The following is a 72,089-nucleotide window of genomic DNA, read 5'->3' on the forward strand; positions in this document are numbered from 1 at the left end:
TTTTATTGTTGTCGATTCTTGTGAACGTTGAAGTTCCCTTTCCCTTTCTTTGTGCAAGGAAGACAGAGAGACGAAACAAATGCAATGGACGCATAAAAATTATCTCATTTTGCTACCAGAGACAGTGAAACAACCGCCGGACGACAAATCGGGTTGTAAGTTTTTGTGAGCTACTGGCCTATGGTCGCGACTGTCATTTGTCAGGCCCGCAAGGGGGCGAGTTAACCGTTTGTTTACAAGACAAGTCACTAAGGGAGGAAAAGGGTGTCCCACGATGATACGTGACTTCCAGGAGTTCCATTGTGGAAACTGCGGCTACCTCCCGCTGCTCCATTCCACAATGCCACTTCACTAAGTACTCGAACCAAGGCCACACACGCTCACAACAAAGGACTACCCCTTTGACTTTTATCTAGTTTTGCTATTGTTTCTTTTTACGAGCTTCTATGAAGGCAAAGGTACAAAGTAGAGGCACGTATCTATAATTATATATCGGGGTGGAGTGTCCGAAGCAAGTGTCTCATAATAATAATAAATAAAATGACAATAACAATATAATTTATGTAATAATATTACTGCCAATACGTTAATATAATTTATAGGTCCATTCATAATATTGTTGATTTTTTATTGTTTGGGTTTAATTCATTTCCCTTGTCTGCCACTTTTGGCTAATCGCGAAACATGGGGATGAGTGATGAAATTGATGAAGTGACACTCAAAATGTACATCCATGCCCAGGCCGGGATTCGAACCCGGGACCCTGACATCGTAGCGTGCTGATATAACCACTCCGCCGTGGAGGTTGGCTGTCTATTCATAATACTAAACTAATTAATACTCTATTGTTCTTATTACACGAATATATAAAAGAACGGTATGAGAACAGATATATAAGAGCACGTATTCAGTATCTAGCTTGCATGCAGTTAACTTCTCAAAAATTTGTGTAAAAACAAATGCCTTGGCAAGGAAATTAATGTAAAAAAGATAAAGAATTAAATATTTTTTTAATAACAAAAAAGGAGGGTAGATCCAATTGAAGAAAAGTAAAGTTCCTGATTAATATTTTATGCATATTATTGAGTTGATGTTTAAAGTCTACTTTATTCACAGTAAGGCTAATCGGGACTAGACCTACAGTTTAAAGTAAGATCCTCATGCATATCTTTTCAGTAGTAGTGTTCATTAATCTTCTTTGGTACTTAATTCAAAGCAGTATGAGCCCAATATAATCCGTGCCTACGAAAATAAATAATCTTCTGTTGTTCAACAAATTACTAAACAAGTATATTTTCTTTACTTAATGTTAGTACTTGGTAAGTTTTTGAGAAGGGGGGGGGGGGTCCAGATCCCTCACAGTAAATACGTCCTTGACGTAGAACTATCTTTATATCTAAGTGGATACGTTTGAAGGGTGGGAATGATACTCGTCAACATTTTCTTACTTAGCTTTCGCATGTTTTTCTCACTGATCAACCAAAGGTAACATGTAATTAAGGCATTATTGTAAATAGTGTACACAACATGATTCATAAGAAATTTTGTAAACAATACATCACACGCTCCTAATTGGATTTCTTAAGATATCACACTGAATTTCACGCCGTCAGGAAACTCCATGACAATTGCTACAGCTGCCACAAATCACACAATTGCTTTATGAGCTATACTTTACTGAGCGAATAGAAACTTTGCTCGCTGGGCAAAGTGACCGTATAGTCATTATGCTCGCCGCGTCCTCAGATGCTTTGACCCGCTATTGCAGGATTATTCTAGAACCTAGTACATAAGAATATCGTGTTAGCTGAGCAGATACTCTGTTAAAATACGGTATCATTATCGTGTAACTAATTCGTTTGGCATTTATGTATTTAGCATTAACATATTATTTGGCAAACAAGAAATAAACGAAATATAGTTTTCTAATCGGCACAGGTTTTTTTTGTGTGTTTTTTATGGTAGTATTATTTCAATTTTCAATTTTTACCCTTCATTTTATATCAATAGATCTGCTGTTTGGCCCCAGTGACTCTTTTAGTATTTGTATTCGTAATTTTTCTCACTTGATGTTCTTTCTCTAGCCATTTTGACCGCTAGGAAGAGAATAATATTTAGATGAAATTGATGACGGGACAATACAAAAACCAAGACAGGACTCGAACTTGAAACCTTAAAATGCTAGATCATGAGTCAAACACTTAACGCGGTCCACTACGTGAAAAACCAAGGGGTAAATTAATGAACCAAAGATTTATAAAGGCAGTTTGCAGTTCACTTTCAAGTAAAATCACTGATGTTATGCCAAAGTCACTAGTCTAATAATAGAGTGATATTCAGATGTCTAAATGCGTATAATAATAATAATAATAATAATAATAATAATAATAATAATAATAATAATAAAGCCTAAAATGAACTCAACAAAAAAAGGGAAGGGAATTAGTAGAAGACTTATGATGGAAGAAGGTACAAATATCACAGATAAATGACCTGACTATTGATCTAACATCTATACTCTGTCCCGATTATCTCTGGAGCAAGGTCGGCATAGCGGCAGAGAAGGGGGGAATCTAGTGGGCAGAGCGAAGCAGTACACGCTGCTGAGAAGGCTGGTAACTGCAGTCGCTCCCCCTCCAAGCAATCCCATTCACTGTCACGTGTTCATTGGCGGAGCCGTCTCGCGTCACTACTTGCGTAGATACTTGTTTTCCTTCGTTTGTTTCAGAGGTCGCCGGGACAGAGTATAGTTAATGTGTTCCGTGAAGCGAGTTTGACACATGGAGCTCCTATGAAAGAATACGCATATTTCTTCACGTTTTCTCCAGTGTAATTCATTACAGTCAGAGAAATATTAACATTGAAAAAATTCAAGCAATTTAGCAAATATATAAATTTCAACTAATATGATGTTTAAAAATATATTCACGCCCGTCGAAAGAGACGTCAAATACAATCATATAGTTGGAATCCTCACCGTGCTTATGATAGTCTGTTAATGGCTGGTAAAGTGCATTTCTCATATCCGCTATGTATTCTATCTAGTTTCGTCATGAAAGAGTCGTAAAATCTGGAGAAAGAGGTTCCCCGCGGAGGTCGTCTTTTACAATGGCGCTCGACGGGGACTCCAAAAGCGATGCGCCCCGCCAACACGAGCGAACTGTCTCCGCAGGAATTCTTCCGCTCATCACATTCAGGAACCTGCAATACCTTTCATTCAGCTACAAGAACTACGCTCTTCTTCAAGCTATCCACGTTACCTGTTTAACCAGCTGTTTAGTTCATACATGCATCCCTGAATAAACATTTACGTTTATTAAAAAAAATTCTACGATACTACCTGTGTAAGCATCCGGAATAGATTTGATTGATTTGGCTTATTTTACTTCGCGAAGATGAAGATGTGATGACATGATGTGGAATTGATGAAGGAACACTTGCAAAGATCACCCATGTCGAGATTCGAACGCGGGACCTCTGGCGTCGTAGCGCGCTATGCTAACCATTCCAGCACGCAGGTCGGCTTCTGGAATAGGTGTCTTGAAATTGGTATTTTCGACCCTTATCTATTCTTGCCCCAGGTGTGCCTTACATCTTATTGACTGATCTATTGAATTATTGGTTTGAGTCCACTTTATGCACGGAGAGGCTAACCGGTTTGATTGATTTTTGCTCTATTTTACTTCGCCTTTTGTGCCACTTTTGGCTAATTTGCGAAGATGGGGATGAGTGATGACATGATGAAATTGATGAATGGCCACTCACAAATATACATGCCCAGGCCGGGATTCGAACCGGGGACCCCTGGCGTCGTAGCGCGATGTGCTGACCACTCCGCCACGGGGGCCAGAGATAGGCTAATCGGGACTGGACCTACAGTTTAATGTGGGATCCAACCACTGTGCAATGTGCCTCCACCGGATATCGATCCCGGGACCCCATGATTACAAGGAGAGGAGAAGACGTTACCACTACGCCATCGGGGAGGCCCTGATGGAGACGTGGTTGAGCTCAAAGCCTAATATGCAGAATCATCGGAGGAAAAATAATTGTCCGAAATCAATCGCGCCGGGAATTTAACTAGTGACTTTTGTTGTGCTTCCGTCAGTAAGGCGTTACATTTTCGGTGCTTGCGTTAGTAACGCTTTACCTTTTCCGTGCTTGCGTTAGTAACGCGTTAATTTTTCGGTCCTCGCGTTAGTAACGCGTTAATTCTTCGGTGCTTGCGTTAGTAACTCGTTACCTTTTCGGTGCTTGCGTTAGTAACGCTTTAACTTTTCCGTGCTTGCGTTAGTAACGCGTTAATTTTTCGGTCCTCGCGTTAGTAACACGTTATTTCTTCGGTGCTTGCGTTAGTAACGCGTTGCCTTTTCGGTGCTTGCGTTAATAATGCGTTACCGTTTCATTACCGAAATAGAAATTTAAACTGTACTTTGTTACTTTGATAAACTCAGAATTGGAAAATTTATTTGTCGGTGTGAATCATACCTAGTTGTGTCATTTTAAGCTTGTTGAATTGAATTGAATAGATTTGGTGTTTTAAGACCACTTTATGCACAGTGAGACTAATCGGGACTGGACCTACAGTTTAAAGTGGGATCCGAACCACTATGTGCTCCCACCGGGTATCGAACCCGGGACTCCTAGATTTAAGCTTGTTGATTGATTTGATTGATTTCATTGTTTTACTTCGATTTTGTGCCACGTTTGGCTAATTGGCGAAGATGGGGATGAGGGATGATATGATGAATGGACACTCGCAAACATCCATGCCCAGACCGGGATTCGAACCCAGGACACCTGGCGTCGCAGTGCGATGTGCTTGTGGATGTGGAGATACAGTGAGAAAACATGCTCTAAAGAGAATAGTCGTGATACCTGTATAAAAATTTAAATGTTCTTATTGTATGACAAAGTAACGCGTGCTACGTTTGGGTACAAAGTAAATATAACTGTAACGCGTTACATTTTCACTAAGTTGTCCAAATTTGATGGTAGCACAGTATTGGTAACACATAGCGAGCCTCGGAAATTGCAAAACCTCTGGTAAGGAATAATTTTCATGTGCCATATATGATCCACATGGTTAGGTTTGGTGGCAGCTCAAAACTTGGCGGTAACTGCCATAAGCATGACTTTTTTATACATACGCAGCCACATCCACATACTTTATTTTTAGAGTACTTATATCCAAGGGCTATTGTCTAATTGACATTATTTTGTTTATTTTTTCTGACATTTTATTTATTTCACTTGCTGGTTGGAGATGTACTAATATTATTTGTCACTTCAACCACTTCATGTTATCAGCATTCATATTCATCATCATCGTCGCGATTAGTCAAAATTGGCAGAAATGCGCCGTTAAATAAGCCTAATTAGTCAATCAAAAGCCTAACTTTATTATGTGTGAAAGCAAGTACATTGCCATTCGTTCACTAGAAAATGTCGGGATAAGCAAAGCACATGACTTAGGATGAATCCTATTGGCTAATTTCCCTGGCAGCTGTTCCGCAGCATGGGGATATAGTGCGCCATAAAACCACGACATTTAAGTATAGTATGTCTCGGGAATCTCTGGGGCGAGCGAACGAAAGCAAGTCTCTGCGCAAGTAGTGGCTCTAAAGGGCTCGACCAATGAACAAGTGCGAGAGAACGGGATTGTGTGGAGGAAGGAAAAGCAATTGCAGTTACCAGCCTTAGCAGCAGCGGGTACTGCTTTGCTCCACCCACCCACTGCCTCCCATTCTCTTCCGTTATGCGCGGCCTTGCTCCATAGATTCCCGGGATAGAGTATAGGTTATTATAGTAATGTTTCAGGGCCTTATTTTATGAATTACGTATCTCCCTACGGTCAATATTTTTGGACGACCTGAATGAAGAAGTTACCAATAGGCAAGCAACGTCGTTTTGTTCACATTGACTTTATTCTCACAGTGCACGGATGATAGGGGACTCTACCGTGTTCTCAAACTGTTGCATCTTTGAACTGGTGCAGTTTGAGGAACTGTGTTGCATTTGCCTTCAGGGAAGTACTCGGCTCTTCGTATCTTCCTTGCACTACTCTCGGGACTTCAAACGAAGACGCCGGCATATTCTGCTGAATGAAAACAGCGTGCGAGAGAGAGAGAGAGAGAGAGAGAGAGAGAGAGCGAGAGAGATACGAGCTATTAGTTCTAGCTGCCTTCACTCAATGACCGATATCTCTGCCACCTGTCGGAAGATAAAGCAAACTACGTTTAACTCCCCAGGTGAGTAGCTCTACCTGGTGGATTCCACGCGCCAAGCCCGCTGATTGGCTCCCGGTGACATCATGCGTCCATCCTGCCACGCTTGATGGTAGAGTACCTATGGAAGGAGGTTCTCCTGGTAGTGGGGAGTGCGCGATGGAAGAATTGGAAGTGGGGGGTCGGGGAGAGGGGGGAGGCTACGGCAGGAGACAACACTCACTGGTTCATGCATTGTATACTCACTCCAGAACCTCAGAGGTTGACGATCAATGCTTATTTACAAGTTTCGCTCAAATGCACGGTCAGGTCTTGACAAGTGGTGCGCGGCCAGTGCTTGTTAGTGTCTGCAACAGTTGATTCTCGCCCGGAACGTTCAACTCACATGAAGCAACAGTTGTCCACGAAGACCAAGAGACACTTATCATCAATATTTACTGCCGAGCAATTAATCGCTGTGGACTGGGATCGGCGGAACCAGCAATCGTCTCTGTTTTGTTTTGTCTTTGAAGAAGTGTCAGTGACTGGGCGTCCATGTCGTCCGGGACGACGCTGTTGACGCCCGTTGCCGTCGACCAAAAGCCCCTCTGCCGTCTCGTCCGACCAGCTGTGGCCATGTCCGATTTCACGGATGTAAGTATCAAGTCTTTTCTAATATTAACTGTTGGATTCCTAGACAAGCTTTCGAGTCTCTTGTAGTAATGTCATTGCATCCTAAAGTAAATGTCAAGTATGATCTTGGAAAGATCACGTGCAACCCCTGTCGTCGACAGCATGTCACTTAGCTAAAGTAACACATGATTAGTTTCCTGTTCAGTTCTGTTCCTGGTTCATCTGCAAAGGCATCGTGTCATGAGTTGGTTTTCCGGTAGCCCAAAGATCTAATAGGTGTCAGATAGCCTTACACCGATTGAAAAGTACAACCACGTTTGAAATTGAACTATCCTTCCATTGATATTATCGCATGTTTGAGACTGTCATAATTGAATTATTTGCTGTAGAATCTTAGTGAATACAACTTACATTTCCTGCCCCACTAAGAGATCATTGTTTTAAATAGTGTATACACATTTATTCTATGTTGATCACAATCAATGTTGTGTTGCTTAAATTGCATAGATATTGTAAATTGACAATACACCTGGCATTATAGAACTGTCGCAACAAAAGACAGGCAACGTAAGGAAGCTTTCAAAGAATGGTTTTCCAAGTTACAATTATAAATTAGAATTATACCAAGGCACAATTGTTGTCGACAAATTAATTGGTGTATGTATGCTTCATGCATTGAAGGTTGTTAACAATAAGATAGGGGATTCCTTTTACTGTTTCGGCCACCGCTTGTGTCAACTGCAAGAGTCAGCCGTCCAGCTCTCGGAAACCTCCTTGCTCTCCATCCCGCTCTCTGGCGGAAATCTCTGCCTGCCTCTGTCACATACGGCCGCCGTGCGTTCCGCGTGGCTGACCCTTTCATCTATTCATATCGAGACCCGACAAGAGAAACAAGGACGAAAACAACGACAGTTTTTATGGGCTTGCGGCCTCTTTTCTCATCCGTATAGGAAATAACTTTGGTATTCAAAAAGCAGAACAAGTCAAAGTTTACAAATTGTCGATGTTCAGACCCGTGAAGACTGAGTGAGTGCTCGTCCGTTCGGTGCTTTGGTATCTTTGAAATTTCCAGGACTGTCTATTCCAGAGCAAAGATTCCTTTAATATCTCGACCCACTAGAGGAGTATTGTCAGTCTTTCATCTCACTAACCAATAAGATGCTCACGTTGTTTCTTTATATATACATGTGGGTGTGTGTTTAAAGATACATCTATTTAGATGTTACGAGGTGAGAGTTCGTACATAAGATAAATAGCACATTAAAAGCATATTTTTTATTTATTTTTGTTTATAATTTAAAGATTATTATAACAAGATAATTGCCTGGAATTATAAAATAAAAATAACAATGAACTTCAATAAGGTCAACGTGCATAGCTGCAGAATATCAAGTAAAAAATGCCCATTGGATTATTTTAAAAAGTCACGTTATATTTTGAACGTGTAGAAGATATCAAATCGTTTTCAAGCTTGTTCACAATGACACCAGATTAAATAGCTGAAATTTGAAATTATTCTCATTTGGTAGTCCAAAATGTAGAGAAGGCAATATTTTACACTATTGTTATTTTAAACGAGTCTATATTATTATTATTTACAATTATTACTTAATCACTGTTGTGCCATTGTTCAACTTCATAACGTAAGAAAAACATTTCTCACTCATTTAATGAAAACAAACTGGAAAGCAAATACAACAACAGGAAAAGGGTAGCTTGTTTCCGTGTCAAGCTCTACAAAGTACGGTTTGGTTCGATTCATTCATTACGTGTGTCAATAACATATTCTGGTGGATTATTCTTTGAATTGGATTGCAATTGCAATGGAAGAAGCTGAAAAAACGGATGATTAATTTGTCGTTTTTGTTTTGGATATTATAGGAGTTTCAGGAACTTATGCTTACAAATTTCACCTTCTATTTATGTAACTTTATGGCAATGTGCACTATAAATTCTCAGTTTACCAAGAAATGGGTTTGTTTCTCCAAATGAGATCAAACTACAAAATTTTATTATAAAAATAAAGAGAAACTAGCAACTGTTCAACTTGCACAAACATGAATATAGCCATATAGCATACTACATACAACTCGAACTAGTAACAGAAAAATATTGTTGTTGTTGCTGTCATTATTATTATTATTATTATTATTGTGCACTGAGAAACGAAGCACCAAATATATTGCTTGCATATGATATTCTAGAAAGGGCTATTCAATTAACTGTTATATGATAAAATATGTCTGTTGTGAGATTATAATTATGTTTATGGAAGTTGAATTGTTAGTAGTTTATTTTATTTTTGTAATATTTATGTGTATGTGTACATACAAGACTCCCCTATGAGTCTCAAATAACTTGACAATTATGTATGTTGTCAAACGTAAATATACGAATCAACTGATTTTAATTTAGGTTTCAAACGTTTGGGGTCATAAAATTTTTACACTTCGTAATGGTGCTAAAATATATATTATAAGTTAAAAACCTCAAGCACAATATAATATTATCATCAGTATTAATTAAACATCGTTTAAATTTAAGCCAACCACATTTTTTAAAAAAAATTGCAAAATTGATAGAAATTAAGAAGATGATATTCACTATTCTAAATACTGAAACATTTTGAAACAAAGTTTGCTTTTCATATTTACTTCAAGTGTTTTGAAAAATATATTGTTACTTTTGTACAAATTGAGAATAAAATCTTCCAATTTAAGTTTATGAAATGACTGTATTTAAAATTAATGCAGTACTCTATTTCTATTGGTCTTTGCGTGGATAAATTCCATTTTGTTCACTTCCGTTTTCAATTGTGTTTCCAAATTTGTATTTTAAGATTGGATATTTCGTTTTTGTGCCTCGGTGAAGGTAAATGAGGAAGTGATGAAATTTTCGAAGGGGGGACAAAGAAAGATTCCAATCTGGAACCCGTTGTTCTACCAGCATCTCACGTAAACTACGTCACCAGTGAAAACAGATATTGTGATTGAATAAGACATTTAAATATTTGGCTTAACTTTGATATTCATGTTGATATTCTTTGAGACACAACAACTCCCAAGACATTGAAACTGATGCAATTCAAAGTTTTATTTCAACTTGATGATTCCAAAACATATATTTTTTCCACAAAATTCAGTGGTTGAAATTCAATACAACTTTTGAAAATACCATTTATTTGTTTTCCTTTGTCGTAGTCATTGCAAAAAAGAAGTAGATATATCCCCAAGAGCGTGAACAAATTATCATGATTCTGAGCATGATAGAATGATGAGTTTTGGTAGAATGTGGTGTGGATATTTCAAAATTCTCTGGAAGTCTAGAAAAGCAGCGAATCCTGCTACAACTCGTAAAAATCACATATTGAATATTTATAGCTTTGTAAATTTATAGTAGAAAATATTGTTGTACGTTTTTACAGGAACAAAAAGTAACATGGTTAACTAACTAAACTAACTCTCTGACATCCCTAAACCCCAAGGTTTATTGTTACAGCAACATGTGTAAATATTTTATCTGTTCTTATCCACTCCTGACATCCATACCAATATCTATTAGGTTCATCTTATTGTTTAATAACATGCCTGAAGTCAATTTGAAAATCGAAACATGTCTGATGTCAATTTGAAAGTTTACCTCCATAATATAATAACTCTTTGTATTGAAGTATGTTTAGTTATTTTACGTTGCTTTCCTACGTAATTTATTCGCGACCATGGGGATGAAATAGACGAAGGAACTAAAATAATTAAATAAATATCCATGCCTTACTCGGGATTCGAAACTAAGACCCTGGATAGTCGCACGAAACGCTAACCATTCCGAATACCAAAAGAGTATTTATTCTTTTGGTTAGTGTTTTGTTAAATTTTCCACATTGTTGTGTAGTTCATGATGTTAAGTACTTTATTCAAAATAGGTTGAAGCCATTATGTCAAAATGCTTCCTTTCATTATACCATCTACACGGCATTTTTTTTACTAATGTTTTTACGCCAACTAACTGCATGCACGACCGAAAAATTTGAAAGTAATGTAATGAAAAGTAATATTTCACTAGGTTTATTCAAAATATTTTCTATCTCCCTTCTGAATGAATATTTGATAAGTACATACATGCAATGTCCTTGAAATCTTAAGCTATTCAATCTAATTTATTCATAGATCTCCTTTCTTTAGAAACAAAAAAAATCCTTTTAAATAAATTCCCACAGCTAACCAATAGTTTTCATTGAGGTGACAGATATTCTTGTAAATAAGGTCGTGAAATAATGCATGCTTAACCCCGCCATGACTGGGTATTTTGAAAGCTGTGCTGGATCATGTACATTTACTTGATGCTGGATTTGTCTTGACAAGTTTTTCATCTTATGGACAAACAGTTAACATTGCTCAACTTCCTGGCGTGTAGGTGTGCACGTCCTTGCTACGGGAATGTGGCTACTTCAAATGCACTATTAGGGTTTTTCTTATGTGTCCTTGTTCCTCTTGTAGGTTTTAGATTACTTGGATCTTTCTCACATTTTCCACAGTTATCATGGCCTATAAGTTCATATCTTGGTAAAGTCAACTTCAAGCATTGCGTTTGTTGTCAGCTCTTTCCTCAGAAAGATTGTCATAAATTTCAAAAATTAATAACAAATTCAAGAACTTAACTGTCAGTTTTCTCTAAACTAGATATTACACACAAGGAGTTGAAAATCTAACTTGAGAAAATAAAGTCTTCACTTAATGGTTGAACTTCTTAACTTCCTCCTGTTAAGTATTAATGATTATTTCTCATTTTAGGAGGCTTTTTCTGTCTGTCGTATTTGTATTTTGGCTATTTGATGTAATTTTTCTACCTCCTTAGGCTAATCGCGATTATGAGTATGAAATATATATAAACGGAATCATACTGCACTGTCAAGATTTGAACTCTGTACCTTCGAAGGCGTGCTCGGACACATTGTTACGAAAATGAAATAGCCTAAAATAATACTCAAACTCAGCCTCTAACTTATCAAAACTTAACTTGCCGAACAACAATCCAAGATGTCATGCAGTACTTTCCATAGTTTCTCTGCATTGCAGTTTTAGTATTAGTTCAGAAAACCTTGTGAAATTCTTACTTGTCTCCGATCCAAATTTAATATGGTGTATTTTAACTTAGAAACATTTTGTATATCGTCTAAAACCTGTCACCATAATAGTACCACTTCGAAAATAATATACGAAAGCATCATATAAGGAATGCTAATAATAAGTAATAGCAAAAGCAGTAACTGCTGGTTAGGCTTCAAAAATTATATAAGTCGACTACGTAATAATGATAATCCCAACGTGAAGAAAAAGTAAGTTCACCTCAGTGAATTGCACTTTATATGTGTGGAGGTAGGGTTCCACTCATTCTCTATCTCGGTCATAGTAGAGGTGAGGTCAGCAACTTGCTCCTCACAGGTCGTACCCATGATTCGGTTCATGAGAGCCTGCGTGAACCGCTTGTGTAGGCACATGGAAGGAGAAATTTCTGCCTCAGATTTCCACCCCAGACTAGCTTTGTCCCTTGCAGAATGGGCCTGAGCCGTTCAATATCAATAACTATGATAATGATAATTACTACCATCATCATTATCATTATTAATAATATATTGTCACTATGAAGTTCGACATTTCGAACCTAGGTGAATGGCAGTTCTTTAAAGAGTGATTGAGCACAGAAAAACATGGAATTTTGAAAGTTGAAAAAAAAATTCCATGTAGCGCCCAAACTGACATTCATATTCAAAGCTTATTAAATAAAAACCCCAAACACAAGCTTTTGCACATTAAACAACAGATAATCTGGTCACTCATTGAGATGGCCGAATGAAACTCATAGTAAAACAATATTGATTTTGGTAGAAATGTTCATACACGTTACATTCAAATTTACTAAGTCTGGAATGAGACAAGATTGGTGTGCTTGGTCTCGGGGCGAATTTGCAGATGTGTTTCTCGTTTTCAGTCTCTAAGGGTCTGTTCTCGGTCTCCTAATTAGGAATGTGTCTAGAGTGAATATAGAAACAAGGCAACTTTTGCAAGAGCTGTATTTGATTGTTCAGAACTTTCTTCTCCCGAAAGACATTTAGATGTCTTGTGTACGCATATCGTGAACATGCCTTTGTTCGTTGAATATTATAGCTGAAACTAACTAACTTTCTGCAGTTATCCTAAACCCGAAGATTTAATCCCGCAGAAAAAGTTTCCCAATCATGGAGAAGATCAATCCACTCGTGACCATCCTCACCAGTTTCCCTCAGATTATATTTAATATTGTTTTATTCTTCTATTGTCATTCCATCTTCATCTTGCCATTCCAAGAGGTTCTCCAACAAGTATCCTATAAACTATTTTTTTTCTTTTCCATGCGTGCTACATAGCCTGCCCACCGAAGTTTTCTTGGCTTAATTACTAAAATAATATCAGGGATAGATTATGCAATTCAGTAACATGTAACCTTTTTCACACACCTGTTGTTTTCTCTCTTTTAAGTCCAAATATGTTTCTTAAGATTTCGTTTTCAAAAACTCTTATCTACTTTTCACTTCCATAAACCATTACAGGCAAAATTTTTATTTCGTATATTTTTTACCTTTAGATTCTTGGATATTAGCACACCTCCATGGCGGAGTGGTTATTACAACGCGCTACAACGCCAGGGGTCCCGGGTTCGAATCCCGACCTGGTCATGGGTGTTCTTTGGTAGTGTCCTTTCATCATATCATCACTCATCCTCATTTCCGCGATTAGCAAAAGTGGTAGAAAAGCGAAATAAAATAAATAAAATCAATCACCCTTCAAACTGTTATCAATAAGTTATATCAGATGAGATGTCTATCAGTAATATTTAACACATTTAATAAATAAATAGAAAGAACGTTTCCTAAGCTAATCCAACAATTTCTGATAAGTTCTATTAGAAATCTAATATTTGAACTAAAGGTTGCATTACACGACTTTAAATTTAGGCAGATCGACCACTGCTTAACCAAGATACTCCAGATATATTTGAAGGCAATTTTTATTTAGAAGCAACTGTTACTATTCAACGGCAAGATCTGAAGAAACTTACAGGAAACTGTGTCATTGAATGTTTTGGTCGCTAGAAGAAGTTGTAAATCAAACAATGCTCGTTTCAACACGAAGATAATCGCAGACTTAAGCTCTAACCACAAGAACGAAGGACAAGACAAAACTGCTACCTTACACAAGTCAGAACATACATACATCATGTTGGCGAATCAGTATGCGAAGAGGCAATATTAATTTATGATACTGGAAGTGCTACTTGTTGTCAGTCAATCAGTTCTGAGTGCAAACCCACAGATTTTTACGGCTCGCAAGTAACTCTTAAAGCCCCAACGGTATAAAATACCCACCTGTTCAGGTAGTGGAGCGTCTACCCATTTCGAAACATAATTTCGAGTAAAGTATCTCGACTGCGGTCGAGTTGGCGTACGGAAGCTGCTACTAATATAAGATACAACGCGTCATGATCGTAACACCATGACATCTCTGCTATTTTAAACTCGCTTCTTACAGAAAAACAATAAAACTTAATATCCATGTTCATGGTTTCGCAATTAAAAAGCCTAAAAATTGAAACTGATGAATTGTTCATAGTCCATTTGGATTTGGAATGCATTTGGAAGTTAGAAAATCTTTGTGTAAAAGTAGATCGGAACAAAAATAAAATGATTATATTGAGTTTGTTTTTTAAGTCCACTTTATTCACAGAAAGGCTAATCGGTACTGGACCTACAGTTTAAAGTCGAACCCGAACCACTATGTGCCTCCACCGGGTGTCGAACCCGGGACCCACTTATTACAAGGCGACGACGTTACCACTACGCCATCGGGGAGACAAAATTATTAATAATTAATGTTATGTAATGTGTAAGAATCGAACTCTGAAATTAATTTTCTAATATGTCTTCTATTGAGTTAATTAGAAAGAGATTGTATTAAATAGGTCTCGTGTTCATATCATAATCATTATTTTTATGGTTATCTAGTAGATATACTATATACGCGTATATAGTAAGAGCTTCAGAATTGCTGCTAGGAAAAAAGGAATAAATGTTTGTTTCCAATCATCATTCCAATTGGCGACTTGAAGTTAGCTCTTCAGGATTCATATACTGATTGTATTTATCGGAATGTGATGCTATCTGCTGGTCGTTCTTTGAAATTACTTAACCCTTTGGCAATGAACGTAACTGTATCGTCCAATTAGCTAAGCCACATGAATTTCGAAATTGTCTCGTTAACACACAAATCATCGAAAGACAGATAGTTGCATGTGTAGGTTCTCGCTACAGAGCAAAGTAATCAATGCAAAATTTGTTATAAATAGTTCAAGAAGCTATCGCAAAACATGATCCTTTAGGCATATTTGCTTTGATTGATTGATTGATTTTACGTCGCTTTTCTGCGACTTTTGTCTAATCGCAAAGATAAGGATATATGATGAAATTGATGAAGGCCTGAATTCGAACTCGGGCCCCCTGGCGTCGTAGCCTTAGTAGTCCGAGGTGCTAACCATTCCGCCATGGAGGTCGGCATTAGGCATATTTGCAATCGCACCGGAGTTCATATAACTAACATCATCTGAAACCTACATAAATATTTCTCTTGCCTTTCTCTACTAACCCTTTTTACTACCTGACCCGCCATCAAACTGTACAACCATAATTTTTCTTAAAAAAAAAAAAAAATAGAAGGCATCCTGCTCTGTATTACCGCAGAGAATACCATGAGAATTTCTTTCCTTGTACCTGGTAGCAGGGGCTGGATGGGAGTAAAGGGGTGTTTGGAACCTGTCAGAATACTATACTCATTAGGTTGATTCTCCTCCCTAAAACAAGCCACTCTTTTATCATATTCCAGTTATCGTGGCAGATGCCCTTTATACATCTGACAGCGCACCAGTATAGGTGATGATGAATGCTTGGCGACTTCTTCAACACTTGCCTACAGGGGGACAGGGTCCGAGATCCCGGACAAGACCTTATCGCTATGGCTGGTAGATAAATGCCGTACACACACCGCCATTAACGATTCTTTGGAACACAGGCCATTGCCAGCGGCAAGGCAGAAGACGTCGGCAAAGGTCCAAAGGTACCTCGCTGCCAATCTTCAATCCATGAAGCCATCCGGCATTGCACCGTCGGTGAACCAACAAGCTGGATGAAGAATGCGGCGCAGTGGTTGCAAGGACGGCTCTCTGTGGGGTTCTTACACATCCAAAATCAGCCTGCAGGTCTGTTGAGGAGTTGCTCTATAGCAGGTTGAGTGCCAGATTCACGATATGACCAGTAACTGTTGGAGGATGAAAGAGAGAAAAAAAAGCTTTGTATATTGCCGCGCTGAATGGGTGGCTGCTTGAAATCCGATACGTGTTTTGTACCGTACTACTACTTTTCAAGGAACAATACAACTCCACTACAGGAATAGACAACCATGCGATGTCTGTTTAACATAAATATTACTCCTTCCACTAAACACGAGCTTCTGCTTAAAATTACTCTATCTCCAGAACGAGGTTTATGTTTAAAATTAACATTATCCTTTACACTAAATACCAATCCTGTTTAAAATTAGAATTACACTTTCCCTAAAATCGAGCCTCCCCGATGGCGTAGTGGAACAAGGCGTCTCGAGTTCGATACTCCTTGGAGGCAAACCTATTAGTTTGGAAGCACTTTAAACAGTAGATCCAGTCCCGATTAGCCAATCTCTGCATAAAAGACAACAAAAACTCAAACTTTCCTTAAAATTGAATTTCTGTTTAAAATTGTTCCTTCCAGTGAGGACGAATTTTGTTTACAATTTTATTTACTCTTTCTCCACATTGAGATTTCTGTTCTTTCGTCGAAATACATTTACCATTTAAAGTTTGATAAACTGTTCCTTGAAAATGCAATATTTGTTGAATATTTACCGTACCCTATCCACAAAGAACGATCTCATTATCTTTTAATTACATTGCACGTTATTTTAGAACTCCTGGATAGAACATTTCTGTTGTATATACATCGCTTTACTACACCTTTAGGTTAACCGTGACGAGATTTTCCTGTTTAGTGTTCATAATAAATTGTAAGGAAATGATTCACAAGATGCCCAGGTAATTCGACACCGTTCTTAAAGATGATCTGAAACGTAATGCAAAAGTAACTTCAAATCATTGTGCTAATCAATATTATGTAGACCGCTTTATGAGTGGTGATGAAAAAGTGTTTTTAAGTTTCAAAACATAATGTATGTGTAGGTGCCATTTTTAATTACCTCCGTGACTGAGTGGTTAGGGTAACGCACTATGAAGCTAGAGGTTCCAAGTTCTACCCTGGTTAAGTATGCATCATTCATTGCTTGTCCTACATATTTCATCATTTATCATTCATCCTCATCGTCGTGATTAAGCCAAGAGGTAGAAAAGCGATGACAAATAACCTAAATATAAAGAGGAGCCAATGAGTTTGAATATAACATGGGATGGGCATTAATATGAAAAATCATGACCTAAGTTACAAATTACACATTTAAAACTGTCCTACATAATATATAAATTATGTATCATGATCTCCCAGATTTGAATCATCCAGTTTTTATATTAAACAAAGTTTACCGGCAAAAAATGAAATTGCATTTTTCAATCATTTATTAAGAAGAGGTCCATTGTAATAATTGTTCAGGTGGCATATCCAACATGGAGAAAAATATATGAAGGTCGGAAATGAACTTTGTATACCTACAATGGCTTACCCAATTGTCTATTTCTCTGTGTGTTATTTGTTTGAATATAAAGAATTAGCAACTGGTTCAAAGCAAACTATGAACTCAAAAATATTAACGAAATTGGAACTTGGATGCAGCATCGAAAGTGTGTTCACAAAATAAACAAAGCACATCCAGGCTTCAATCAGGACTTGACAATGGAATTGTTATATCCCAGTTATGATTATGAAGGCAAGGTCAATGAAGAATATACATATGACCCTGTTCTTTAGCATGACCTCACTGGTAGTAACCTTGTGTTATATGAGTAGAGATAGGAGTTGAATCAACAGAGGAAGGATGGGATTTTATTGTTCTGGACGGTCCAGAAGAATAACACACTCAGAAAATTGTCCTTATTAAATTATCATTAATCTTCAAATACTTTAGAATGGATGACAACAATTGTTGGCTCACTCTTGAAAATTCCAAGGGGTTAAGGTTGAAATATTTATTTATTTATTTATCTCAAAACAGTATCTATAGTTCGGTATACAGAAAATTCCCAAGTACAGCACTTTTACACATATTAATGGTGCATGGAAGAGAATCGTGATTGGAATCTTCCAAAAAATAACTTCGATAATTTTCTGTCTTCAGGGTATATAAATTCAAATAAATATCTCATTTCAGAGGAATAGAAATTTTAAACGGGATTTGTGTTTAGGGGAGGAAAGTAATGCCAAATTTTAATCAGAAATGTTATTTCCAAGATAAATTAATCACCTGTTCAGCAATATTACTTGATTATTATTCCACTTTCAACATGTTGGAGTGCAAGGTTTATGTAATTTGATATTCCAAAGCATATCACAAAACTTTGCTGGTAGAGTTAGTAACTAAAATCAACTTATAAACAAGTGTTTGTGCATTATCATCGTAAGGCAAGAACGAGAAGAAGACGCAGTATACTGCTGCAGGATGGATATAGTTTATTTCTGCATGTTGAAACATGTGTTTCCGTGGAGATTTATCAGGCAACTTCCAAAATGCAATTACGACTATAATCCCAGAACTCGCTCTTAAGAACATCCAATGTAAGCTTTTGACAAGCACCACAACGTTGAAGGGATGTACTGTATAAACTACCTCTTCATATCCATTCCTCTTGATTTTTATCTAAAGAAGATATCTAGAACAAACCTAAAAGCTACATGTCAGAATACGTGTTATGGCTTGTCTGTGCGAGCTGCTTCTTTCCTTCATATTTCTTCCTCAGGTAACAGCTATACAGTTCTGAAATGAAAGGAAACGATACAAGAGTGAATTTTGCCGCGTTGTAGTGAACACGACTGTTTCTCGATGACTTTAGACAATGGTGCACTCTACAAAACCCCAAAGACGTTTCCTCAACTCCTGTCCTGGGTAGCGAAAAATATGATTTTAATTTTTTCGCCTTAGGGACTTCGGGTCTTGGGCAGGCACATTCTTCCTTTCAAGGACGAGCAGTTTTGAGATTGGGTCTTCCTTCATAGCACTGTTGTTCCGTACCTACTTTGGTTCTTCTCTTTACATACGAATACTACTTTACTCTTAATAGCCTCCGGTTGAATAGGGCTACAATCCTACGAGCTTGATGTAAATGATAGCGAACCGATACCGACACATAAGTAAATCTGATTGGAAGAAGTGAAGACATGTAGAAGACAAGCGGGTATGGCGTTTCAGAGCCCAGCGTGTATTTCCATCAAACGTTGGCGACCATGCTCTCAAGACTAGAATCTGATATCATTGCTTTCGATCCTCAGTCAACGTCGAAATTTTGAGACTCCAACCAGGGATCGAGCCATTGACCACATGCCCCAAAGGCTTACATGGCTTATAAATCTTGCCTACTGAATTAACTTTTAATATTGCAAATTATTTCATATCCTTTAAAATCTTTATTTATTCCGAAACTAACAAACAATTATGCTTATTTTCATTAATTTTCTACGGCAGGGTAATATTTTACTCATGAAATCAATTTGGATTCTGTCATCTAACTGTTAGGACAATTTATCCTGTTGTGAAAACGCCAGTACTCTCTTAAGTTACTGGTAAGGCAAGACCTGTAGTTTTGTTGAACTACCAGGCAGGAGACCCGGGTTTGATTCCCGGTGTAGGCGATCCAAGGCAGGAATTTTCCGCTGTTACCCCTAACTCTGCGCCTATCTTCTAATTAAAGGGTAACTGAAGGCGACTCGGGAGGATAAAGTCGACCAAAGCGTGGTGCTGACTACACCACTTCCACTGCAATAGAGGATGTGCAGAGCCCTACATTTACATCTCCTAAACTCCATCATGGCAGGTAGCAGTGCACAAGCTCCCCAATGGCATAGTTGTAGCGTCGTTGCCTTGTAATCAAGGGATCTCGGGTTCGATACCTTGTGGAGACATAGTGGTTCGTTTCTCACTTTAAACTGTACATCCAGTTTAGCCTTTTTGTGCATAAAGTGGCTTAAAAGCAAACTCATCAAGCAATGGGGGCCTCCCCGATGGCGTAGTGGTAGCGTTGTCACCTTGTAATCAATGGGCCCCGGGTTCAATACCCGTTGGAGGCACATAGTGGTTCAGATCCCACTTTAAACTGTAGGTCCAATACCGATTAGCCGTACTGTACATAAAGTGGACTTAAAACACCAACTCAACCAATCAATCAATGCACACGTGCTTTACCCCTCCCCCGGTCGCTAGAGTTAAACTGACGGTAACCTCTCCGTATTCAATGAAAGACGCAACAAAAGACGGGGAACATGCTAAAAGAGTCTTCATATTTTGACCAATCTTCATCGATGTTGAGAATTCCAAACACGATAGTTGTCTCTCGTAAACTACCACACGTTGAACAAAAAATGTAATAGTAGAGGGTCATTTGACCTCCGTCTTGGCATGTCGCAGTAGGGCTGTAACAAAAAGGTCAATGTGGGAAGTCTCTGTTGACCGCATGCACGTGGCGTGATTGCCATGAGGGATGATGACCTCACATTATCAGATGGTGACTGCTCAGCTGGAACTCAATATACGGCCCTCCGCTCTGTGGTACATCATAGCTGCAACGTTGTGATGGCAAAACCGGATGACACTGCCATTAAGGAGGAGTTTAGTCGTGGAATTTGCGTCATCATGTGGCATGATTCGTATACTATCAACAATAGTTTACATGCTGGACCGATCGTTGCTCTCTGCTTTTTATTATCGGGACGATTTAGCTGACATCCAATGGCTATTTCTGGCACAACACCAAAGCGTTTTGCAATTTACACAAATCGCTAACGCACGTTTATCACGTACTCATCTGATCTGATCGCTTGTAAAGATTGCTGATATATTTAATGCTATCTTCCCCAAATTGACCGTACTGTTATTAAGAAATTCATCTTTCAGTTCACAATGACCTTTGCTACGGTATGTTGCTGCCAACCACCAAAAGTCTTCCTGTTTTGCCGCTACGGGTTGAGGTCTTATGGGAAGTGGTGGTATTGTCAGTTCTTCAAATTCAATGCTTCTTTTAGTGTCATTAGTAACTTAAACATGTGAATGGAGTCAACAACATAACGCAGGATACGCGACCGCCTATTGGCTACTTCGAGTGCAATTGTCTCTAATAGCGGTCCTTAAGAAGTGCGTAAAAGAGGATGTACCCTGCAACGTTTAGCACTTTTTTGCTGAACTCTTTTCCTTTATTTTCCTTAACCAACCAGGCAGTAGTGTTTATTCCTATTTACACACGAGTCTCAAGTGGGTGGCATCTTAAGTTTGAAGTCATGCAGAAATGTGCAAGAAATTCAACTCTACCCTACCAGTTGCAATTGTGTTAATACTTTGTTGTAATATCCTCTAAGTGGTTTACTTAATTTAAAAACAGAGGAAATATTATGTAAATTTTGATATTTAACATTAATGAAGCCTGGATGTAGCTTACAAGGAAATAGCTATATAGCAGTTACAAACCTTTCCTTGGATGTAAATTTTCATAATATGTATGGCAAATTGAACAAAATTCACGGGGATTTTAGTTAAACATATACACTGAGAGAATGACGACTGAGATAGAGTTTTATTAATTCTTGTGAATTTTAGAATCTTTTCACAAAGAATTCATCTAGACGACTTCATGCGCACACAGCCTCATTTGGACATGGGCTAAGGCTTACGGTGGGATCCAAATCTCTGAAATGTTTTGTAATATTCAGATTTTTTGGTGTCAAATATATACTAGTTTTAAACAATGACAAAGGGAACGTAGTCCATGTAAACAGACTAGATACATTTGCTAATTGAACAAACCTTTGTTACAAATAAGCATTTTTCTTGATTTATACGGGTAAAACCCTACTCATCTATTTAGAGCAATCATATAACCTTCAGATTGGTGAACCAAAGTCTAGGGTTTAAGAAAATAGAAATTGAAAGCTAAAATTGTGTTTCCATAAGATCTTGAGGACAGGAATGGCGTAATTGTGAAACTGAAGGAATATTTCCTAAATGATAATGTATTTTTCTACAGATATTTGATACAACTTAACATTTTCAAATGTTTAAAGGCGAAACATAGTGAATATAGTTCAATATATATACACAAATATATGTACAAACATATGTATGTATTCATGAAATAATTCGATAAGCTTGTGTGGGAAATAGAATACAAGATTGTTAACACAGTTAAGTAGGGAAGCTTGCACTCTGAAAAATGGCAGAGCAAAAACCGTGTGTGTTCACTATATATTAATACATAGGGCATGGCCAACAGTAACTACTTGTGTACCATTGTGTAAATTCTGAATAGCAACTGAAGAGTCATGCTACATATAGCATTGCGTTTATCGGCCCACGAAGAACTGAATTGGAATTTAACCTAACCGCCTAATGCCTTGAAGGTTTTCGATCAGCACAGTTGGAAGTTGAATATCATGTGAAAGTATTGGTATCGATTGGAATTCTTTGGCTGCGTCACGATATATCAAGATGGGCTTACTGGTTCTCCTCGGATCACAATAGGGGCAGAGGGAAAGGCGTTGCATGGAAGCTGGGGAAAGTTGAGGAAGGGTAAAAGGTTACGAAGATTGCTGGTCGGCTCGCGCTGCCCCATGCTGAGAGGAGCAGAGATAGACCGAAAATACCGGGAGTTGCGAGCCTGATGTAGGACACTTCCAAATGGGCAATTTCGGAGCAGCTTCCTCAAAGCTGGGTGACCTGATTTCGCAAAATGTCGGCGAAAGGGGGATACGGAGAGAGACCTCCCAATCGTTCTCTAACCGTGGAAGATGAGGATGTAGAAACCACGAGCTGCGACATGTTCGCTCTTTTGGCTGGACACGCGCTCTCCTGAGCTAAGCCGGTGATCATAAGCAATTTAAGTCTCCCGGACGAACGGCAATTCACTTAAAGGTCCAACATACTTGATTCTTCTGATAAAAGCGTGTGGGTTCAACGTCCGTTCTTTTAATCCCTTCAAAGAGCCATTCTCTTTTAGGTTAGTCAAAATTCCCCCTTGTAAAAACTGATATAGTAATGAGTTAATTGAAACTTTAGTGTAAGGTCCTGTTGTTAAGCTAGTCCACTAGAGAAAAGCATACTGCGAACGTTAGAAAAGAGCAAGCCGCTCGGTGGCAAACCACATCGAGTGGTCGACTCAAGATCTCTCCTCCAAAGGTTTCCGGCCAGGGGATGTGTGTTTAAAATTTTGTCTTCCTTCTGATTCACTTCCCCACTTTCATCGCCGCAATTAACATTCTTAATCTATCTCCAATAACCCCCAAACAAAAAAGACAATACAAAGAAGATCACAGGAGCAAAATCCTACTGGAAATCAGTGTTATTGTTCTATCCAGTACATAGAAACGTTGTTTTCAATTTGTATAAAAATTACATAATCCTATATCATTATAACTTTTAAAAAAACAGTGAATATTACACATTAAACCCTGCAACACATTCATAAAATATAATAAAAAACAATATTGCTAAGGGCAAGCTGTGAATTTGTTAAGATTGATTCTTTGTCGTGAAAACTCTACTATATGAAATGCAAAGCCATTTATTGTTCCTAGCACATGTAAGTGAAATGTTTCCTTTTTTTTTTTGGTTGATTAAATGTTATTATACATGTATTGGGTACCGCTAGTGTAAACATAATTTGTGAGAATAGTAATTTGAAAATTATACACGTTTTTACTTTTTAAACTTCCCTTGTTTTTCGCATAAGTTTGAACACAACCGGAACATAATTGGGCACCTTTGGTTTAATTATATCGAACTCACGTATTTAGAGAATTTAGCTTGGAGATGAAAAACACTTTTTAAGGACTTTATTATTGAATTTTCTATTATTTTATATTATTAATTATTATTTAATATAGATTTTACCAGAACAAAAAATGAGCATAGACAAATCAAAATACCCAATGTAGTGATAATTTTTACTTGAATAGGTCTGTGCCAATTTTTATTCTATTCAATGTGTATTTGGCATATCAGAGCGGACGAGGTATAGTAAACATCTAAAATTTATCTAAATTTACCTTTTTAGTATGCAAATTAAGAGCTATGTAAAATTTCACAAGGTGTTCATTAACATTGAATTGCGCTCATTGCAAGTTTTGTTGCTTTTGTGTTCTTAAGATGCTCGTACATTGTTATTTTAATAAATACAGAGATTTGGACGCGCGTTTTTTTTTTTTTTACTGGGCTCAAATTTTCTATTGTAAATAGTTATAATGTAAAACTCAGTAAGTTTAGACTACATGCATGTTTATTTTATGTGTTAATTTTTCAAGTATCCTGCATGTATTTGGTAGTTTCATCAGCGTAATGGTTGCCTCGTTACGTGATCTGATGATAAAGAGACCAACGTTTTGTGTGAATTAAGAAAGGTCTCGTTTTGGACAGATCTAGAACTGGCACCTAACTGTGTTTGGCACGCTGATATTTCATCTTAAAATTTGTGTAGTTGCTACTGTAATTATAGTTTATAATTATTTTTTAAAAATTAAATTAGATTACATCAAGCTTCACTTTATACTTCTCATTAAGACATGACTTTTTCTGGATATTTTTATTCAAAAATTACTTGCATGGTGTTGAATTAACACTTCATAACGAGCACAAGAGATATGAAAAACAATATACGTTCACAAGTTAATGTTAATGAATGCACATACTAAAAGAAAACGTGCAGTTTTTTTTTTGTTTTTTTTTTAAGAGAACACACGCCATGAGAATCGAACCGGTGGCAGTAAGGTACATATGTAATTCCTTTGATTTGAGAAAACATCAGTTATCTGAAAGTCTAAATGATTGTATGCTAGTTTTACTGCGAAAGTGGTAAAAAACTTAATATTGATCACGATTTCGCCACCGAAGAGACTGAATTCGAATCCTAGTCAGGCACGCGTGTTTCTTCTTTCATCAGTTTCATTCAATCAACATTTACCCTCACTGTCGCGATTAGGCCAGTAATGTGGAAAAACTACGTTGGGTAACCAATATATAGAGAAAACAATAAAACCAAAGTCTTCCTGTGGAAGATAATATTGTTTACGCCAAGATAACTATTTGAACTTAATATTGAGTATCTATGATAGGAAACGATTACAATTAAGATCATTTAAATGTGACCTTCTCTTAGACATGTGCGCGAAATAGCTAATCAGACATAGTGTATTTTTGTATATCATTTGTAAAGGTAAATGCAAAGTGCATCACATGATGCAAGTATTTCTTTCTATGTCGAGGTGTACTTTAGACTGTTTTTTGATGCATCTTCCTGGTCTGAACTATAGACATGCATTTTTTGTTTCAACGTATGCATTTATTTTCATGTGTGTGCTATTCAAGTGCATATACAGACAAATTCTGACGTAATAGGACAAAGCCTTTAGTATTGTGCTGTGAAAATGTTGGGCATTGTACTTAATTTTCGATATTAAAATAACCCTTGGCTCTACAGCCCGTAAGGGCCTTGGCCAATCTCCAGTTTTCCTCCCACAATCCGACCAAAAGATGTGGAGATCTTCAACCGGTAATGGGGTGACGTGGGGTCAGCATGTCGAACCCCAGCCGTTAGAGGAGATATCCGTGACCGGGTTAGCTACTCACTCGTAGCTCCCCAATTTCCTCACGATGGTGGGTTGCCACCGGTCCTATACGCAGGCCGAGAACCCAGAGACTGAACCTAGGCGGACTCGAACCCATGCCGTCCCGCAGTCGGAGTCAAAAGCACAGCACCTTAGGCCGCATGGCCACGGAGGAGGACAATTTTAGATACTAAGTTTGTGTAATTTATAGTAAGTATATTTAAAATAGTCCAGTCTTAGTGTACACTGTCTGCATCTTTAATTTCTGAGTAATTGTTAAAATCTCGCTGAACGTCTCATACTGAAAGCAAGGTGCACTTGGTTTCTCTGTTCATCCTCCAGATGATAATATGAAAGTAGACTAACTTGTCTTTGTTAACTGATAAGAAGTAGGAATTGTATGGTGTTATCTTTTTGAAAGCAAATTATGTCGTATAACTCGGAGTTCTTTCCTTATATTCTTTCGGCTTTAATAAAAAAAAAAGTTTCATTTTTCGCGTTTTGGAATGATATCTTCAGAAAGAGAATACACTCTCACGTGATGACTCGCAATTAGTAGTGGGTGTTTATTTCAACAATCAACCGTATGGAATGCACGAAGGAAAAACACTGCCACAAATTAGGCCTATCTGATGACACAGTAATAGTCTCGCATGCGAGGGTGTGTTCGGTTTTCCATACTTTTTATTGACACATCGAAACATCTTAAGACTCTTCGGTAAACAAAACTTGCATCGCAGGCTTATCATTACATTTATGATGTTAGGTTTTGTCTTTGATCGGCATTATGAAAGTACTTGGAGGTCTATGATGGTAAGGTGAACTAATATTTATCCAGGACGACATAAAACGAATGGAATGAGTGCTTGCCCCTTGTAGTTAGCATGGCGGCTTTCGATGTTATGCGTGAGGTCCGTTAAGAGAGCCTATTACGCCGATCCAAGCCTCCAAATTGTGACGTACCAAAACTTATTGTAGGGGTATGAGGATTAATGGTCTCTGCTTTTAATTTGGTTGTGGGGAGACAGGAAATATAGCTTGAAACGAAGGCAAACTGCGTAATTATTTTGTATTCTCGTTTGAAAGGCGTGCGTGCCAGCAACACCCATTATGAAACTAAGCCCGTCTGTGGAATTGAAACAAACCATCACTATATTCCAGCACTATTCTTTGAAATTTGAGTTTTGGCACTTTTCAGTAGCAGTTAAGTAAAAGTAACTTACATAACGACCTGAGCTGTATATATCCTTTTCTTCAAGAAAATAGAAAATACTGAGAATGACAAATGAACACCTTGCTTCCTAATCGACCTATATCTTCTAAAGGCCACACACACACACACACACACACACACATAATTACTTTTTTGCTTTAGGGGATGCTGTTCTTTGCCGGATCATGCTTTAGCAAGCCTCCCCCTTTGATGCGTGAAAATCAATTTAACTATAAATAGTAGTAATGGTAGTATAAATATTTATAATAAATATTAAAAGCCATTAATAGATAACTTACAATGAATCCTTCACTTCCTCACGCAAATATCTCCCTGTTACCGATTGACTTAATTATTTGGATTCTCATTATCTTGAAATAAATGGATTATTTATTAATTATGGGTACGTCAGCATAAGGGCTATTTGTGCCCGTCACACAATACGGGAAAGAGCCTGTAAAACAGTACTAAAGAACAGGACTCTAAAAATAAAATTAAATGACTGTTCAAAATCATTCTAGACTTGTAACAGACTAGACCATCTGGAAAATTCTTCAAGTAATGTGGGCCTCCAGTAGTGAATATATAAATGAATGGCTTATTGCAGAAAGGGACCTGAGTCACTTTTGCACAATTCTGAGAAAAACAATGAAAAATCGTATAATATTAATAGTGTAAGAAAGAAATGTGCCGTTGTTGGCTCAAATATTCAACATAATGAATAGTTAATTTTGCAACCCTCAATGCACCCCCCTGCAGTATGCTGCTAGACACAGTGGAGATGAAAAAATTAACTCCGATACCTCAAAAATGTGACTCAGGTCCCTTTCTGCAATAAGCCATTCAAATGTTAAGTTACTTTTTCTTTTGCCAACAAAAAATTGTCAACAATGAGATCGCTAAGTACTATTACCAGTCACGGATGTATATAGTGGGGCCAAGAGGGACACTTGCCTACACCCTGAAAAACAAATGGTGAAACATTTGATTTGGTTCATTGTGCTTTTTACGTTGTAAAGTAAAATAAATGTTACTCCTTTTTCAAATAATTCAAAATAAAGCACTGAAACAATTTCGAAGTGCATATTCCTTACTCTACCTGGATAAGTTTTGTTTGAACCTCTGAAAAAAAAATCCCCCTGCAAATAGTTTTGTTTGCACCCCTCTGGGAAAGGGTGTGGGTTTCCAGTCTTGACTAGAATTCTTCACAATAAGTGTCAGATATTTGAAAAGATTAGGAATTGATAATATAATAAAAAAACTGCAATAGGGTCTATGATACTAACGAAGCAATCTAACGCATATTTGTTCTAAATGAGTACAGTATACCAGAAAACCTTCCTTTGCAAATCAATCCAACTGATGAACGACAGTTTAATTGATTGCAATAATGGCAACCAAGTTAACCGCGTTCAATTTAATACCTTTATACTCAACGTTCCTTTCAAGTCAATGAAGCTTTGTTCGCCGGAATAAAAGCTGAATGAAACTCTAAAAACTGGAAGAAAGGCACTTAGCAACTTGGATTTTAACTTAACGAGCGAAGTGGAAGTTGAAAAGAACCCTAAAACGCCGCAACGTTTTAGCAAAACACTAAAAGGGCTGAAGAAGGTGGGAAATCGTGAATAATGGCAGATGGATGTAATTTGAACGATTAGTTTATCTCTATTGTTGTAAAAAAGTGTCGTGTTTTAACACGTGAAGGCGAGATTTTGTTACCGAGGAAGCGCCTCTGTGTGTTTTCAGGGTGGGCTGAAGTGCCCGTATAGTTAGATCCCTCTACCTGAGCTACCACCTCGCGAATATCACACAGAGGTGGTGGTGGATACCTTCCGCCCACTGATGGGAAAAGGTCAGCTTTCTTCAGCCCTTGTTAGACAGTTCAAGCACAAAAGAATCTTTTGAAAAGTTTGTGAAAAACGACGAAAAGTAATATTTATCAATCAAGGCCCGGCAGAATTAAAGCTGTATCGTCAATGAACATTCAGTTTCAAAATAAACTTTGAGGAATGTAAGTGTAAATACGTTTGAGTAAGCTAAGCAGGAAAGTTTTCTGGTGCCTCGGAACGGTGAAATAACTTCCATTTGATCGTTTTGTCACAATAAAAGGGAATTTTACATATTAACAGGCCGACCTCCGTGACAGAATGGTTAGCACAACATGCTACCACGTCAGGGGTCCCGAGTTCGAATCCCGACCTAGGAATGGGTGTTCTTTGTGAGTGTTCCTTCATCAATTTCATCATATAATCACTCATCCTCATTGTCGAGATTAGCCAAAAGTGACATAAGAGCTACAAAACAACAAATAACAAAGATCAAATCTAATACACATTAAAGCGATAAATGTCGCAAAATTGGACAATACAGCAAAATTAGTACAATAATCGAGTTGCACCGAAAAGTAAAATATTTCAGAGAAACATTAATGTGTTTGAATAGCATCGAGAGTAAATATTATCAATATTTAACCACTATCTGTGATTAACCAGCAACATTAACGTTGTGGATCTGAAAAGTTACTTTATAACACAAGGGATATTTCTTCTGTGAAAGATTGATTGATTTAGTTTATTTTACTTCGCTTATCTGCCACTTTTGTCTAATCGCGAAGATGAGGATGAGTGATAATATGATGAAATTAATGAAGGGACACTCAAAAATGACACCAATGTCTAGGCAAGGATTCAAACTCGGGACTGGCGTCGCAGTGCGATGTGCAATCCACTCCGCTATTCGGTTAAAGAGAAAAGTGTAAATATAATTGTGCTCAAAGAGTTACGTGATATTTTTTCAGGTAATATTTCATGTTTAGTGTACCATGAAGTACATATGTAAATTAAAGATATTGCTGTTATAAAATTTAAGACTTGTCTAAACATTACATTTACAACAAAGTTTGTAATGAGGAAATGCAATTTAAATTCGTAAATTACAATAAGTTTAAAGTAATAAAATTAATGTTTGCACTAAACCACAAAAACAACATGGAATTGCTGCATAAAATAACACAGATTTTCAGAGGAAAATGAAAGGTTCACATCTATCATGCATCCCGCTCCACAGTGAGACTAGTGTTGCCCACGGGACGAGACGGGGCAGGCTTTTAAAAATTCGAGACGAGACGAGATTGACCATGTGTCATAAGACAAACGAATATTTTCGAGACGAGACAGCATGTCCACGAGACTCCACGAGACGAGACAGGCCAAAGTCTCGTCTCGTGGGCAACACTAAGTGAGACACCCTTGAACAATAAATAAATTGAAATCGTAGATTGTTAACACGGTTCTTTTAAATATAATGGAAGTCTCGTTGAGCTACTGTTACATGATCAGGGCTTAGAAAGTGAGGAAATCAGTTTTTTAAGCTCTACAGTGCTGAAAACTTACCTTGACAGACGAAAATTTCCAATTACAGGTTAAATGCAAATCCTAGCGGATGACTTGACAGTTTTTCCATCCACATTATTCAAAGTATGATAGTACGTTACACCTTTCCTTAGTTCGTACGGTATGAAATTGGTGGAAACATTCATTACCTCACAAAAAGTTAAATAATTGCTACCATCATTTCTTACAATCACCAGAAACCGGAGAAAATCCACAGAATTCACTTCAGTAGCAAATTGCTTGGTATTGCATCACTGACCATGATATTCAACTTTATTACCACGGTGATATTAATCCAGAAAGACTGGAGAATGGCACGACCCCTTTTAGATCGAACCAGGACATCATTCTCAGGACAACAGTGGCTGTTTTCGGAGATACACAATGTAGTACAATAAACAGCACTTTCGGACGACCGACCACTTCTCAACCCTTAGATATGAGATATGAGGCGTTGATGAAAGTGATGGTTACATGAGTGGAAAATATTGATTAGTAGTGACTGTAAGTATCTTTCAACAGAAATCAAAGAGCTGGGTGGCCGATCTTTCGATATCGCCACACAAGTTCCGGGTTCGAGACGCGGCTGGAACACGGCGTTCTTTGCGAATTTTCCTCTAACAATTTAATCTAATCATAATTCATATTCATCGTGCAATTAGTCAAAAGAGGAAGAAAAGCGACACAAAATAGCAAAAGTACAAATACAAAAAGAAGCTAGACACGGAGACCCTTCTGAAATTCGGGAGACGTAGCCACACCTCTTCCTGCCACTTTTCCTTCTATTTGAACATGGTGGCGTAGTGGTAACGTGGTCGCTGTGTAATCAAGGGACCCGGGTCCTATCCCCGGTGGAGGGACATAAGTACTAGCTTGATTCCCACTTTATATTGTAGGTCCAGTCCCGATTGGTCTATCTGTGCATAAAGTGGACTTACAAAATTATATGAAACACGGGGGCGTAAGTTATCCAAATCGTGCTGTTGTAGAGTCACCGACAATAAAAATGGGTACCTAGATCCTGAAATATACGTTTCTCTGAATGCAGTTTTGTGTGTTATAACTCTACGGCGGTGGCAGATATTGCAATTTAAAATTTACTATTAAAATCCACTCATCTCCGTACAGTTAGTCAACACACATAACACATTGCAGGTTTCTAGGTGTCCCATTTTTATTGCCGGTGACTGTACAGTCACTTGTAGGCTTTAATGACCCTATCGAAAGTCAATGAGAACGTTGCAACCCGGAAATGTTAGCAGCTGCGCTACCTCCATTGAAGCTATAACGCCAAATTGGGTACCTGGTGATCGTTTTTTTTCTACGGTTGTCTTAAAACTATATTGGGTATTCAGGAAATAGATTTGAGAAGAAAACGTGGGCATTATTCAAACATTTACTAGGCGTGCAAAAAAAAAATGTAGACTTTCAGTTACAATGGAGGTTGGGGATTTGAACACGACAACTATGAACTGACAACACACCCAGTGTTTATACTCTTCAGCAGAAATTTTACCTGTAAGTCTGTGTGTGGTTCTTGACCGTTTGTGTCGAGCTACATCAAGCAAATTCTTCTTTATGTCAACGGCTCAGTGTGGATCAGAGTGAAGGTTGAATTATCCGTTTTGAAAATATAGCTTCAAAATACCTACTAAACCAGTGCCAGAGAGTACAAATTTCAAAAATAGAAATAAAAGGTTTGCGTTTATATCTCTTAATATGCACATTGGACACCTTTCTCATAATTCCTTTGTAGTAATGATCTTTTTGCTTCGTCACACTTCTAGCAACTTATAGGGTGTAATTAATCGAATAAATCCTCATGAACGAATTACATAAAAAATACAGCTTTTTTATACACAGAAGTTTTGTGATTGGTGTCACACGATCGGCAGGGTCGCCCCAACACTAAGATAGGTGTGGGACTGATCATAAGGTGATACCACATTAGATGCATGGAAAATTGACATGTGCCTACAAGTTTGCATTGGTGTTTTATTAAACAGAAATTCAATTGCAACACTACCATAACATGTGCTCCTCCAGAATAATTGCACACAAACAATTAGGCATGTTGCTCAGAGCATATAACGTTATTTCCAATATTCCAATTTCAGCACAATATGACATGTTGGACATTTTGCCTGCAATGACCAACGACTATTTAACAAAATTGATTGAGTTAGTGTTTTAAGTCCACTTTATGCACAGAAAGGCTAATCGGGACTGGACCTACAGTTTAAGGTGGATCCGAGCCACTATGTGCCTCCGCCGGGAATAGAACTCGGAACCCCTTGATTACAAGGCTACGACGCTAGCACTGCGCCATCTGGGAGGCCCTATATTTAACAAAATGTCATGACAAATAGAGATATTAGTAAAATGAGCCTTTGTGCTTACAAAAGTAATAAAGAAAGCAGATGCTAGAGCAACCTTAAAAACACACAAAAAATTAAAAGTAGAATCGTATTTTTCACTTATGGTTAGTACTACAACACGAATCTACTCGGACGACGGCCTGAAAAGATAAATTTTAGTACCTCTATATGATTTTTAGAATATAAGATTATAATGTGATCAATGGGATCATATCCTTAATGAAGGCAATCAAGGTTTTTTCATGTTAGTTTCAGCTGAAATAAAATTTTCGACAATATTTGGATTTGAAGTACTGCGAAACGCATAACTGAAGAGAAATCATAATGTTAACTTCAGTTTGCCTTTATTCAGCTTTTCGAGATTGAAAATGATGCAGAACATTGTTAATATAAAAGATTTATTAAAACTAATATCGAGTGAAGAAACACTATGATTTCACGTAATAAAATTGCGGGTTGTCACCTTTGAATGAAATAGTGATTTACCCTATGCAAAAAATAACAATTGTGTGATTCAAACAGATCATTAGGTATACAATGTGAACATGAATTGTGTATTTGTATATATATAACATTGTAAGTATGATGAAGTAGAAATGGATATTAAAAGTAAGTATTAATAACGTGGAGTAAATTTTGTACTTAATATTTACTTATGTTCTACTCACGGTAGAGCATCCAGAATAAACTTAATTATGGTCTCATTTCATGTTGAAACATGTATTCAATAAGGCGACATGTCGTAATAAGCTCAAGGATAGCTTTCATACTACTAGAAATTATTTTGAAGAACTCCCCTTCCCTCCGAACACACACACAAGGGTATGTGTTGTCTCACACCCACAATAGTTACATACAAACTGCCTTATTTGTGATATAAAGACAAAAGTCTAATACTTTGCTTTCGATACGACACATAAATATCGATTGTATCTTCCTTTTGTCATTGTTGGAAGTTGTTTAACTATGATAGAATTCCAGTCATGGCTCAAATCCCAGGCAGCACGAGATTGACGTCGCCAGAATCGTCTCTTCCCAGACGAAGAACGTTCTTGAGCATATTTAATGAAACAGTGAAGCTAAGTCCACTGCCTATCAATTAACTTTTGTAGGTCTTCCTGTGGCAATGTCCTGTCATGGGTAATGTGAAAATCGGGAGAAAATTACGGTTATTATTGAATTATAGAAAACGCGCACTAAAGCTCTTTACTCAAAGGCAATAATATACTGCCAGTAAAGGATATACATCGCAGTAATTTTAGCATGATTTTTTGTGCGATTTTACATAAACACTAAGCTTCACCTGACTGTACTTCTTGTACGAGTTGTAAATTTCCCTTGTGAAGAAAAGAAACATGATAAAGCAAAGACAATTTATAGTTATAAGAAAAGTTGGAATAGTACCAGATTACTAATTCTACAAATTAGCATCTAGTATTTCCTCCCTCATGAGGTGTAAGGACGACCTCAGTTCCCCGTAGTACACACCGGCAACTGATTCTTGCAGGCCAACGAAGCTCTGGCGTCTGGACCCACGGCCAGGATAATTCTTTGTGAGGTCCTGTTGTCCTGTGTTTGTCCTTCTGAGTATTGAGTGCCCCTTTACAGCCCCAACTTTGAACTAAGTAAGGACATTTAAGTCCTCAGAGAGAGTGTATTTTTAGTTCTTGTTAAGTAATGAATGAATTAATTAGTTTTGTAAATTGAATAAGAAAGTATTTAACAAACATATTACATTTACTTGTTATCGGCCTATCCACAATTTTGTTTTAGTTCAGGGGCTTATCCCTGTATTGATTAATTAATTGATTCGGTTCATTTTCTTCGTCTTTCTGCCACATTTGGCTAATCGCGAAGATTAGGATGAGTGATGATATAGTGAAATTGATGAAGAGACACTCACAAAGAACAACCATGCCCAGGCCTGGATTCGAACCCAGGAACCCTGGCGCTGTGTTAACCACTCCGCCAGAAAGGCAGGCTTATCTCCAGTATTGTGCTACGGGCAAAAATAGTCTATGTGCTAATGTGCCCATCAAAATCGATCAATCAATCAATCAATTTCATCCTTCTGTTATACAAATGGCTAACTTTGGTCTCGATAGCCAGAAAACAGTGATCATAGGACTCGATGCGCTGACACATCACTCAATTGCAAGCCGCTTCGCAAACCTTGATTCCCACAGGGCTGTTGATTCACAGACTTCTGTTATTTATAATAAACTAGCCGCCTTATTCTATCCCGGAAATCTCTAAGAGCAAGCGAAAGAAACCATGTCCCTGCGCAAGTAGTGGCTCGAGAGGGTTCGAACAATGAATACGTGAAAGGGGAACTGTGTGCATGGAGAGAAAAATGCGGCTGCAGCTATCAGCTGTTAGGGGCAGTGTTTACTGCTTCGCTCCTCCTACTCGCTTTCTCCCTTTCCCTACCGTTATGCGCGGTCTTGCTCCACAGATTTCCGGGACAGAGTATAGGGGACTGCACGTATTGTGGCTAACGTTCTCACCTTGTTATAAAGATTCAAATCGCGGTGAGGGCACATTACGCAGTAGTTCGGATTCCACTCGAAAGTGTTATGTCTACTTCCGATTTGACTACCTGACTTCTTGTTTGTCATGATTTTGACTGTAAGGGTTTTGGGTTATAGTATGGGTCAGCTCATTGGCGCTTTATATGTCTGTTCTTTGATACAAACCACTGTGCAATCTGTCTTTACCGAGAAATGAACCTGGAACACTTGATTACAAGGCGATAGCGAGAGCCACTACACTGCTGGGGGAGGTCCTTTTTGTCTCTCATCTAAATTACTAACCTGGTGATGCCAAGGCTGTGTGAAAAGCGAAGTAAAATAAACCAAATCAATCAATCCAAGGCCGTGTACGTGTAATTGTCATCACATTCGAAGATAACTGGACACAAATTACCCTTTTCTGTGATTACTATTTTATAGAGTATTTTATAAAGTTAGTATTTGGAGTTTGCAATATCAAGTACGAAACTAACAAGAAGTTACTTCAGTCTTTCTTCTATTAATATCATCATAATCTACGTACATCTCTATATAGTTTACATTCCACTCTATACAACTTACGGTATATGTAGTACGCAGTATACGTAGTTTTCAAACGCTGTCGCATTCAAATCAAGATGTCCCTGGTTCGTTCTCCGGTGGAGGCACATTGCACAGTAATTCAGATCTCACTTTAACCTGGCATGACGCGTGCTCTCCGAAAGGAAGTAAAGACTCGCGCCGGGAGAAAAAAAAATACCCAGAAGAAAAATCCTTCGTAAGTCTGAATTTTAATTGTTTCAAATCATGTAATTAATAATACCTTCAATGATTAACCTACTTTTTTTAAGTTTGAACATTTTCATTTTATTACACGAAGATAAATTTGAGAAAGAAAAGACTGTAAGAAGAGTGCTCTCAGCCATAACGGAAGGACGCGCGCTGGGTAAACGATACTCAGAAGAAAAAATACTTCTCAAGTCCAAATTTTAATTGTCTCAAAGCATGTAAAGAGTAATACCTTTATTGATTAATGTAATTTTATTAATTTTGAACACTTGAATTGGATCACACAATTGATAAAAAAATGAGAAAAAGAGATCATCTTGAAATACCAAACTGAAACGTATGAGCGCGCGTTGGGTGACATTTACCCAGGCAGTATCTACGGTCCTGGGAGCGGAACTAATGTAATGACTAACAGCCAATTCAATGTCCCCACACTCGGGAGGGTTTACTGGAAATGTACTGAGAAGTGTGGCCTCAGATAATCATAGGAAGTGATCAAAAACTATATTTCTAATACAACTGGGTAAATTTTACCCACACGCGCGTCCTTAAGGATTAAACTTTAGGCTAAGCCTTAAACATAAAGTGGACTTAAAACAGACTTTGCCATAATATCTGCCACACTATATAATTTATAAGTAAAATTCAGCACAAAAACTCGAAACATAAATTGATATAACCTAAAAGATAAACGAGAACTAAAACTGTGATTAGTGATGTTTAGTTATAGCATCGCAACGTCGATCCCTTTAATCAACAGACTACGTTGAAAAATAGAAGGGGAAAATTGCAATAATTAGCGTAAATCACCCTTTGTGGGTGGCCTCATCTCTTGAAGGGGGAAAAGTGGTAAAGATCCTTCACTTTTCTGACACACACTTATTTAGTGTCCCGTCCAGTTTGAGTTACAAGTGGTAATTATACTAATTTATGGCTAACCACAGTTATCATATGCAACGCAATATTGACGTACCATTCTTCAATTTTCGGCCAACGGTGGTTTTCACCATATTTCTCAACTCAGATGAGTCAATCAAAGCAGACAAGTTTGCTCTTGGGAACATTTTTGTGAAAATGTATAGAATACTACCTTAAAGCAAGCTATGACCTTCGTCTGACCTGTAAATTCTGGGTATGACATTTATTTGTAAATGTCATTATCCACGTAATCATTATCATCATCGTTCAGTCACGTCGCCCCAGTCGTCTAGTGAGATAAGTAATAGATGTAAACATTAATAAACATAAAAATGAATAACTGGACCTTAAGAGTTTTGTTTCAAGTCCACAGATAGGGTAATTGGTACTGGACCTACTATGTGCATCCACTGGGTATCAAACCCGGTACCCCTTGATTACATGGCGACGACGGGGAGGCCCCATTATGCCTTAAGAATATGAAGTGGCAGAGAGGGTAGGGTGCTCTGAAGTGAACGTCCAATTTTAAACCACTGTGCAATGTGCCGTCACCGAAAATCGAACAAGGCAATATTGATAGCCACTAGAATGTTGGGGGAGGCCATTTTTGTCTCTCATGTTAATCACTAACCTAGTGATACCAAAGCCGCGTATGGTCACGTTCATAGATAACTGGACAGAAAGGTCTATTTCGTGAATACTATTTTATACAGTTACTGAACGCTCATTTTCTACCTCTGAGTTACTCGTAACCATAAAGATGAAGGAATAAATACAATAAGAACGTATTTGCAATGTCCAGGAATATACGCTATTTATAAACAGCACAGTTACCAAAATTTCTAACGTTAACTGGCATTCAGGTCACCTAAATAGTGTCAAAAAGATTCTGTACTGATTCACTTGCATCATATATGATTCATATATGCCTGCGACTGAATTTATGGCAACACATGTAGCTGGAAGAAATGTGTATTACTATAGCATAGAGAACCACACTTAAATTTGTAGACTATGCTTTATTATTTATATTATACAAAGAGTAGTAAGTCGTTCTTCAAGAAATGCTAAAACAAGTGATAGATTTATCCCCCGTTGTTTGTTTTATCGTACCCCTATATTGTTGCCTCCTGGCCAACATATCTTTGAACACTTTGTTTGTACACCCTGGCATTCGCTTGTTCGGAATGTTCTTTGTATACACGTAATAGAGTCCTTATTGTCACTAAAGCAAATATTTAGATAGCCAGGGGGCCGTAAGAGAGCTGCATCCTTTGCCTTTATTTCGCCGCTATCCGAAGACTTGAAACAAACATGTTCGGCTTAGAGCCTTTCCCTGCTCGCTCCGATTGTTCGCAGATACAACGAGAGAGTCTAATCCAATGTTTTAATTTCGAACTTGAGTATTGTGATAGGAAGATCGAAATAATGTGTGGAATGTCCCACTAAGGTACATAGTCGTATAGTATCATTATGTATAGCAAACTTCAAAGTGGAGTTGTTAGCATAGGGTGCATAGATTTTGTTGTCTTTGTCCCCTCGTAAATTTTACCAATTTACTATTTATTCAACCTCATCATCACGATTAATCTAGAAGTAAAAGAGAAACCTAAATTAAAGAAAATGCATATAGCTTTTCAGTGTGTGTGTGTGTGTGTGTGTGATGAGGGGGGTAAATATGTGTATGTTGCATAACAATACAACACTGTAAAAAGTTGGTGCTAAAGTGAACCAGACGGTGGTTCCAGGATGTTCACACCACATTTTGGTCAACGTTGAACCTGAATAATGTTAAATAACACATTGTTGTAATCAAAGCAATTTTAACATCACTGAGGTTGACCAAAACGTGGTGAGGACCGGGACCACTCTGTGTAGCATTAACACCAGTGCTTTTCAGTGAATGGTCATAGGTTGGTTTCCGTAACAGCTCGATATTTCATTCCTTGCTGCTTTGATGTTTTGATTTTATTACGAGTGTGTGGAACTTTCTATATACGTAGTTTTCATTCAGCTTAATGGCAAAGTAGTAGCCACCTAATTCGTGAGTGATTTTGCACGAAATCAACTTTGCTAAAAGAATTAACACTCAAGATGTTAAGTCCTGAGTATTTGAAAATTTAGTCATGCAACTAGTGAATGAACTTAATTCCAAAGAGTTCTACCCATGATTGATGTGTATCACACATACCTTCTGGGATACCAGGGTTCGATTCCTGGAGTGAATGATTTAAGGTGGGGAATTTTTCCGCTGTAAGCGGCGCTGGGACTCACTTAGCCTCGGAGAACCAATTATGGTGGAGATCGATAATATGTGAAGCACCTCTATATGCTGTTTTTGAAACCAAGCCATAAAAGTTCGTGGAACTCAGCTACATACTATTTACTATTCTTAATATTATTGCCTTATAATCAATGATTTCGTATAAGACACATCTCAGATGTTCATTTCCCACTTTAAACTGTACAACTAGTCCCCATTAGAGTCTGGGCATATACTATCTTTAAAAACGTTTGCTGGATAGAAAATAAAAATAGTGTAGTCAATTATGCTAGGTAAGTAAATAAAAATCGGCTAAATTTGAAGGTTTGGCTAAGAGATGCAGCTTCATAACCAATTCCACGTCCACGTTATTCATATCAGAGAAGAGAGCCACGTTTATATCTACACGTTCTAACAATTAATGTTCTGTGACCGGGAAAAACACTTAAGTTAAAAAGAAAATGCAATTTTACAGCAGGCTATTATTTATTTTTACTCTTTTAATAGCAAACATTACAGACATGATACACATGTTGTATCGTTACTATTTATATTCTTTACACATGCCCAATATAACATTGTAGTTGTAATATTTTCTTGTGACTTATGTGTATTTTCCCGAACATCCTAAAATTACGAACAAAGCAATCTGATACATAGATAGGCATTTCGGAGCTATCCATTTATTTCAATGAAATATTTTAACTGTTGATGCTGCCGTTTCCTGTTTTACCCACAATTTCCGAAGTCTTGCTTTTTCCTTTTCAAGTTACAGATTTTTCATGGGAACCGCGATGATCCAGCAGTAAATATTATTAAAAGGAACGTCAGTAGGGCGACTGCAGTCATGCAGGAGATTCGGATTCGATTCCCTAAACGCCTTACCATGAAATTAGGCGGGTGGCAGAAGTTCGTGCTGTTGCCACGTCGAAGCACAACCCCGTGTGTTTGGAGGATTAAGAGAATGAATGATCTCGTTGTAGAGTTGGTCTTTGTAATCCATGTGATACAAACTGACAGTATTTACTTGAAATGTCAGGGATGACACAAAAGTGCCCCGGAGAAAGTTTGGACTGGCGCTCGAACTAGGCAACGCAGCCCGGTTGACGTTGCCACACAGTGAGCGGGAACCAGCGACTTTTGTCCCGCTCTCGCCTTGCTTTTCCCATATTTGGCACCAGCGCAATTCTGCCCAGCCGCCTATTTTCATGGCCGTGCGTTTAGGCAGATTTATTCATTGATGTCCTTGTGCATTCAGCTTATCGATTGGCATTCTCTCTCAATAACATTGTAGCTGGAAGTTTATAACTTATTAATGACTACCCATAAGTTCACAAGTCAATTAGTGCCAGAGGTCTCGGGTTCGAATCCCGGCCTGAGCATGGGTGTTCTTTGTGAGTGTCCCTTCACCAATTTCAGCATAATCACTCATCCACATCTTCACGATTAGACAAAAGTGGCAGATAGCGAAGTAAAATAAACCAAATCAATACAATCCAACAAATCAATTGTACCCCCATTTCATGCAAGCGACAATGGGTTCGATTCTAGACTCATCCTTCTTGAATTTTGATCCAGCAGCTATGCGACAGTTGAATGAGATGCAAACTCTGGTCTTGTAAACCAGAAAAGTCTATTTGGTGCATTGAGCACGTCTCATCTACGCCAACACAACTGAATCCTGCTACTTGAACACACTACTGGCCGATGAACTAAATCTGTCCGTGTAATGCTCAGATGGACTAACAGGGATTGGACGAATGGTTTAAAGTGGGATCCGAACCACTGCGCATTGGGTCTACACCTGGGATCGAATCCGGGAACCCTTGATTACAAGGCACTCTGAAGTAAATACCAACCAGTTGCGAATTAATAATGTTCGTCTTCGTAGACGAGAGATGGCTAAATTTTATACATCAGGGGGGCGAAAGTTGCCACATACTCTTATGTGAATTGACGCTTGCTAATTAGTTCTGAACATCTTGGTGGTGCCATGAATCCATATATTTTAGTTGGCAAGAGTAGACGATTGCCACGGGATTGATTTCCATTTACTCAAACCTAAATTTTTATTTATTGTTGGATTTTGATGTCTGGGGGTGATTGTTATCTCATTTATTTTTGGTGTCGTGGGGAGGTAACTGATCGAATTTTACTCTTATGTTAATTGACGATTTATTGTTAGTTTTAGATATCTGGTGAAATTGACCCATCCAGTCTCCTTAAACTGCCTGTATGCATTCGTTACTTAATACCACATATTTACTACATCAGTTTCCAGACAGTGAGTGGAATGGTGTATCTTTGTCACGTGATTAAAATTTGGTTCTGATTGGTTGATCCCTGCATTCATTAGCGAATGTAGGAAATATCTAAATAGCAGAATTTGTGAATAATTCAGTTGGAAAGCAAGGATGACAGGTTAGTTTCCCGTTTATGGTGCCTACTTTAGTTGTCAGAAAGGCCCCTAAAGTAGTTACACGAAGAATGGGCTTTGTATTGTTTGTGGAGAGAAACAGCTTGCAATAGTGCTTTTCTATGTGGATAATGTAATGGATTTTTAAAATAAAATTCCCAAATACTTTTGCCAGTGTCAACCACAATCGTATCATGCTTGTGAAGGAGTTTCTCCGCCGGAAGCTTTAAATTTGACATGTTTAACTATTGAGTCGACGTCACCTCCTCTCCGTGTAAGCATGTGTCACACATGTCCATGTCCAATGTTCCCCCTAGGTAAAACAAAACTTAAAAACAATTACTAATTGAATATTGTGCCTTTGTTCTGCCCACTTCTATCGTCCGGCTTGCCTTCAATGTCATTAAACATCTTTTTCTAATTATCCTGATTGACTTGACGCGAACTAGAAACAACAGACTAATTCATTTGAAAAGACTGAATGTGATGGGTCGGTCATTCCATTGAGAATGAGTAAATATTTCTCTTAAACAAGTGAATTTTTAACGAAGGACATCAAAAATGACTTGTGATTTCAAAGTTATGTCTAATCTCTAATGCATTTACTTTGCATGAAGCATTTTTAGAAACTAACACAAATATATTGACATTCCCCTATTTCCTATATACATCCTTATGTAACATTAATATCTTTGGTCATGTAGCAATTTGTAACTACAAAAGGACATTTAGTCAAACCTGCCGGTATAGTGTTTTTTTTAGTTATGACGCGGTCTTAATTTCCTCTGTACCACTTATATATATGAAGGGAATATATTAGACATAACATGTATAAATAGCTTATTCTATTCGTTTATAATGAACTGAAGTAATGCCTGTCTTCCAGAATATATGTAACACGTGAAACAACGCCCCTGCCTTGAATCTCTTGACTGATTCGGATCTAATGGAAATAGCTCAGGATAGGAAACACACTACAAATAGTAAGTAGAAGGTTGTCGGGATTCTCCGTCAAAAATATCTTTTAGTATGAATGATTTATTCCCTTCCTTATCTGAACTTCTTTCATTCTCTGGTACCAGGAAATGCGTTTTTCAACATATAAGCAACTACACATTCTTTAATACAACATTCTTCATTCTATTCATGGCCAATATCTTAACAGCCTATTTCTAACTTCGTCTACATTCTGAATGAAACGATCCAAGCATGTGACAAACCAATCAAAACGTGTCTCAGATTTAAATTTGGTGATAGTCTAGGCTATAACCGTAGTTTTCCTTGGAGTTGGATTTCTCCGATGTCTGACATGAACTATTGACTGCATTTAACTAACATCGATCCTTATGGATCAGCATGTATTCAACCTCTAATAATATAAAATAACACAAAAGTACTGTACTTACTGTATGCAGCAAGAAACTTATTGGGGAAAATTTCAAGAATCTAACAACATAATTGGACTGAGACATACAGGCAAATGAAAATATTATTCTTGTAGGGAGGTTTCAGTAAGCGGATTGGAGTTTTCTTATCTCATAATAAGTTTCAGTGGCAAATGTATGAGTACATCCAGTTTCGACGTAGCATCAGATAGATACGCATAGAATTACCTATTACGGTATTATTATTACGGTGCTTTGTTTTATTTATATTTGCAACAATCAATTTGTTTTTATTATGCATTTATATTAACCAATGCAAACGGTTTAGTTAATATTTGTACCAGCCATAATATTAGTGAAGCTCTTTGAAACTTGATGTTTAGACCTTTCATCAATAAATGAATTCAATGAATTTAATAGTATTCGTGTACAGGACAGTTTTATTTATTGCTACCATTATTATGGAATGATCTTATACGTACCAGCGTCTTTCCGCATGATTTTCCCCCATTTGTTTCCTACTCTTTTATCTAGCAATGGAAACTGATGCCCTGATAACCTTCGTAAATGTGGTGAATCCTTCCATAAGTATCAGTAAGGTTTTGTTAATATTTGCGCCTAGTCGATTAAATGACTCATCCATACGTCTGACCTTGAGCAAATTTAAAAATATAATTTGAAATTAATTATTATATAGTTAAGTAATAACCAGTTGTTAATTTTATACTCCCGAGTTAGAGATGACATTTCATAATTCATCAAGGTTTGGTTCGTTTAATGAAAACACTTCTTAGTTAAGATATAATACCCATCTTAACTTGGCCCGACCCTTTGGCCGAGTGGTTAGCACATCGCGCTGCAACGCCAAGGGTCCCGGGTTCGAATCCCGGTCGGGCTTGGTTGTTTGTGAATGTCCATTCATCAATTTCATCATTTCATCACTCATCCCCATCTTCGCAAATTAGCCAAGAGGCACAAAACGCGAAGTAAAATAAACTAAATCAAATCAAATCAAACCATCTTAACTTGAAATAATTTTGTTTCTGTGATCAGCTTATCGTTAAGAATATTGTGCTCATTGTGTAAACTGTGCCAAGTGTTGTTAGTTTAATATTATTATATCCATTCAAACTTGTAATCACTTCTCGACTCTGGAGGACCACGCGGGGTACTTGCAAGCCTTCATGCTGAATCTCTTAAAATAATCAATGGAAGTTAGGAAGATATTATGCAATGTTCGTTAAAATATGTAAATTATTCACACACTTTGTAATGCAAATGCTTGGTAAATATTAAATATTAAGTTCCTGTGTTTTTTCTTGTCGTTCTAGATGTGGCAGGACATAGAAAGCGTTCTTCTGGGTGAGGGCCACACTGCGGAGCACAGGGCAATATCAGTTACCTCAACGGCGGGTTACCTGCCTCCAGTCTCTTCAGCAGGATATTCCGTGCCAACGTCAACAAGACCTGAACCGATCAACAACGAGAGCCCGAAGTACAACAGTGGAGGTGGAGAATTTATCGACTACGCGTACCATTCATTCCCTAGTTCCGGAGTTCACCATCACCACCATCATCCCCCTTATCAACATCAACAACCACTAACGCATCCCGAACACGGGGTGCACCAACTTAGCAATGCAACTATTAAAACCGAACCTCACCAAGCCAGCTCCTCAACTTGCGATGAACTGAGAGCGTCGGCTGAGGTAGGACCACCTGATGGATCTGTCCCAGTTTCTGAATATAGTGCATATGGAGGACCTTTTCTCAGTATATCTGACATGAAACTTAGTGCTACCGGTGGAAGTGTAGGCAATGGACCTTTACAGGACCTCAAACATTCAAGTTACTCGATACCAACAGGTGGGGGCCATCCGTATGGTCGCGATGTGCTTTCTCCTTACCAACAACCACAACATCCTCAGCAACTAACAGGAGTTCCACAAGACTCCAGCCCAGCATACAACGGTACCATGACTATAGTTCCAACTCAAGTTCCGTACAGTCATGTATCTCCACCCTCAAGTCCAGATAACCATAATCACCCTTCCCTCCGACCCCCATTTCCAGTCACACCTAATCCGTCCGACATGATGGCAATGTCTCTTCAGTATCCGAATCACCCGGGAGCCCGACTTCAGCACTATCCTAACATTCGTGTGATGACACCGCCATCCTCGCCTCACCTTGCCAATCTTCTCACCAACCGACACCATCATCATCCTAGTTTAGCGCCGCCACCTCAGGTGTTTCCGGAACAACCAGTGAAAACGAAACGAGGAAGGCGGAGATGGGGACGGAAAAAAGTGACCACCCACACGTGTACTTACGCAGGATGTACGAAGACGTACACCAAATCTTCTCACCTGAAGGCCCATCTGCGGACACATACCGGTGAAAAGCCTTACCAATGCAGTTGGAAAGGCTGTGGATGGAAGTTTGCCCGTTCAGATGAGTTAACTCGACACTACAGGAAACATACTGGCGACAGACCATTTCAGTGTCGACTCTGTGAGCGAGCGTTTTCTAGATCCGACCACCTAGCCTTACACATGAAACGTCATATTACGGTGTAAATTTTATGCCGACACTTTCAGGCTTAGCATGCTGATTGAAGTGGAGGACAAACGAAAAATATTTTCAAAGACTGCAAACTTTTACCTTTCAATTTAAACTTTGTAAACTGTTGTGCCTTAAGGAGCTTTGATTGTTGTTTTTTAACTTAGTTTACATTATTACTCATTATCCGCCATCAGAGATAAATTTTATTTCAATTTATAGTTCAGCTACAAACTATAGAAAAAAATGTATACTGTGTGCACAACGTGTCTGCAAAATGGGTTCGTATGCTTATTGTCCTTGTATATCAAGTACTTGTTTCATGTTCGTGATCACTTTTTATAATATGCCATGCGTAATTTTTTACCAGAGAAATCAGTGTTATTTTTCTGCTAACTTAATGATCTCTAATGACATTCTATAGCCAGCATTGGTAAATGATACATACATGAAAGTAATCCATTCCACGTTATTTGAATTTCAAGTCGTGTTCATTTCAGTGTATCCCTTGTGTAATGATTTATAATATAGGTGATATTATCAACGGTCTTATAAAAGTCTTATTTACTTTTTAGATTTTTAAAAGGAACCACACGTTTTTCTGTCAATGAAAGTTACCACTATGAAATGTAAACTTGTTCGTATCCAAGACACACATTATTTGTTTTTAGATTATCTTAACAAATATGTAATATGTATGTAACTTTTCATTAGCCACACTCGAGATCTCATTTGTCTGAACAAATACTTTGTATGTGCATGTTTCAATGCATGGTAATATTCTCAGATTTGAAAAATTATGCAAAATTTGCTCAAACGAAATCTCAAATTCAACGCTAAAATCATAATTAATTTTCTAAAGTATTTAACGCATTGAAATTTAGGTCACAATTCTAGCATTTGTTCAAGATTGGAAAATGTTTCCAATTCCATTGCATTACAATTACGCTCTTTCAATATCTCTCATAGATTTTCACGAGTTTGACGAAATATGTATTTTTTTCTAGTCAGGTAGACTCTTGAGTTCACGTTACCGTCTTTTAATAGAATATTTTCATTGAATGATGGATTTGGAAAGAAACATGAGAAAATTGTTTTATTTTTATACAAATACAATTAGAAATCGAAAACTAATAAGGCACCTAAGTGAAATCTAAGCAGTTTGAAATTTTGTTAGCTGTCCATCACTGGTTATTAATTGATAGCACTGCATTTTTTGAGTGGTGTAAATATTGTCCTCCATCCAGCAGTTTGTTATTTGCTAATCCTGAATTCTAAGTGGTTGTTGAAGTGTCTACACGATTTGTGCAAAAACTGCTGGCCTAAGTCTTTATAACCAAACAGCTAGTGCGGAGAGTCATATAATCGATTTGTGTTTGAATGCCTTTTTACCGCAACTTTTGTTGCTGATACGTAGTATAATTCTGTTCGCTATAATTTAATATTATATAGTATTCAAGTGTAATATGCATCTCAATAATAACTAGCTATGATTTTTTTACGGTGTAATAAACTGAATTTTGTGTTGTTGGATTATGTGTTTCTGTAATCATCAGAATCGTTATGAATGAGTTTGTGGCTCCAAGCCAATAAATTCAAATAATTATGTATTGACTGTGATACATATTTTCTTTGGCCAGAATTCCGTAATGTTAACGTAAATTGTATTTTTGTGCATGTATATGTTACGTACTATATGTCAAAATTGGAATTGATGTTTACATCATCATTTACTCTTTGTACATACAAAATGATATTTTTCACGTATTGAAATGAGTATAAAATATGAAATGTTACTCTTTGTTTGATTTAATGTCCTTTTCAGACTTTATGTACAAAAGTTGATTTCCAAGTAGATAAAATAATGAGAATCTTAGAATTTATTCAACCTTCTAAATTCCTTTTGCTGTACAGATTTTGGGTGCTTTGGCAAATTTTACCTAATTCTAAAATTTGTTCTATTATTTTTAATAATGTTCAGATAGAGGATCGTCAAGATGAAAAGCAGTCTTACACGAGTTGAAAGTGAAGAAAAACAACATAGACAACTGAAAACAGAACAGACTTGAGTATTTTCCAATCTAATTTAAACTGTCCTATCTGTTCCGTCTATGGGTTTCAAACACACTATGCCAAGCTTCGACGAGATCCCAATGATTACCAAAAAACGTTTATAACTTGACACTGTCTCCAACATAGAACTTTCGGAACCGAGAAAGAAACTGAAATATTATAAATTTAATAGAACGTTTAATTTAGTCACAGATTAAATGGGTCTGAACTCGCAATCTTACTGAATTACAATTAAGAGAAAATTGCCATTACAATTGAGAAAACATAATGAAATTCCTACAACCACTAGCGTACGCAGATTTATTTATTATTATTATTACTATTTTTGGAGGAGGGGATTGTCAAAGTGGATATTACATGGCTGAGTTCTAGGTAGGGGTGGGATATGCTATACCATATTGCGTAATTACCTTTCATAACCTTAGTTTTAAAAGTTGTTCGAAGACAAAAATTGTAATCGCGATGTCAGTTTAAGGCAAGTTGACATTTACAACTTTGGTCTTTCCCGAGTAATTTACTGCTTCATTTCAAGATCTACATTTTCCAAAATTTCGATAGGGGCTGTAGCTCCATCAGCTCCCCCGTTGTACGCCAGTGTCTACAACCTACCCCCTATTCTGAAAAACAACTTTGAATCCTTTTTTGCCTCGTGATTTGTAGTTACCTTTTCCTGTACATCAAAAGGAATATAAATTATTATAAGAATTTTAGGATGTGATTCAGTAATTTCATAAGAACAGAGGGCCTTCCAGATGGCGTAGTGGTTTACTCTGTCTCCTTGTAATCAAGGAGCACTGGGCTCGTTCCCCGGTGGTTCGAATCAAGGTTGTTAAAGGTCCAGGAATTTTAAATAAATTCAATTCCAGTCCAGGAGAGAAAATCAGCAAGCGTAAATGGGTTCTGGACGTAAAGGACCTTTCTATCTGTAAAGTATTTAAATTTGGTCCAGGATTTTTTTCCGGATAAATTTAACTACGGTCCAGGGACCTTTTTTCCGGATCAATTTAAACACGGTCCGTGAACCTTCTTTCCGGATCAATTTAAATAGGATCCAAGTTCAGTATTGAAATAAAACAATACGCAACTTGGACCAAATTTAAATTGTGCGAGAAAAAAATGTTCCCCTGTTGCGGAACCCAATAGAACCCATTAGAATTTATAGGTTACTGAGACTTTAACAACCCTGGTCCGGATCCCACTTCAAACTGTAGGTCCAATCCCGATTAGCCTATTTGAGCATGAAAGCTTTTAGAAAACTTAGAACGGAAACTTCTCGTGACTGTACTTACTCTCGAACCACACGAACAGAGATGAATGAGGTATAAGTGTTTTTTGGAATGCATGACGAATATTGAGATAACAATAGGCCCTTTTTGCTTACAGTCGAAACTTAGCATGTTTCTACATTCTTAAAATACTGTCCAGTGACTAGAAAATGTTTCTTGAAGCGAGAAACAATTGTCTTCTTTCTCCCATCCTGTTCGCGGGAACTCCAAATAATGCCTGTAGCCCGGTATGTTCCGCACACATAGATGTGAGAATTAGCAGGGCCATAAAGCAAAGAAACATTCCTTTTCCTACGATGTTCATTCAAGCGAGAGAAAAAAAATCCATAGAAACGCCTACACTTCCTATGGCGCACCTTCTAGGATCCATGAAGTGAGAGAGAATTGTGTGGATTCCCATTTCGTTCTTGCAATACTTGGTTGGGAATTTTGCCCAACCATGTTCCACTTCTCTCCCCACATAAAAAAAGGGTTAGGGGTAAAAAAAATGTTCTCCTTCCTCAAATTTACCACGGGAGATAGGGATGATGGAACATCGTACCAGCCAGGGCACAGGAAGATCACAATTCCAACGTCAGCAACGGATATGACGTAATGTTCAATGCTTGTAACGGACATTCATTTAGTCTCCCTTTCAGAAGAGTCTTCACCAGCCTCTTCCCCACTCTGAATTTCTATTTCGTTTACTTTCTGATTTTAAAAAAATGCAAGCTCAGTCATTTCCTCAGAGCGTTAAGGAAGTAGTCCAGGCTTAAAGATACTATTGAAAAAGGTACAGGTTCAATACACTTCGAATAACTACTGGAAATGTTCAAGAATGTTAAATTGGTGGTAAAGACGTAATAGAAAAGCACTAATAAAAATGCTCGCATGTGTTTAAACATGGAACATTTCAGGGAGCTTCCAGATTGAAGCGACAGGCGACATGCAACAAGCGACACATGTCGCTCGGGCGAGCCGTTTTCTGAATACCATGCTTCATGTCGCCTAGTTTATTATTCGCACATGCGCCGTGAATGCTTGCTTATACTGAAAGGGTCCGTGTTGCTTGTCGTTTGGCGCTTCGGTGTGAAACTCTCCGAGTCCCTTGGAGCTTCGGTGTGAACGTTTTCAAACTGAAGCGACACATGACAAGCAACACGCGTCGGTTGGAAGCGAAACTTTGGTAATCAATGTAACCTTTCGCACCGAAGTGACATGACAGACTGCACGTGTCGCTTGCATGTCGCTCGGACAGGGCAGTTTTCTCAATGGCGCGCATCGGTATGTTGTTCGCTCATGTGTGGTGAATGCTTTCTTATAGATTGAAGGGACCCGTGTCACTTGTCGCCTTAGTCTGAAAGCTTCCTAAGAGACTATGTCAAACTACGAAATGACACAGATCTCTAAAAAATTGGTTGAGTGGATAAAAGTGTAGTCTCGCTTTCAGGAAGTTGTGTGAACACCGTCGTAGACCACCACAATGACCGATTCCTTCCCGTTTCCCTCAGTCACATCCACTCAGTACTTTTAATATAGGCTAATAAAGCAAATTTCATTATATTATGACCAATAGTTTGATTTTTATAAGCAAAAATTAGAGGCCGAGAGCGAGTGAAACACCCTGTATATACGGTTTGTTCCCGGTAACAAAAAAATGTTCGAACAACTAGTGATTTTTGCAGAAAATGTTTACTATAAAAAAAAGGTAAAGTGTTCCCCTGTGCAGAGCACCACGCCATGAAGGCGTATAGGGGGTGTGGGGGTAACGCCCCACACTTTCTTGATCCGGTCGTGAGTGGGGGTGATGTGATCAGCATCACACCCCTGACCGCCTTTACCCCCCAGGGTTTCCCCCAGTTACCCATGTTATTCGACGCTGGGTGGGCGCCGGGGCCGCTTCCATCGTTAGAATAGTTCCCGGATTTGAACAGGCCGGGGATCGAACCCGGGACCTTTAGCATGGAAGTCAGACGCGTTACCGACTGAGCCACCGCGGTAATTTTTACTATGCATAACTCATTTAAAATTAATCAATTTATATCATTTTTTTTAAAATATTCGAACCAGTGTTATATTCAGCAAATTTGAAGGTTCTTACATCTTCAACCAGTCACAATCCCTCAAGAATATCACCGAGTCCTTGACTCTGGTTGTCAATGCTAGTCGAACAGGAATCGAGGGTCTGCGTCAAAGTGTTTCGTAAGTGGCTGTTCAAAGTCCACCCAACAATGGCCGCACGTTCCAGCAAAGCTCAGAACATCATTGAACTCTGCTGGGTGAAAAGGACAGAGAGTTTCGCAATGCAGTTGTAGCACACTACCTTTCTCGCTGAAACGCGTAGAAAGTCGCAAGATATAAAAATAATCAGAGTTTGAATTTGAAGTGGTTGTGAACCGGGATTTAGTGAAGAAACAATAATATTCATTATAATATTACAGCTCAAGCCTCCGTGGTCTATCGATTAGCGTAGTGGACACCAAGGAATCAGTGTTCGAATTACATGGAACCGGTCTCCGTAGTGGTAATGTCATAACCTTGTAATAAATGGGTCCCGGGTTCGATACCCAGTGGATGCATGTAGTGATTCGGATCTCAATTTAAACTGTAGGTCCAGTCCCAATTAGCCTTTCTGTGCGTAAAGTGAACTTAAAAACAAACAAACCCAATAACAATAAAATTTACAATTGTTCTTGCGTTCACGACTTTTATTACTAACTTTTTCGTCGTTGCTATTAACAATTTTGCTGTATGTATAAATTTTTATATTATGGGAACATCAGCACATAGACTATTTTTGCCCATCACGCAATATGGAGATAAGCCCCTTAACGAAATTGAGGACAGGCCCCTAACAAAAAAAATGTGTCTAAAATAATTCCTTACTCAATTATTAATAATTCAATAATTAGAACTAAAACTGAAGCCAGAGCCTTGTTGGCCTGCATTGGTTTTGGGTGCCAAATAAGTATACAGAGAGAGTGGCTACGACAGTTCTGAGGTTACTCGCACCCCCAAGCTATATTTGTTGTAACAACAAATCGCTGGCGAGAGATCGGTAACAAAAATGGAACGACATACAATATGCTGTGCTTTCAGTCTCCCAAAATCAATCAATCAATCAACCAGCTCCCAGGATGCACTGCGTGAAAGTGAAATTGGTATTTGGGGGGGGGGACTTGATTAAAAATCACTCTTAATTCCCTGTGAATTGTACTTTTTCTTTTAGATTTTACGATTCGTGACATGCAAAATATACTGATTGAAAATGCCTTATGTGGAAAGGTTTATGTCATCACTTCAAGAATGCTGAACTAGCAAATTTATCATCTCCGCATCTCTTGTTTTTTCTAAACTTACAGACTGCATATCATCGCCGTTTGCAGAATGATTTCAATTATTTATACAAAATTATCAATGACAAAATCAGCTCCTTGAGGAATTCCATTTGTGCGCACAGCACGTAACACAAGCTTATTTTACACAAATAGACTAGGAATTCCAATAAGATCTTTCTTCTCCAGACTTCCCACACAACATGGTGACCTTCCATCAAGTTTCATATATTTTCCTTGGAGTATGTCTTTGGTCTTCCATCAGAAATGCTCTTAAATAATACACTCTTCACTAAAAGTTTGGAATATTGTTACATTAGGCATTAGGTAATAGGCGCAGCTTTGGAATGCAACACAACACATGGTATCTGTCTGTCTGCTAGACGTTCTTGTGCTTTCGCCGACATATGCGACCGTGTCTATCACCTATTGCCTAATATAACAATACTCCAAACTTATTGTGCCTAATATAACAATATTCCAAATTTTTGTGCCTAATGTAACAATATTCCAAACTTTTTGTGAGGAGTGTATAAAATATCAAATAGGGCCATTCTTTACTTATTTTTGTTAATTTGTTATTTTATAATTTGCTTTTTCATTGTTGACAATTTGAATGTAAACTGGTCATCTGTGCTGTATCTGGAATTTCCTCAATAAATAAATAAAGTGGGTTTTCGGGGTCTGAAAGAAACAAGGGTTTATTTGTATTATACTTTAGGACCAAAGTGTCCTTGTTCTTCCTTTCTTCCGGTCTGGTTGGTTGTGCAAGTACAACAGCAAAAAATAATCACTATGAACTTTACATCAGAGAAAGTTACCAACAGAGATGGGCATTCGTTATTAAGATTAAGAAGAGCGCACAAATCTCACACACGAGTGCGGAGCATTGAATGAACGATACATGCATACAGTCTCATATTTCAGCCTTCAATTGCCATTGTTAGATACAGCAAGTTAATTTCATCCCGAAAAGAGGGAGAGAAAATAAAGTGAGTGAATATCTTTTCCGGTGCCCGTGACCGCTCTTTGTGTGGATGTCACAGGAACCAGTACCGTTACTGACTCCAACACTGGCCCCCTAATTGTAACAGACGACTAATGCATAATGTAAGCCGTTCTCCATTCTAGTAATCTTGCAAAGAGGGGCACACACCTGCAAGTCTTGTTCATGCCTTTCGAAAAATAACGGGCTTGGCCTTTGCATTCATACCCTTCAAGAACAGACTTGTATCAGCTGAGGAATGGTACATCCGACCGACTAGGAGTGCCTTATATGTATTTTCCGGAGCTGTGAATAGCTCCTTCTGTTCGGACCTCTTGTAGTTATTAAACGCGTGAGTATCACTGAAAAGAATATCTTTTGTGCTTCATATCTGCCTGTAAAGTATGAATATTCTTTACTCTCCTGTCTTCCCATTTGCTTTTCTTTGGCTAGAGAAATTAGATGTTCGTGATCCGCTGTGTGATTTTGTCTGCAGTAATGGTGTATATCTTTACTAACGTACTGGTATCTGACGGTGTGTTTCTATATAATTTAAAGAAGTACGTATATTTATTTATTAATTAAACAATGATGTCACAGAACATTAATTTATTGAGGCATACATACATTTTGTGCATCACATAAATTGTTTTACTAATTACTATACAGACGAACCCCTCACTCCTGTCTCCACTGAGCCAGTAGGGCTGTTTTGAATCAATGCAGTGACATACTGTCTGTTTATATCAAACCCCGGATCATTTGCCACTACTTATAATTCTTTGCCACTTTCCACATCGGGGATAGCTTTACTATAGATTGTTCTAGATTTTGGCACATGAAACAACCCGGGTTTAGGTCTAGTTCTCATTTGAGGCATACGATATTGCAATGCAGATACTAACCCCATAGAGTCTATTTTGTTATTAACAATTTTACATAGATGCTGATCAAATTTAGATTAAACCTTCTTCCAATTTTGCAATGTTAAAGTGCGATACAAGCTAAGAGTTCGGAGTGAATTTAGGGTACACTTAGTCTTCTTTGTACTTTAGATACCTCAAGAATTTTGACTGAATCATCTCTTATTTCCCTCACATGTTTTTGTCCAAGGGCTGCAATATTACTGATGCATATTCTATGAGTGAGCTCACTAGAGAGACATACAAAGTTATTAATATTGATCTACTTGCCAGATCTTCCTCACATCTTTTAATTCTCAGTCCCAGTAAGATTCTGTTCAGAAAGTTGGCCTTAATTCTTCGTATCATAGTAATTAGTAAGATTACCTCAGACCCGAATAACTCTGGCGCACAAAGTTAGTCAAATACGTATGTTAGCTGCTAATCATGGTAGCTACTTATTAGATTTCCTCGAGATCTTGACAGTGGTTAATGGTGTCACATTTTAATGAAAAACTCTCGGGGTTCAATTCCTGATGGTACATAATTTAAGTAATCTTTGCAAGCTTACTAGGATGGGGAACGCCTTACATTATGCACTAGTCGCCTGTTACAATTAGAGGGACAGTGTTGAAGTCTGTAACGGTATTGGTTTTTCTGACATCCACACAAAGAGCCTCCGAAATGTGCGTTTCAAATTCACTAATACGAACTTGACTTACAGGTTAAAATTGTATTCCAAAAAACTGAATTGTACCCCTCTTCTGGATTGAACTCGGGATCCAGGGCGATACAGTCACCATTTGCTTAGGAAAATCCAAATTTCAACGTTACGGATCACACTTGGATCCGTACTCCCGATTAGCCTATCTGCGAATAAATTGGGTGAAAACTTTGGAATATTTTTTTGTTAATTATACATATTTCATTTTATTAATTCCTAATATTTCACAACTGGATGATTGATTGATTTGGTTTATTTTACTTCACATTTTTACCACTTTTGGCTAATCCGGGATTCGAACCCGGGACCACTTGCGTTGCAGCGCGGTGTGCTAACCACTCTGCCACGGAGTTCGGCTAATCGTTCACAAAGCAAAGCTCTTCACCACTACTTACATGGAATGCCCATCAGATTTACGTATTACTTGTAAGAACGTCGTTTGGTTTGGTTTGAGTTGGTGTTTTAATCCACTTTATGCACAGGAAGGCTAATCGGGACTGGACCTACAGTTTAAAGTGGAATCCGAACCACTATGTGAGTCCACCGGGTATCGAACCCGGGACCCCTTGATTACAAGGCGACGACGCTACCACTGCGCCATCGGGGAGGCCTGTAAGAACTTTACGATGTTTAGAATTTATCTTTAGATTTTTGTTATTTTTGTTCATTCTTCAAATGAATTAGAATCTAGAACTGGATATATATTTACTCGTATTTTATGTTGTTTTTTTTACCAACGAGACTTGCAGCTACAGTACACACTTGTTACTCGACTCCTTTAATTCACTTTATTGAAATTCAACATGTTGACTGTCAACTTGTCTTTTTTATATGGTTTTTATCTTCATGTTGGCAGGGTAATACACATATGGTGGTCTCGACAACAATGCACACGAACGCTAAGCTACGCCACGATACCTTGAGGCTACGATCCACAGGTGTAACCTACGCAACAAGAAGGATCGAAAAGCAACTGCCTCAATGAATGAAAGTCAAATACCACCTGTTGAGATCACATCGTGAGCAAGCCCACATATGAACTTGCCAGCAGTCGACACGGAAACGTAAGTAACTTGATGAAAAAATTAAACCTGAGACGTCTTATATCAGACAGAAAATGTCAGTGTATTGTGGTACTTTCTACTAGGGAAAGGTGTTTTCCGTTATAAATCAAATAACACAAGCAGAACATACCATGTTAAGTTTCCCAAACCGTGTTGTTCATCTTCAAGAGTACCGCCTTCTACCATTGCAAGTTTATATAGTTTCTGGTCATGCATTTAAAGAAGATTGACATAAAGAGCCATTTAAAGGCTGTAACTCTTAATTTTCCATTCAAATAAAAGTTCCAATAATAAATAATAAAGTTTTTCTAAATCCATATTTTTGCAGGAAACTTAGCTGTTGCAACATTAAAATTTCTTACATTAATTAAAGTACAGTGATTTGTGGCATAGTTTTAGCTACTTCACGTATCTGGTACCTTTACTTTGCGTTGACTGTACCAGATCTTAGTTCATGAGTGCAAAGTATTGCGCTTTGGGCAAATTTATTGCAAAGGCGAAATACTAACTTCTTGGCAAGGAGCCAAAAATTATTCTTAATGGGGGGGGGGGGCACATTTCAATATCAGCTACGAGTTCAGTTCAGAAAATCCTACCTGCGCAAACAAACTTCAATTACATGACCAAAAACTAAATATGCTGAAATCATAGAAACATGGCTTAATAGTGTTATTCAATTACATAAAACGTCCCAGCATCAGTGTATCTCTTTATAGTTCGAAATTATCATACATAATTAATACAAGAGTGGATTAAAAGTAACAAATGAAATGTTTCAAGATAATATTTCAAAATATGTAACTTTATCTTAATCGGATTCGTGGCTTTGCCAAAACAAAAAAAAAAAGACGAGTTTGCACGTGGGGTAAAGGGACTGGCGCCTGGATTAGTTTTAGTGTTTTTCTACAAATGCATATGACAATATTCCCTCACATTTTCCCCTTGGAAAGCATGATGTCACAGAAATCAGCTTCTCTGACAGAATGTGACTGCTCAATGCAACTGAGAATTGATTCCTCATCCTATGAAGCACTTCCTACGTAATCAAGAGGGCCTGACGACCCACCGAGGCGCATTCAGCGTTTCAACAGGTTCAGATGGAGGGGGACGCAAAATCGCTACCGGGAGAGTGACAATGTGGCAATTGGAGTGATTCTGCTCGATGGGTGGTGAACGGCAAGGCAAACGGGGGGAGGGGGAGGGAAGGAGAGGAAAGAAAGAAGGGATTATACCTTTATCCGCTTAACGGGCAGCCAATCCCCACCGGGAAACAGATCACAACAATCGGGCGACTGAAGATCAGTTCCTTGGACCAAACTGGGTGTAGCCCCTTGCTACCATCAGATCTCTTGTGCCCTGAGAAGAAATCAGGGTTGCTAACCTGGAACGATTGTGCCTATATCTCATATTGCATTGGGACCATATTCCACGTATTTCCATTTTCTTTGCAACTATATACCCTATTTTTACAGTACTGGATAGAATTTTAATCCCTAGGATTACTAAATTACTAACTACATGATTACTAACTCGGTGTAAGTATGCTTGCTGTATAGGTCTGTAGCCACATCTACATCATATATGTAGCATGGCAAGCTGTACATATAGATAATTAAGTCACCGTACTAAAATAACAATTTTACAGCAAGTTGTTTTAATAGTTGAAGTTGAGAAAAAATGTTTACACAATAAGTTTATGAATATAGATTAAAATAACAAGTTACACCAGTGTTATAAGAATTACTGTACAGGTAAAGCAAGAGAACAAGAATATTTTGCTCCATTATAATTGTTACATAAATTTGTAGGCCTAATATTCGGCATAGTGAGAAATTAATTCAGTTTTTTACCTATGTAGTGTGTAAGTAAATACAATTCCTCACAAACTTCGTAAGCAAGCAATGGTGTTGAAGATTGTTGTAGTTGCTCACGAAATCAGTGCTGTGTCACGGCTATGATTGATTTTATCTGTCGATTGTATCAACATGCACGTAGGAAAGTAACATTGTTTTTCGATTAATGTAGGCAGTACGAAATATATGATGTTGCAATAGAAGGTTAAGATCGTTTCTCACAACCTACGCTAGTTATACTCTTCGATTTCTAATGGGTTGCATAAGTAACAATTGATTGATGTTAGAGAAAGATGTACTAACAAGAATACAATAAGTGGGCAAGATAATTTATACAGGGATAAGACTGCATTGGTGATTATTTTTGTTAACAACCAATATATATATATATGCTAGTAAAATAGCACAGGATAGTAATTTTAAGAACTCGATTGAGAGATACCTTCGTAGTGTGTCTGTCTTTGTACTAGACAAGAAGAATATATATATAAATAAGTACATAGTATATATTGCTGAAATATCTTAATTTGGTCACTGAATAGCCATCAGTAAACGCTGGCAAACTTTGTTTTAAGTCCATATTTATGGTCCTTCTCAACACTGAACCTACAATTTAACGTGCACCCGCCGGAAATAGAGCCCGGGGCCCCTTTATTACAGGACGATAACATTAGCCATAACGCTGTAAGCACTGTGTAAATGTATTTAGCCAATATGCGCCTCTCACTGGATACTTGTTCAGACAGCAACTTTCGAGCAACTATAATTCAACCCTTAGTATGGAAGCTTAGTAAATGATAACTTACAGTTTCGTCTGGACATTCTATTTTCTTCTCCCAAAGATGATAAATCGGTTTACGTGAGCTACAGTTATGATTCGTAAATTTCATCTCAAATTATTACATATTTGTGTAATGTAACACAAATTCTACGTCATCAAGTTGTTTTCATTTGTTAGCAGACACCTCAAAGTACTTCATAATTATATTAAGTCAATGCTTATGAATATTTTAATACAATCGCATGTCTAGAACCTTATATTTTATGTATAAACAGTTGAATAGAAATTCGAATTATTAAGGTAAAATTTCATGTACTGTATTGTTGAATACTGTTTGGTTATGTTGCTTTTCTGCTTCTCTAGGTAGGAACTGCAACGATGACGAAGGATCAGTTGGAGAAATAGGTAAAAAACAAACACAATAAAATTTTTATCTTACCAAGGATTCAAACCTAGAACATTTGTCGCTGTAGCTTGCCAGCCAAACACTCCACCAAAAAGGCTACAAGGAAGACTGGTCCTACAGTTTCTAGTAAGATCTCTTAGAAGTGTCATTTGACTACTTAAAAAAATTCTAATAATAACTTCAAATGAAAAAAGCGTAAAAATTCAAAACATAACGGAAGAATTAATATTCTATTCTATTTTGTTGACGTCACGTGTCTACATTTTTGGTTATCGTGACGGTGGGGATAATGTGTTGACCACTCCGCTGCGGAGGCCTGCTGTAGAATGATAATCCATTGGTTTGAATTCGGAAGAAATCGTGTTTAGTAATTCCCATAAAAGCAGGAATAACCGAAGACATATTTTTGATATGAAGTTCCCAACACTGCATGGAGGTGAACGAAATATCTTCCAGGTCTCAAAAGAAGAAGGATTAAAAACAAGATGCGAACGAGATTGAGCATCATTGCAAAGAAACAGAGAGAGAGCATCCTCCATTCACATCTCCAAAGGTAGTTGTTGCCTTCCCTAACAAACCGAAAAAAAAAAAAATAAAGACAGCTCCGTAGGAGTCGTGCAGGTTTGACATTTCTTTATCTTTCTTTCCTTTTATTTTTCAAAATCTCCTTATTTCCACGTCAACCCCGTGAGCGTAAATTCATCCTCCCTTACCCTTCACTCATTCTTTACTACTGGCTTCTGGCTTCCACATCACCAACTAACGACCATGTTGAATAGGCGGCGAAATGCTGGTAAGTGTAGTATACGAGCATAAATAACAAGACCCTCTTGAACAGAGCGGTAAGATTGGATCATACCAGACGGTAAAATACCAGTAAATACCGACCAGGAAGAATGACAAAGCAAAGAACGGCTTTTGTTTTATCCTAACATAATATTTGATATGTTCCAGTATCGGTTTTTCATGATATATTGTCGAGTAACAAAAACGGGCACGAAGCAGTCTTGAATATGGAGGGCAATGACAAGGAAGTTTAGCTTATTCCATCTCATTGACACATGGACGACTGCTTCAGTTTTTGTACTTTGCGTGTTATTATTTAATAAAAGACAACTTTTGACCATTTTAGCGCACGTGTCGCTAATGCAAATGGGTAAGTGTTATATAAAATAAAATTTTAGGAATCGAGAATAAAGGGGACTAAATGTGATTCGAAAAAGAGGTGTTGAATGACCAACCACCTTCTGGGGGATATTCTAAATATCCCTCAATTTCTATTTTTGTTATTTTAAGACACTTTTGAGTTGCTTAGGTTAAGCGCAGCAATAAGGATGAATGATGAATGCACGAATAAACAAACACAACAAACACGATGACACATCTACTCCTGACAATGGTTCGAACCTGAGACCTCTGGCTTCGTAGCTAGTTACTCTGACCACTTAACCACGGAGGTCGGCATTTTATTATCTGTCAATTGCAACTCTTTCATTTCATTTCTATAATGAAGAGCAAACTTTCTTGGAGTTAATTAGGGGTTCCTAGTTCGAACTCTCTATGATCTTTAGGGTTATACTCTCATCCGATCATGAAGTCATCATCACTCATTCTAACCATAGTTATTGGCCTAGAAGTGTGGAGAAGGACGCAGAGTAACTACCAAGGGATCTCAGCTTCGAATCACGACTTAAGCTTCAAACTCTCTTTGCACAAGGTGGACTTAGAATGTATCAAACTTGTTGTTGAGATTATACATTTTGTAGATTCTTTGTGTGTGTCAAATTACAATGACATGTATTTCGTGTTTCCATTTCTCTTATCAGTGGTTTGATGATTAGCATGGCACTCTATCAATGCAGGAGGCTTGGTTCGCATTTCTGTCATTTTTGGCTAATCGCGACGCGATAAGCATAAACGATAATTGGATGAAATTAATAAAAATTACATTCACATTCCATGCCAAGGACAGGGCTCGAAACGTGGTTTCTTCATCACTCAAAAAGCTCGAGATAGTGTCACGTCTAACAGAACGAAGAAAAGTAAGAAAATATTAATGTATGAATTCTATCTAGGACCATTGCCACGTAGAGAAAGCCATTCTGATCCCTTATCAGTGGTTTGATGATTAGCATGCCACTCTATCAATGCAGGAGGCTTGGTTAGAATTATTGGAGAGATACGGAAATGTGTGAGTGCCTTTCAATACATTTTATGTTTATCATCACCATTAATAATCCCATAATTTGCATAAACCAACGGTATAAATATCCAACGTAACACTCAGTAGAATATTTCTGAGTGGATCGGATACATGTGAAATACATCAGCAATACCACCGATGTGACTAATTGTCATTGAATAATTTTTTAACATCTTATCTGTAACACATACATGATTTTATTTATTTAGCAACCTTTTCCTATCTCTTTAGGTTAACCACAAAGATGAGGATGAATGGCAGTAGAATCGGAAAGATAAGTGAACAACACAATGGAATACTACGGTATTTCTTGCAACTCGAATGCAGAACCTCCGAAGAGGATACCGTGAACCGCTCAACGCTCTCGGCAATCGAGACAACTCGATATATCATGATATAAGCAATAGATGACACATGTATTCAAATGTTCTACATCCAGCATTCCTCAGCTGTTTCTGTGACGTATGCGTTCGATGATGTGCATTATTTATCACACGCAAATTCCTTCTTCCAAGTATTTGTATCATCACATCGGGATCAGCAATGAAAAATATGGGACGATTATTGTTTGGCCCGTAATCTATTGTTTCTCTTGTCTGTCATTGTTGGAAACCTTATGGTGGGTGATGCTAAACCAACAATTTTGTTGTCTTACTCACGAATAGCGGGTTCGTAGTTTGTTTGATGTATGCCCGACGAAGATGGAAATGAATATTGACCGAAGTGGGAAAGCTTGGCTTGCAATGTGGACAAAAGTGTTAAGAACCTCTCTAGTGTCTTCGGACGGTATCAAATGGCACTTATTAGCGCGGAGACAAACAATTCTACCGTACCAGTAGCGTGACCACTTGCTGAATTTGTCCATCTTGCTGATCTCGCATGCATGGTGTGTCTGTTATTTTCTTTCCAGTCTATTTTAGAGACGAGAGTAAATCATGTTATTACTTCCGTTGTTGATTCAAGTCTAATGTAATGACATGAGAAATGATTAGTCGCTCAAGGGTTGGCAGAATCATCGTTTAGTAATTTTCCGAAGGTAAACAGGAAGGACGGAACACATGTGGGGGAGCGAAGACATTGCTTCGGATATTGATGTCTGGAGTCAACATCGTCATCCAAGAGATGGGATGGCACGACAGTGGTCAATCAAATAGAGACAATATTCCATTACAACTGGACTTGTAGAAGTACACCAAGTACGATCTTGGTTTTGTTTTCAAGCTCTTTGCATCTGTTTTTTAAATCCATCATCATTGTCAATTCCCACTGCGAATCCGATTTTATACAGATTTTTACTGAACTAAGTAAAAATGTACGTGGAACGTCGCAACACCGTACACAGCGATGTCCGATGAACCGTGGAAATTGCGGACTGCCACTGCGAGTCAGTGTGTGCGGTGTTGGCACGTTCCACGTACATCTTTACTCCGTTGAATAAATAATCTGTATAAAATCGGCTTCGCAATGTGAATTGACAATGATAATGGATTTTAAAAACAGATGCAAAGAGCTTCAAGACAAGACCAATATCGTTTTTGTACGACTACCCAATACTAAGTAAAAAGTTGTTGCAAAAAATTGATAATAATGGTATATTGAAAGAAAATTGAAACCTGAAAATTAAGAATTATGTTTAAAACCTTTCTGCCTGAACCATATTAAAATTCCTCCACGATCGGATTACAAGTTTTTTATTTATTGAATTTCAAAGAGAGCGATCGTTTTCAAGACTACAAAAAACGGCATTTCTTTGGTTCTCAAGACAATAAAAGTCGAAGACATACTCGAAAACAATTTTGATTACCATGGATGAACGACCGATTCAAATCCGGGAACTTTTCTAACGTTGGAAGCGGCCCCGGCGCCCACCCAGCGTCGAAAAACATGAATAATATGGGTACCTGGGGGAAACCCTGGGGGATAAAGGCGGTCAGGGGCGTGATGCTGATCACATCACCCCCACTCACGACCGGATCAAGAAAGTTAGGCGTTACCCCCACCCCCTTCATGGCGTGGTGCTATGCACAGGGGAGCACTTTACTTTTTTTTACTTTTTTTATGGATGAACGAAGAATTTAATAAGATAAATTTTGATGTAACTCGTTTTCATGGAGGTTAATTTTTAATTCAAGTCAAAACTCGAGTATCCATAGTTTTTAATCAGATAGTGTCGACCAAAGCATTTTTTTTAAAACACACCTTCCTCTACTCAAAGAAAATTATTCCATTCCACGCCGCAGTAATTGTTCATGTTATAGTGCTCCGGGAAAGCAATGGGCATTCTTGTGTATCATTCTCTTCATTTCATCAGGACTGATTCTATCACAGCTAACCAAGTGGTACAGAAAATAACCAACTAAATTTTCTTGCTCTTTGTTTTGGATGAAAATTGCCAGCCTGCCATACATTTAGAAAATAGTGAATCTTAATGAATTAGTGTAAATCTGCATCTAAAATCATTTACAGTCAACGAATTTTAATTCATGATATTATAATTTATTTATTATAATATTTTAAATCTTTAATATCATATTTATTATTTTTATGCAAACATTTTCATAAAAATTTCAAAAATACATCTAGGAAACCTAAGATTAAGATGCGAGTTGATTTCTTACTTCATATGTAAGTTTGAAGAAGGTGCTACAGGTCTCTAGAGACGAACAGACGACAGCGAATCTCCTTAATGTATATTAGCCTATGTTTACATGTTATGTTATATAATTTACGATTAATGTTTTTTGTGATTCGCTAGTACAAAATATGTTCGGTACCCCGTCGAGACACAAGTTGTTCGGATTTCACTTTAAACTGTAAGTCCGTCCAGTCCTGTGCATAAAGTGGACTTAAAACTCAATAAACCATAGTACAACCAGTGTTTGAGAAGCATGGCTAATAGCAAAGTGGAAACGTTGGCGCCTTATAATCAAGGAGTCTTGGGGTTCGATCCCCGGTGGGGATCATTGCACAGTGGTTCGTGCCCCACTTTCAACTGTTGCAGTCCCGATTAGCCTCTCTGAACTTAGTCTAAGTGGACTTAAAGCAAACAAGCGTTTTTAATGTTGGAGCAGAGGGCCCAAGAGATCTTTAGTAAAGCACTCGTTGTGAGGTATACTCTGTCCCATCTATCTCTGGAGCAAATGAACGAAAACAAGTCACTGCGCAAGTAGTGACGCGATACGACTCCACCAAAGACCACGTGAGAGGGAATGGGATAGAGTGGAGGGGGATGCGACTGCAGTTACCAGCCTTCGCAGCAGCGTGTACTGCTTCGTAATGCCCACTCGATTTCACCCCCGCCCTCTCGGCCGGTTTGCGCGGTCATGCTACAGAGATAACCGGAACAGAGTATAGTTGGGGATATTGACCTGCTAAATACGTTGTTGGTGGGCAAGAGAGAACATGCAATGTCTTCACATCCAAGCCCCAAACTTAGACTTCGCTCTGGATTCTACTGCCTCTGTAAAAATCAGGTGTTTCTCCAAGGACATCCCTAAAAAAGCTGACTAGATAATAGAGCGAATACACATAAGAGACATTTCCTTAGATCTGATCAGCAAGTTTTACTGTTCGGGTTACGACGCTCGCGAGGTTTATCTGGCAGTTGCTCTCCCCATAAAGGATGAAATGACTTCGCCAGGCCAATTTCTTCCTACCTCCTTCTTATGCTTCTTGTCCGTCAAGCATGGGCCGTGATTGGAGCTCTTCCGGAATTAAAACCACCATAAAATAAAACTGTTAAATCCCCTTTTCAAGTGGAAGCGCCCTCCAACGTCAATTCACAGACCATTCACTGGAGCTGATGGACGCTAGAGATAACCTCACAACAACATGCAGTCATTTTTTTAATGATATTTTTTTATTTCACTTAAGAACCCCACCGTTTAGAAACACGTTATATTATTATGTCTTGCGTAAGTATTAAATTTTGCCCACTGGATGAAATCCTAAACGTCTACCGTTACTACTGTCTTCTGTGTTGCGCATACGTTAGAATACCCGTCAGTTGTTTTAGCATTACAATTCTATATTTTCATCCACATTAATGTGCCTAAGGGGTAATACTTGACCAAGGAAGGAAGGTTTATTCACATTTAATTATCGCAAGATTAGAAACTTTTATATCTTTGGAATATAAAAAAAATATAAAACATGGAGAATATAATTTTGTAAATTTGCAACTACTACTCAAGCTTTTATGGGCATGCTTATGTTGTATGTGTCTCACAAATATGTACACACTTTGGATAATTGAGTTTGAGTTATGGTTTTAAGTCCACTTTGTGCACAGGAAGGCTAATCGGGATTGGACTTACATTTTAAAGTGGGATCCGAACAACTTGTACCTCCACCGGGTATCGAACCCGGGACTCCTTAATTACAAGGCGACGACGTTGCCACTACGCCAACACTTTGGAAAATTATAAAGCAATACTTATTCAAAGACATGTACGTTTCATGGTCCTAAATGAAAGAAAATAGAAGTAACTTCTTTAAAGTTACTTCAGGTGTTCGAACTGGTGGTCATTCTGGTTTGATAACTGATAGATACTGATCGTTGAATGAATCAAAACAAAAATTCGAAGGTAAATAAAATGACCTCTCATCTATAACATATATAATATGAAATCAGTCATTTACACATTGAGAAATTTTGATAATATAAGCAATTACGTAAAATAATTTACATAGATTGGAGAATGATGATGAGGAAAATGAGGCGCGGTGTTTCAAATTTGGTCAAGTCTCATCATTTTCTTCAATCAACTGGAACACCTACGTTGATACCAAAGACCATAAACTCTTATTCGCCGAGACGCATTCAATATGCAAACGAACGCAAGAAGGACACACGATAGATATCCGATTGTTTTATTTGAATTGGAAGAGCTAATAAACTACAAAGCGTGTAGGTTCAAGGTCTTAACGTGGATTCTTTTTCGTCAGGTCTTTTGGATATTGATTAGATGCACACATTGTGGCTTATGTTTCTTTAATATTGGTTCTTTCCTCAAATATAATTTTGTAATAGTCAAAATTTTTAACAATTTTAATAATTGGCATATAGTCCTATGCAGGGTTGTTCAAGGTCCAGGAACCAATAAATTCTAATGGGTTCTATTAGGTTCCTTAACAGGACCGGAACCTTATTTCTCGCACAATTTAAATTCGGTCCAAGTTGCGTATTGTTTCATTTCAATACGGAACTTGGACCGGATTTAAATTGATAGTGAAAAAGGTTCCTGGACCGTATTTAAATTGATCCGGATAAAAGGTTCCTGGACCGAATTTAAATACTTTACAGATATGAATATTCATTACGATCCAGAACCCATTTACGTTCGCTGATTTTCTCTCTGGACCGGAATTTAATTTATTTAAAATTACTAGATTTCCTTTAACAACCCTGGTCCTATGGTGTCCAATAAACAAATACATAAAGAGTAAGTAAATCTTGAATGGGTTCTCTCGGGCTATCGACCAGATGAGTTCTGAATGGATTTCCAAGTTTTCGAGAGCTGACGTCACTCTCATCTACCCACTTCTACCCTGATAGCCTATTCATCATTCGTCGCCAGGAAAGCTTCAAGGCTTACTTCAGAAAATATACCCTTTTCCCGTTGTTCCTCGCCCAAGTTAATTTTTCAGTTCCTTGTGTTCATTTTCAATATATTTTTCATCATTACATCCTGAAACGAAGCTTGACGAAACATTCATAAATTTCTTTGTAATTTGACTTGTTCATGGTTTGGAAAATCGATTTGAAAGAGAGTGCTGCAGAAAATCCAACATGGCGTCGTATTTCTATTATTGTTGGATCTTACCATCAGATTTGTTTCTACTTGTTTCTAAATATGAGTAATGTGGAGAGTTGCACGCTTTTCCTCAGAAATGCTTAGTTTTCTCACTAACGTCGTGCTTCCTGCTCGCATTATGAGCGAAAAAATCTAAAAAAAAAAAGAAACTAAAAAAAACTGATTAGGATCACATTCTAGGCAGGGAGGAATTTATAAAATTTCTGCCTCTAGGCTATCCTTTGTTTTGGGCCCTACCGACATCATTATTATTATTATACATCGGCATCGGTATCGTCTCAACCCTATAAATAACAATTGTACATTTTAAAATATAGACATGTTTGTTTAAAAAATATTCATTAAACTTAGTTTTCGTTTATGAGCACCAATTGCACATTTCGCCACACAACACTAATACCGCACATGCACTAAAGGAAACGAACCGACACTACTACATTACGGTAGCCACACTAGCCGAAAACTGAGAAACAAGGATGATCATTTCAACCATCACTATCCCTCCGCTTGACTTTCAAATGTTAGAATTCAAAATGTTTACATTCGTTTCTTCGAGGAATAATTGTTTATATTCGAGCATTCTGACGTGATCTGATAAGATAAGGGTTATGGTGTAAGAAGTTATTTAAATGCTAGAAACTCCTTCCTTGTACCTTTTTTCATTAAAGAAACAAGAAAGAGGACTTCAAATTGTGTTTTGTTTTGCTTTTATCCAGGGCCGGAGCTACAAAGGGGCTAGGGGGGCCTGAAGCCCCCAAAACAAGTCTCAGCCCGTCCCTGTCGCCCCCTAGATTTTTGTAGTATGGTAGACGCATTTCGACCGAAAACTAAAAAAACTAGAAGTTTATATTTTCCATTAAAAACTTCCATTGGGGCAAGTACAATGTTCAAGTACATTTTCTAGTTCGGTTAAATCGCAAGGTTACTTTGTTACGATGTGTTGTAAAATCAAGGAGAGGGGAAAGTTGAAGATATGTCTGGAAAACAGTGGCCACTGATCATTTGATACTAAGTAATTGGGCAATCATGAATCCCAAACTTGCTGCGAAATCTGCTGCCTGCCTGGTAGGTGGACGTATTCAATGGCTGTGGGGTTGTTCTGTGTTAGCATATTTCAGGATAGGTCTAACAGGTGTGACCAATGAATTTTTATAAGTAGGAGGACGTTCAAAATCTTAAGAAGCGTTATGTTTCTCTTCTGCATGTTAGTTCCTGATTCGAGTACTGACAATTCCGATGTTCTCTGATTGGTTTCATTGTTATATCTATCCTTATCGCTACAAATATTCGCGAGGAATAAATACGATGTTAAAGAAACAAAGAGTACACAAATTACCTAATTTTTAAATGCTAAGAATTGGAAAGATTAAAATTAGGCTCGCAGTGCTCGATAAACAGCTGCCTTTATATCAAGGGGCTACGGGTTCGATCCCTACTGGAGGTAACATTAAGTATGTGGTTCGCATTCCACTAGAAGCTGTAGCTCTCTTCCCGATTAGCCTCTCTGTATATAGTGGACCTTAATGCAAATCAAATCATCATTGTAAAACAGTGTGAAAATCAGCACGTTTGGGCAATTTTACTGCTCGCAGTCCTAGTCCATGTTAATTAATTTTGATTTGTGAGCTTAGAAAATAATTTCTGCAGTACCTTCATAGTGGCCAAATTCGATTCCGTGCAGGAGAATATTTCAAGAACATCTAAAATTATTGATCCAATTCTGATCAGTATTTATGTGTAATATATTCTGAAATAAAATTATAATTTTCAGCAGTTATTTTCACTAATCGAAAATCTCAGTGCAAGAGTTGCAACTTTGCTTTTATGTCAATGAATTTGTCTTCTAGTAGAGCTAAATTTGTAGTTAAAATATGTTTGTTCCTTGAGAGTCGCACCCCCTAAGTGGATGATATTACTTCATCCTCCCCATTTTTAGACCTAAGTTCTGAATCCCAGTCGTTGAACAAGAAAACGATACTTCATCATGGCAGGGAAAATTGTATCATTAACAGATTTTCTATTCAAGGGTGGAATTGTTTATTTGATGCCTAATTTATTATGTTAGTGCCCCTTTTCTGAAGCACGAAAAGCTACAATCTATCGCCACCTATCCATCTGTCCTTTGAGAAAGAGCTTGCAAAATCTTTGTATTTAAACAATGTTGAAGCTGCTCGTAAAAACAGCCGTATTTTATGGTAGTTTCTTGCCATGGTTCATTTTCTCATTTTAGCAAAAAGAAATACACTCTCTACATAGAAATCGTGTTCCGTCTAGTATTTATACGTATATCCAGCGAGTTGATAACGAGTGTAGTTTTGTGGTGTATTTTGTACTGTTCATATGAATAGTAAGTCAGTGATATTATTCCACTCAATAATAGCTTAGGAAAGGAAACCAATATAATTATTTCATTGTATTTGACATAGAAGATCCGTGCCTAAAAGTACTTTCGTATATGATAGAACAAAATGCAACATCTCAGTGATTAATCTTTACGTCTGACTGTAAAACATGTCACTGGTAAAAATATACCATATTAAAGTATTAAGTAAATAGTTAACCCCCCGGTATTAGTTAACCCCCCGAGAATATGACTCCGAAATCTGTAGCCCCCCCCCACTTTTTTCAGGCTGGCGCCGTCACTGCTTTTATCACAATATTAATAATTTTTAATAGTCAACAGTCCTTGTCACTTCTGACCCTTCAGCTTAGGATAGCCTAGTGGCAAATCCTCCCCTGGTTCTAGGTATAACAACATTATTTTCAATTTTCTTCTGATTTTTGGAAGAAATTCAGATCCGAAAGGGTTGAGCAGGTTAAGCAAATCTGAATTATCAATCGGGAAGAAAGTATAGATTTGAGACACAAGCTATAACGGAAAACCGTGTACAGAAAAAAAAAATCAAAAGGATGTGCCGCACGAAAATGGTGTAATTACATGCCTGATTATAGTTTGATGTGGTTGCTTTAACGCTATGACAGAACAATGCACATGATTGGTGTGAAATGTTCAAGAACGGCCGAACAGGTGGACTCTTGAATGAAAGAAACCCCCTTCACACAAGCGTGGCTTTCTTAAAGACTTCAGCACCCTGCTACATCCGTTATTCTTCCCCCTGTACTCGATTTCCACTTCCCACACAACGTTCCCTTTTTGATTCTGTTTCTTTTTTCACGGTTCGCATTTTCTTTTTCACCCCTTTTTTTGTTGTCGTTTTCTGCCTTGAAATTGTTCCTTTTGGTCTTTTGTTCCCTCTAAGGGGGAGGGAGGGGGAGGTTCCACCCAGCGACATGAATGGAAAGAACAGGTGTGCTTGTGCACATCAACAGCTGATCTCCCTCCCTCCTTTTCCATGTGTTGCGCACGAGGGTCAGAGGTTATTTTTTGCCATACTGCCATCTTTTTCAGGACTCAAGAATGAAAAATTGGCATGTGTAGTGTGTGCGAGAGAGAGAGAGAGAGAGAGAGAGAGACAGAAACAGTAGTCCCCAACTATGGTGTCGGATTTCAAGTCAAACCGGCTTCGATTCATAAAAATGAAAGGAATGTGTTCTACACTCTGTTGCAGGAATGACTGAAGCAAGCGAACGAAAATAGGTCTCCGCGCAAGTAGTGACTCCAGAGGGTTCGACCAATAAACGCGTGAGAGAAGCGAGTGCATGGAGTGCAAACGCGGCTGCAGCTACAAGTAGTTTGCAGCAGCGCGCATTGTTTTGCTCCGCCCACTCGCTTTCACCCCTTCTCTACCGTTATGCGCTGTCTTGCTCCACAGATTCCAGAGACGGTGTAGTCCTGAAGATCCAGGTTATCAAGGTTGATATCTATTCTCCATTCATTACAAGAACGAAGTCGGTGTATTCGAAGCCAGCTCGTCCTTAGATATAGCTATATGCTGCATGAAATAAATTCACGTAACTTATTACTAGAGTGCGCGTCAAATCTCCTGCATATGGCCTTGAACGACTGAACAGCACCAGCGAATCACAGACGTGCGGCGTTGGCTAGTTCCGTGAAAAGGCGTTTTGCTCAACTACGCTGTCTCTTTCCCGTGTGAGATTTCGACATGGCACCGCTGCAGTGCGCTGCTATTGGCTATTGCCATATGCAGGAGATTTGACGCGCACTTTACTATATTCCGATGTGCGAATTTGCTGCGGATCAGGTGCAATCTGATTTAACCAATATGATTTCTTATAAGTAAGCATTTGCTTACACTGACTTCGTTCTTGCTTTAGAAGGAGAATAGTTTTATTTCAGACGAATGGAATAAAGTAGCCTTCTGTTTGGTGTTAGTTGCAACCCCCCCCCCCCTTAACCTCAATACATATATACGTACGGCGGAATATGTACAGTCACGAACATATCAATGATGAGAATCAGTAGAAGTTATACCAGCTTTGCTCCAGCCTACCCTGCAAAACTGAAAAAAGGGTCCTATATACTAGTAAAACGAGTTTCATAATTTTTCCTTGGAAAATTAATATTTTCTAAATACAACATTGCTCATGGAGCAAAGGTTCCTGAATGACCTTGGTACGAAATCAACCGTCTTAGAGGGTCTTGCTAAACACTTATCACGTCACTGGTAATTAACACAAAGAACAAAACATGTTATATTCAGCATACAAGTACACACACATACATATATACCTAGGTATAAACATATGCACATATATATACACAGGGTGTTTCCGGGCTGATGATACAAACTTTCAGGGATGATGGAGTAGGGCACATGTGTCAATTTGAGATCAGGAACCCTGGTCCGGAAACGACTCAGTCGATAGTTATAAGCGAAAATCGGTGTATGAAGATGTAATACTTTTATTACCTGCACAAGTTTCACTAACTGCTACATTATCAACAGTTGTTCAAAGTGGCGTCCCCCAGCTTCGCTACAGGCATGACATCGTAGCACAAAGTTCTGGCGTACCCGTAGACTGAAGAGGATCTCCTGGCAAGAATTATCGCTGCCTGTGACATTGTTGGAACAACCCTGGGGTTGTTCCAACGGGTACGTCAGAACTTTGTGCGACGATGTCATGCCTGCAGCGAATCTGGAGGACACCACTTTGAACAACTGTTGTGAATGTAGCAGCTTGTGAAACTTGTGCAGGTAATAAAAGTATTACATCTCTATACACCGATTTTCGC

At 38.0% G+C, this 72,089-nt stretch overlaps 1 protein-coding gene across 2 annotated transcripts; it reads left to right on the forward strand.

Annotated features, from left to right (window-relative positions):
- Window positions 1-6,463: 6,463 nt before the first annotated feature.
- LOC145984361 (uncharacterized) lies at window positions 6,464-47,298 on the forward strand. Of its 2 annotated transcripts, XM_083118019.1 has the most exons (3): window positions 6,464-6,860; window positions 42,467-42,563; window positions 44,297-47,298. In XM_083118019.1, exon 3 carries the CDS (start codon window positions 44,297-44,299, stop codon window positions 45,542-45,544), a length of 1,248 nt encoding a protein of 415 aa, XP_082974145.1. In that variant the 5' UTR covers window positions 6,464-6,860; window positions 42,467-42,563; the 3' UTR covers window positions 45,545-47,298. The 2 variants fall into 2 exon arrangements, with proteins under 2 accessions (XP_082974145.1, XP_082974144.1); XM_083118018.1 differs by lacking the exon at window positions 42,467-42,563.
- Window positions 47,299-72,089: the final 24,791 nt, after the last annotated feature.

Source organism: Lepisma saccharinum, chromosome 2 (genome assembly GCF_977018435.1).
Source record: "Lepisma saccharinum chromosome 2, izLepSacc3.1, whole genome shotgun sequence".
NCBI classification, from domain to species: Eukaryota; Metazoa; Arthropoda; class Insecta; order Zygentoma; family Lepismatidae; genus Lepisma; species Lepisma saccharinum.

Bases quoted from the DNA above. Each gene is read 5' to 3' on its own strand.
- LOC145984361 (XM_083118018.1), top strand. From the start codon at position 6,762: ATGTCGTCCGGGACGACGCTGTTGACGCCCGTTGCCGTCGACCAAAAG. The intron at 6,861-44,296 runs GTAAGTATCAAG...TTGTCGTTCTAG, and splicing joins CCATGTCCGATTTCACGGAT to ATGTGGCAGGACATAGAAAG.